Source organism: Vicia villosa, unplaced genomic scaffold (genome assembly GCF_029867415.1).
Source record: "Vicia villosa cultivar HV-30 ecotype Madison, WI unplaced genomic scaffold, Vvil1.0 ctg.000342F_1_1, whole genome shotgun sequence".
NCBI classification, from domain to species: Eukaryota; Viridiplantae; Streptophyta; class Magnoliopsida; order Fabales; family Fabaceae; genus Vicia; species Vicia villosa.
In genome coordinates this window covers 833,709-905,797 of record NW_026705152.1, presented here as the reverse complement: position 1 = coordinate 905,797, position 72,089 = coordinate 833,709, and the positions used below count along the sequence as shown (strand labels likewise).

General features: G+C 37.5%; 1 protein-coding gene across 1 annotated transcript; it reads right to left on the bottom strand.

Annotated features, from left to right (window-relative positions):
- Positions 1–47,891: 47,891 nt before the first annotated feature.
- Positions 47,892–49,859, bottom strand: LOC131626999 (uncharacterized). The gene has a single exon (XM_058897838.1). It carries the CDS (start codon positions 49,857–49,859, stop codon positions 47,892–47,894), a length of 1,968 nt encoding a protein of 655 aa, XP_058753821.1.
- Between the last annotated feature and the right edge of the window lie 22,230 nt (positions 49,860–72,089).

Genomic DNA, 72,089 nt, shown 5'->3' with positions numbered 1-72,089 from the left:
TTTCTTGCTTAATTAAGACCTAAGTAATTAGAGTTTGATTACAAAAATATTTACAAGTGATTAAGTTTGCAAATCAAATGAAAAAACAATATTTTAAGTATTAAAAATACATTTTAAAACATGTCACTTTAAACTTTATAAAAACACATCAAATAAATATTTTTTTTTGTGATTTTTTTTAGTATTCATAAAATATATGTGTTAAATAAAAAGTGTGCAAAAATTGAAGCAAAAATGAATTGATTTGGTTAGTGAATTAATTAGTTAAAGTTGTTAAAAAAATGAAGAAAATAAGTGTTAAAAAAAATGGTTTGGTCCTGCCAGGGTTTGAACCCACGCCCTTACTCTCACCAGCCAAAACACTTGCCAACTGAGCCACGCTTGTGGCTTGTAATACATACGCGTTCAATTAAATATATTTTAAAACAAGGATTTGAATTTTCCAAACCAAAAAACGCGCCAAGAACACAACCCTAACTGATTTTTGAAAATCATTGAAACTGTGTTGTTTTGATCAAGTAAAGGGTCTATCTCACTCGGTTTTTCACGAGGAACATGATGGTGTCCTCATAATTCATTTATTTTGGCTCTAAGGTGGTCAATTTTGTGATGAACACGAAGAACCCTAATTCTGAATTTGAACATGAAACCGTGTATGATTGATGAATTGTGAAATTGATTGAGGGCTATTGATCAGTGATAGTGCAGAAACAAGATGGCAACTCAATTTTTCATTTATGATGCATGTATGTATGAGTTTGAAGTTCATAAGAATTACCTTCAAAAACGACCAAACTGGGAATTGAATTTTGATCTGGAGGTGTTACAGATGCTTTGTAACATTCTGGATAGCTTCAATGATGATTATGGAAGGTGTCTGGATGCTCGGAGTGAATTGAAAACACCTGGAGCAGTTGGAGGTACCCAATCTGCAGTTAAGCCTAAGTGTGAATTGAGCTCGATGATTCTGATGTTTCAGGTTGATGATGAGTGTTTGGATAGCTCATATGTGATACATGTGAGGTGTGGGAAGTGTTAATTTGGACAGAAATGATCTGGAATGAAAATTGGCATGATAAGGCTCTTCATGTGTTCATATGGAGGTTGAAGAGTGAATCTGAGTTTTGGGGTGATTTGGGGTGTGTGAGTGGTTCAAACACATCCCATATGATGTTTATGAGTTGCTAGAACCATCACTTTGGCCATAACTTCAAGGGTTTGGAGGTTGAGTTTTCTACCTCTTAGAAACTTAAGAAACTTGCATTCTAAGAAAGAAAGAGAAATCCTATAATTTGTGAGGCTTTGGTGTGATTTTGAATGGAGTTTGGACCTCTATTTATAGGCCAAGAGTTCTGAATGCAGAGCTTGGCAAGTTGATCAAAGAAGTGATGATTTGGCTTAAGAGATAAAAAGGAATCTTTTACATTTAATGCAAAATGGTTAAAGTAACTTAACCATGGTCATTCTTCCAAGCTTCTTATCCTCTTCCATTCTGATCTTCTAATCAGAAAATATCTTTCAATTATTGCTTTGATGTGTCATTACTTGCATTAGAGACCATATAGCATTGAAACTTAGTGAAAAATGATGAAAATTCAAGCATAATGGTCACTAATGTCAAAATTCAAAACCATGGCTACACACCATATTTTTTCATGCTCTTGGACATTTTGGAAAGCTTATGTTACACACTTCAAAACCCTAGTTGGAAGTTTCTTCAAGACCTTTAAGGAAATGGGTGAAAAAGATCCATGAACTTTGAAGAAAATGAGATTTTAAGTGCATTTTTCAAAAGATACCAACTTTGAAGCTCCATATCTCTTAAATGGTTGATCTTTTGGAAAATCATTTTATGTGACAAAGTTGTTCATTGGATCAAAATCTACAACTTTCATGTTGGAAGTTTTTTTCAGTTTGTAGGTGAAATTTTGAGTTATTCCCTTCCAAAGTTTGGAAAAAACCATTGAAAAACACTTAGAAAATTTTCTAAGTATAAAAGTCAAACTTTGACTTTTTGATTCTTGATTGATTTTCTTGATTTTTCTTGATCAAATGACTTCATATATCATATATTGATGATTCAAAACTTCAAAAGTCATGGTTGACCAAAATTCCCCAAAAGTCAATGGTGATCTTGTACAGTTGACTTTTTCAGACGAATCGCGTTTCTGGAGATTTCAAACGAAACAGGCTATCCTCATCAAATGAATGGTATGAATGGATCACATTGAAGCATTAGAGGATATTGAGCCATGGTTTAATTTGTAGCACCATGTTCTGATAAAAAAGTAGTTGTTCAGTGAATTAGGTCAAAAACCCTAATTGTCGACCTGATGAAATTGATGACTATGGATCTTGAATTGAGACACAATTTCCATTGGATAATGTCATAGGGATTATTTGAAGATGATTGAAACCTTTGATTGACTTCCTGGGGATTTTTAGGGTTTCCCAGATGTGATCCCTGATTTCAGTCCCTGATAGTTCAAAACCCTAATCTGATGATTTGAAATTTCACTGTTGATCAATCCTTGTGTAGGAGATGTTACGAGCCAATGGATTAGGTCAAAATGATGCACTTGGGGTCTTGAGGTCATGTCCCAAGTCATTAGGTCAAACTCTGAGCAAAAATCAGGAGTATGCTATCTTCAGTCAAAACCCTAATCTGATTGATTCATAACCCTTGAGCTTGTTGAAATGAATCTTTGAGGTCCAACTGTTGATTGTTGATGAAGATGATTTATTTGAAATGAAGGGGGAACAAAACCCTAATTGATTGTTACTTGTACTGATGAGTGATTTCTTGTTTAAATCCTGCTGAGTCACAAGTAGCAAACACAAGCTATGCAGTTTGTTAGAGATGCAAATGATGCATATGCAATGATATGAGGTGGTATCTTAGGTCAAAAATTGGGGTATGACAGATGCCCCTATTTAAGTTTCTTCAACCTGAGATATGAAGATTGAAAATCTTCGTCTTGATAGGGTAGAAGAGACTTAAATATCAGAAGACGCAAATTTTGGACCTAAGATACCAAAATTGCGAATGATGCAAGGATATCTCTACCGAGGGGATATCAAGAACTGACTCCACAGAGGACAAGAGATTGGGAAGGATGTCTCAAACCGTTTTAGGAAGAGAATCCGTTTTTTCTTTTCGGGAAAGCAAGTGTATGCTTCACCGGGAAATGATAGCTTTGTAAGAAAAGCTTACCTATCGACATTATCGACTATCAGCATGGGGATAGACTTGTTTAATAATGCGAAGGTGAAAGGTATGAAACTATATTACCAACTATCAGCATTGTGATAGACTTGACAAGGTAAAAAGAGTTTCAAAGGTTCGGTTAATATTACCGACTATCAGCCTTGTGATAGACATGTTAAATAATATAACCAGAAAAAAAAGGTTACCAACTACCAGCCTCGTGATAGTGGTTTTGAAGACATGATCAATTATCAGCCGAGTGATAAAATGATCCTGGAGACTTTGCTTAGGGAAATTACTGGTTATTCAGCCTTGTGAACAGTAATAAGGCCCTGATTGTCAAATGGTCTTCATAATTGATTCCTTTGAGGGAAAAAAACTTTTGAAAGAAACATAAAGTGCTCAGATGATGAGGCTATTGTTTATGGTTCAACTTTTTCTCGACTCTATTTGAGGAATCGGAATTTGAATCTCTGGTAAAGACAAGGTTCTAACCAAGAATGAATTGGAAAGAAACAGTCAAACAAGACTTTGTACCCACGAGGAATGAATTCAAATGGGGATTTTCTCCTTCGTTTTGAGAGGAGAAACTAAAGCAACCTTCTTCCACGAGGAATGATCTCAGTGGGGAACTGGAGAAAGAAGATGATCTTTCTGCTTATGGGTGACAACCTATTGGAGAGATGACACGCCCATACTTGTTTCTTTTTTTCTTTTTCTTTTTCTTTTCTTTTTTTTTGGAGGATAAATATATCCTAAACAAATGAATATTGAAAAATGCAAGAATGCATAAATGATGCAAATATGTATGCATGATGAATGTCATGAATGTAGCGTGCATGCTGACGAAATTGACAGACAAAGAAATGTATACTGGAGGTGGACCGACGTCGCAATTCAACCAGATACTTGACAAATGTTCTTTAGCACGGTGTAGATAATACAGGTGATGAATGGTGTTGCATGCTTTCAACTTTTCTGGGGAAGATAAGCATCTTTTCTTATTGAGATGGAAGAACCTCTTCACTGGAGATGGAAAATCTTCGTCACTGGGGATAAACGACCTTCTTCACTGGGGATAAAAGACCTTCTTCACTGGGGATAGAAGAGCTTTTCCTATCATAATCTTTGATTCATCCTATGGAGATAGCTGTTGATGTTCCTTCTGTTGTTCACAACTTAAAGGAAAGTTTCGCTTTTATTTTGAAAAAGAAAAGTAAATTCACTTAAAACTTTTTTTCTTTTTTCTTTCAAAAGTGAATAACACAATTAAAGCGTCATTTTGCAAGCTAAAAGAAATTAGAGATTGCAAACAAATGGGCACAAGGCTCAAATTTATTTAATAGGATGGTAATCAGCTAAAGGCGTGATTCCATGAAGTATTTACAAAAGTTGGAAATGGTGATTATGCGGAAAAGGCTACATTGAAAGCAATAACCACTGTTTTCCCTAACAACTTTGAGTTCCAACTGTGCTTGTTGCTTCAGATTGGCAATGATTTGATTGAAGATCCTTTGATGAAGTACAGACTCTTCAGGTGACGAAGTACAGACTGATGCAGTTACTTTGTCATAAATCCTTAATTTTTGCCTAGATTGCCCTTTCAGGTTTTCAATCTACCAGGATGAATTTTTTCTGTTTATTGTCTCTAATTTTTGCCTAGACCGCCCTTTCAGGTTTTCAGTCCACCGAGACGCTCATTTTTGCCTAAGTCGCCCTTTGCGGGTTTTCGACTTACCGAGCTGTTCTTTTGTTCTTTTTTAGACAAAGTATTTCTTGACTGCATCAGCATTCACAGGATGTGGGAGTTCATCACCATCCATGGTTGCAAGAGTCATGGCGCCGCCAGAAAATGTTCTTTTGACAACATACGGGCCTTCGTAATTAGGAGACCATTTTCCCCTAGAATCTGGTTGAAAAGACAAGATCTTTTTAAGCACGAGGTCGCCTTCTCGAAATTCACGAGGTCGAACATTTTTGTTAAAAGCTTGTTTCATCCTTGCTTGGTATAACTGTCCATGGCATAGAGCAGTCATACGTTTTTCTTCGATTAAGTTCAACTGATCGTATCTGCTTTGACACCATTCAGCCTCTGATAACTTAGTTTCCATGAGGACTCTCATTGATGGGATTTCAACCTCTACCGGGAGCACAGCTTCCATGCCGTATACTAGAGAAAAGGGAGTTGCCCCCGTTGAAGTACGCACTGAAGTACGGTACCCATGTAAAGCAAATGGTAGCATTTCGTGCCAGTCTTTGTAAGTGACGACCATTTTCTGGACGATCTTCTTAATGTTCTTGTTGGCGGCTTCGACGGCGCCATTCATTTTTGGTCTGTAAGGAGAAGAGTTATGATGCTCAATCTTGAATTCCTCACACAATTCTTTCATCATTTTGTTATTCAAGTTTGAACCATTGTCAGTAATGATCTTGCTGGGAACACCATATCGGCAAATGATGTTATTCTTGATAAACCTTACAACCACTTGTCTTGTAACATTGGCGTAAGATGCTGCTTCGACCCATTTGGTGAAGTAATCAATAGCTACCAAGATGAAACGATGACCGTTTGAAGCTTTCGGTTCGATCATTCCAATCATGTCGATACCCCACATGGAGAAAGGCCATGGAGACGAGAGAACGTTGAGTAGAGTCGGTGGCACATGGATCTTGTCTGCGTAGATCTGGCACTTGTGACATCTCTTCACGTGTTTGTAACAGTCTGATTCCATTGTCAACCAATAGTATCCTGCTCATAAGATTTTCTTGGACATTGCATGCCCATTTGAATGAGTTCCAAAGGACCCTTCATGCACTTCATGCATTAACATGTCTGCTTCGTGTCTATCCACGCATCTGAGCAAAACCATGTCGAAATTTCTTTTGTATAGCACATCTTCATTCAGGAAGAAACTGCCAGAAAGTCTCCTTAGAGTTTTCTTATCTTTGTTTGATGCCCCAAGCGGGTACTCTTGAGTTTGAAGGAAGCGTTTGATGTCGTGGAACCACGGTTTATCATCGATGACTGCTTCAGTTGCAAACACATAGGCAGGCCTTTCAAGGCACGTAATTCTAACTTTAGGCATATCGTTCCAATGATTGACTTTGAACATGGAAGATAGAGTAGCCAAGGCGTCTGCCATTCGATTCTGATCTCGAGGTATATGATGCAATTCAACCTTATTGAAGAAAGTCAACAGACGTCTTGCATAATCTCTGTACGAAATCAAGACAGGGTGATAAGTTTCCCATTTGTCTTTGATTTGGTATATCACGAGGGCTGAATCTCCATACATGTCGAGGATTTTGATCCTTAAGTCAATGGCTTCTTCGAGACCCATGATACAAGCTTCATATTCTGCGATGTTGTTGGTGCAATCAAATAGCAATCTGGCGGAGAACGAGATATGAGTACCCTTGGGAGTGATGATGACTGCCCCAATTCCATTTCCAAAAGCGTTTATTGCTCCATCGAAAATTAGGCCCCATCTTGATCCAGGATCAGGACCTTCTTCAGGTAACGGTTCGTCACAATCTTTCATCTTCAAGTACATGACATCTTCATCAGGAATGTCAAACTTGAGAGATTGATATTCATTAATTGGTTGATGCGCCAAATGATCGGCGAGAATGCTTCCTTTAACCGCTTTTTGAGCACGGTACTCGATGTCATATTCGGATAACAGCATTTGCCATCGGGCAATCCTTCCTGTTAAGGCAGTCTTTTCAAAGACGTACTTGATCGGATCCATTTTGGAGATTAACCAAGTAGTATTGTTGATCATGTATTGGCGGAGACGTTTTGAAGCCCAAGCCAAAGCACAACATGTTTTTTTGAGCATGGAGTAACGAGACTCACAATCTGTGAATTTCTTACTCAAGTAATAGATGGCATGCTCCTTCTTACCGGTTTCGTCTTCCTGTCCAAGCATACAACCCATGGATTCTTCCAACACGGTAAGGTACATGATTAGTGGTCTTCCTTCAACTGAAGGAATCAATATTGGTGGTTCTAACAGGTATTCCTTGATACTGTCGAACGCTTTCTGGCAATCTTCAGTCCATACAACCCCTTGATCTTTGCGGAGAAGCTTGAAAATTGGCCCACAAGTAGCAATCATTTGAGAGATGAATCTGGAGATGTAGTTCAATCGTCCGAGAAATCCCCTTACTTGCTTTTCAGTTTTTGGTGCAGGCATCTCTTGAATAGCTCTGACTTTGTCGGGATCTACTTCAATACCTCTTTGGCTGACAATGAAACCCAAGAGTTTTCCAGATCTAACCCCAAAAGTACATTTGTTAGGATTCAAGCGAAGCTGATATTTCCTTAGTCGTTGAAACAACTTCAAAAGGTATTCAATATGCTCTTCTTCTGTGCTGGACTTGGCTATCATGTCGTCCACATAAACTTCAATTTCTTTATGCATCATGTCATGAAAGAGAGTAGTCATTGCCCTTTGGTAAGTTGTGCCTGCATTCTTTAATCCAAACGGCATCACTTTGTAGCAAAATGTACCCCGTGGGGTGATGAAAGATGTCTTCTCCATGTCTTCAGGAGCCATCTTGATCTGATTATAACCGGAGAACCCGTCCATGAAGGAAAAGACGTTGAACTTAGCGGTGTTATCGACCAGCATGTCGATATGTGGTAATGGAAAGTCATATTTTGGACTGGCCTTGTTCAAGTCACGGTAGTATACACACATTCTGACTTTGCCATCTTTCTTCGGAACTGGCACTATGTTGGCCAACCATTGAGGATACTCTGAGGTGACAAGAAAACCTGCGTCGAGCTGTTTTTGAACTTCCACTTTGATCTTGTTAGCCATATCAGGGTGAGTCCTTCGCAATTTCTGCCTAACTGGCGGACATTCTGGCTTCAATGGCAAATAATGCTGAACAATATTGGTATCCAACCCAGGCATGTCTTGGTAGGACCAGGCAAACACGTCAACATATTCTTTGAGAAGGTCTGTCAACTTACTCTTGATATCAGCATCAAGCAGCGATCCAATGGTCACTTCTTTTTTGTCTTCTTCAGAACCCAAGTTAATCTTTTCTAAAGGCTCTTTGTGAGGCAGAATGGCTCTTTCCCCGTGCTTAAGTAATCGAGAGATCTCGTCCGGGATCTCCTCTTCTTCCTCTTCTTCGGCTTCGAACACAGGAAACTCAAAGTTGGGAGAGGGCATAGGGTTATTGCATTCAATGGGTTTATCAATAGTAAATTTGCACATGTGATTTATATTTATTTCAGAAAATTTATGGATGCAGGAGTGTATGCAGATTTTTTTGAAAGAGTTTTTTTTTTATTTTGGGTTTTTTAGGATTACCATTTCCAGAAAAAAAAGCAAAAATAAAACATATAATGTAGGGAATTCAAAATGACACTTTGTTTATGATTCATTTTTGAAACAAAGCCCTAAACACAAACTCATTTGTCTTGGGCAGGACAAAGAGGGAAACTTTTAAAAACAAAGCCTTATACACAAAGTTATTTGGGCGGAACATTTAAAAGCAAAGCCCTATAAAACATCTCTCTGCTTTGGGCAAGGCAGGAGGTCAAAATAACAGCGAGGTGATTACTTTGAGCGGCGAACAACATTCGGAATGTCGACAGCTTTCCAGTAGCAACGAACTCCTCTGTGTATTATGTATTCAGGAAAATTCTCCTCAGAATTATCTTCAGTATTGACATTGACCGCTGGTCGAGCTGGTTTTGAAGGTCCTGGTTTGTCAACCTTGTTCTTTGTAGAATTGAAACGGTCTTCTTCTACTTCTTGAAGAGCATAAGACGAGTCACAATCTTCAGAATTTTCAGGATGTATTTCCCAGTCTTCAGGATGAAGAGACTCATTGTCAGCGACACTTTCCGAGTCAACTGCGGGGCCATCTTCCCCTTCATCTTCAAAAATGGCATTTATGTAATAACAACCATCTTCAGGATTATAAATCTTGGCAGATGCATTGGAGCTGAAATCTTCAGTAATTTCAGGCTGCTGAGAAAATTGACAGGGCTGATAAGCCTCTTCTGGTTGACTATTATATTCAAAGGGATCTCCCCATCCAGTTGGTTGGATATCTTCAATCGCAATCTTTGAACTTTCAGGTGCAGTATATTTCACCATATAATCATATTTTCCACTTGGTTGTCCCAAGGTGTCCCATATTTCTGCGGGAACAGACTCAGTTTCTTTGCCTTTAGATTTCTCTGAAGGAGGATAGAACGGTGCATGTGGTTCTTCCTGAGATATGTATCCCGAGTCATTGAGATAACACTTCCATTCTTCTTCAGGATCAGGTAGACCTTCCTCGATGCATTCTTCAATAAGGACATTAACCTCTTGAGGAATTGGGTTAAGGAATCCTCCACTAATGAATGTTTCTTTGATCGGACGAAGGGTTTCATCCTTCTTGGTGCAGTTTGAGAACATTGGTGAACATCCGAGACCTGCTCTAGTTTCATTTTTGGTAGGGATCACAACTTGCCCCCAGCCAGTAGTAGTTCCATCTTTCACTATTTTCACTGCATCTTTGTAAGAAGAGATTGATGCTTTCTTCTTGGAAGATTCGCCTTCTAAAGAGAGACCTTGGAACTGAGTTCCTTCCACATCATCAGCACCAATGAAAGAGAAATTGGATAAATGACTCACCATTAAGGCTTGTTCTCCACTTATCGTTACCAATTTTCCATTTGTTACAAATTTTAACTTTTGATGGAGCGTAGAAGTTACTGCCCCCGCTTCATGGATCCATGGTCGTCCTAACAGACAGCTATAAGCAGCTTGAATGTCCATGACTTGGAAGGTGATTTGAAATGTATGTGGACCAATTGTCATAGGAAGGTTGACTTCGCCGATAACAGATTTTCGCGATCTATCAAATGCTTTGACTACTACGCCACTGAACTTCATAGACATTCCTTGGTAAGACAAGCGAGCAAGAGTCGTCTTTGGCATCACATTCTAGGAAGATCCGGTGTCTACCAACACATTGGACAAAGAGTCTGACTGACAGTTCATAGAAATGTGTAGAGCAAGGCTGTGATTTTTACCCTCCTCGGGGAGTTCTTCATCACAGAAGCTTAAATTGTTGCAAGCTGTTATGTTAGCTATTATCCCATCAAAATGATCAACAGTCACATCATGATCTACAAAAGCTTGATCCAAGACTCTCATCAGGGCTTCCCTGTGGGCTTCAGATTTTAAAAGCAATGAAAGTATTGAGATCTTTGAGGGAGTCTGCATAAGCTGATCCACAATTTTGTATTCGCTTTGATAAGCTTCAAAATTTCATCAAAGTCAGGATTGACATTGGTTCCACTGGATTGGCCAACATCAGTGTTTGTATTATTGACAGGAGTTTCCACAGGATTTCCCACTGGAACATTGACATGATTTTGTCCGGTCGCAGGAGCAATAGGCTGCTTTGGAGGTAGTGGAGTATACACACGTCCACTTCTTGTTACACGACTTACATCAGCAATGTTTACAACAGATGAGAGAGTAGGCAAAGGAACTTCTTGTCCATCCTTTATCATTGTTGCATTTTAATTGTATGGAACTGCCTTGTCAGAGTTATAAGGAACAGGTCCAGGTAAACAAATGATCAACATCGCACCATCTTGCACAAACTCATTCACTTCCAATATTATCAAGCTGGCAAGACAAGTCTATCTCATTCCAATACGATTCCGTCTACTATCAACAAGAGATTAAGGGTGATCAGTTCCTCAATTTGTCAATAGATAGCCGACAACCATAATGGTAGCGTAAACCATCGTTACTTAACTGCAATAGAATCCTTTCCGTCACCAAAAATACCATACTTCATTAACTCCCAAAATCATCTGAACATGCTAACACACACCTTGTGATAACATTAGAACATAATTCCTTTACACCACTATCAACACTTTTTATTCTTGGAATCATACTCGTCCCTTCGCATTTCTAACTCCGACTTGAACGTTCCAACAACTTCGACAACTTTTCCAATCTCTTGCCAAGGATCCCTTGACAAGGTCTACCGTAATTCGTCGCTTAATAATTATTCTTACGTCAACATCCTACGCAACGGTTACTTAAACTGATAACTTCATAGTCCACCAATAATGCTGAATATGACAACTTCCTAAATTCCATCTTATAACAATTGTCCTTATTCCAAGACGTTCCGACTTGTTAAACAACCAAAATCTTAAATCCATGTTACCTTCGAATTCGGAAACCAACAAACTTCTACACTGCTTGCTCTGTCTCCTTAAGAAATATATTGCACCAATAACTTACAACTGAAACATATCCAAGAAGTACAGCTTCTTCCCTACTTCGCTCAAACTAACCCTGCAACAAAACGAACAAGTACCAGCAGTGTTTCACACACATGTCGCGTACTAAGGAATAAAACACTAACATCATTCAACTGTCACACAACTCAACTGACTCGACAAATTGGCCGGACGGACCGACCTGCTCTGATACCACTAATGTAACACCCCAAATTCTACCCGAAAATATCATGCGTGAAATCAGAGTATTTTAAAAACTATCAACAAGTATTTGGGATATCACATTTACTTCATATTAACAACTCATAAACAGATACATAGCACTTTAATCTCAGATAAGCACAAAACAACTTATAACAGCTCTTAGACAAACCAACTTCATTTTAATATGCAGCGGAATCATAACATTCAGCTTTGTAAACAAATCATCTTATTTAATCGGAAACAAATTCAAACATCATAGTACTTCTCAATATCCAATTTGGAACTCAACAACTAAAACATGAACAACATAGAAACAACAATATAGACAACCCCCCGAGTGCTACGTATCAGAGCGACACACCAACTGGATACGATGAACCTACAAACTTCCATAGTTATACTTGAGTACCTGCCCATTTCCCATGGTAGGGGAAACATCAGCCGAAGGGGTGAGATATCAAACATTATAAAGGAAAGTATGATAATACATATAGCAAAGATAAAATCATACACAATTCACCACTTCTCAATATAAGCAATTTGCATCACAACAATAATGTTAACTATCAACTATAACAATGTATTCAAGTTTACAAGTATGTCATTCAAGCACATAATAACATATACTTCATAATCGCAACGTAAATTAATACAACTATCAACAATGGCAAAACATGGTTCATATATTCCACATATATACATATATATATATATATATATATATATATATATATATATATATATATATATATATATATATATATATATTTGCATTCTCATCATATACGTTTCATTTACATATATCACCAAAATCATGTATCAAACATCACCAAATTTAATTATCACATCTCATGCACACATAACAATCACCTAATCACATAATTACATATATTCAAACATCACATAACTCCAATGTAACTCAATGCAAGACATGTGACTCTATGCATGTGGTACCCAATATGGACCCAAAGTTCCACCGCTTCCGATTCATATAGAATCTAGCCACGCTTCAGATCCGGACAAGACCAAAGCCACCAAATGTAAACATATAGTTTACCGCTTTCCGATTCACTCTAGAATCCAAGCCACGCTTGTGTTTCAAAGCAATTCCACCTATGTTTCAAGGCACACTATGATATGAATGTATGTACAATCTCACAAATATATGCAATTAAGATCATCTCTACCATCTTAACTTTCCACATATCACAATAATTCAACTCTATGAATTATCCACCAATTGTACACAACATTCACAACACACACACATCATTCACATATGAGAGGCCAATTAATCAATTACGATTCACAAAATCCAATTAACACTAGTAATCATAATATCTCATGTTAATTCTCATTTTTGTCAATTATACATGAACGCACATTTTCAACATCAAGCAATTAATCATTAGAATTAATGCTAACCAACTAACCATAAAGAATCAATATCAAAACAACATCATTGGCATGACAATATATATTTCTCAACATACATATTCAAGCCAAAACACAATTACAACCAATTTCTCAAAATACCGTAATTTACCGATAAACCGAATAATTGGTCCAAGTCCAAGTATATTCCAATCACATAGACTTATTGGAATCAATTCAACTAATAATTTAACTATCCAATTAATAATTAAACTATATTAATTTCTATTCAACTATCATATTTCTATTCCATTATTTTCCAATTCTATAACAAAACCCATTATTTCACTATCAATGGTTTACTCACAACAAACATAACAATCTAATACACATAGATTATAAATTGCACACAACTTATCACATTTATATCATCACATTCCAACAAATCATCAAATACCCAAAATTCCAACATAGAAGAACATGGATATCAAAGTATAGAATTAAACCCACTATAACATACTATCATACAACCCTTTAGCATGAAAGAACCCCACCCTTACCTTGGTAAATATGGACTCTTTCACCATAACTCTAAGCTTTTCTCCAAAAGAAATCCTTTCTTACATCACTAGGAGACACACCTAAAAACCAGTTCAGGAATCAGCTTATCAGACGAACTTAAACTCCTCAAAATCAAAATCGCTCCGGTCAAAACTTACCTCTATGGGTCAGGAACGTTGTATCCAAGTACCGCAACGATCCAACGGTTGGATTGACAGATACGCCCGTTTTTCTAAGGCGACTCTTTGCTGAAACATAGCTGCGAAAATGAGAGTTCTTCTACCTTTTCTCTTCCACCATTGTTCTCTTCCCTTTTGCCTCTTTTCTCTTCTTCCTATCTTTTCCCCCAAATGAAAATAGTAACCTCTAAAACCCTAACCTTCTCTTACTATATCACTTATGTAAATTGGGCTTAACCCACCAATCTATCACTTAGGCCCATTTAGCTATATCTCTCATACAACTTAATAAACCCAAATAACACTAACACAAACACACATACAATTAAATATTTCAAATAATTATTATATCACATAATAACTAAATAAATAAGCAATTATTAAAAACACCAAATAATATAATTACTAATATAATTAATAAAAATATTAATAAAAATTGGGATGTTACACATATAGAGAGAGAGAGAGAGAGAGAGCGAGAGAGAGAGAGAGATAGAGAGAGAGAGAGAGAGAGAGAGAGATAGAGAGAGAGAGAGAGAGAGAGAGAGAGCAAACAGAGATGACAAAGAATGCACATAGATAGAGAAATAAATAGAGGGAAAAGAAACGTTTGAGGAATATAAAAGAAAAGAAATAAAAGGAAATGATGTGAAGCATTTAATGTTACATGACGTGAGGAGAGATAATAATGACAAAAAAAAGATTAGCACAGTTACCTAAGTAGGCGTCCCCTCAACTGCACTTACGCTTGTCCAGAAATAGTGAACACGTGTCTACCATCTGGATAGGCAGTTACAGCTGTTTTATTTTAAAAGAGATTCTGAATCACTTTAGACAACGTAACGTAAGAAATAACTGAATCACTACTTCTAATTGATTACAATCAGAACTTCTTATAAGAGACTAATCCAATCATATTTCAGAAGATACTCATACATAAGATCTTCTCATCTTCTCATTCTGGGCATAAATCCATACTGATATTCTTCAGAATGAACTTAAACCTATCTTCAGCAAGGGGTTTTGTAAAGATATCAGCCCATTGATGATCTGTATCCACAAAGTTTAAAGATATAACACCCTTCTGAACATAGTCCCTTATGAAATGATGTTTAATCTCAATATGTTTAGCTTTTGAATGTAAGATAGGATTCTTTGATAAACATATAGAAGAAGTATTATTACAGAAGATAGGAATGTTACTCTCATATATCTGATAATCTTCTAGCTGACTTCTCATCCAGAGCATTTGTGTGCTACAACCAGCAGCAGCAACATATTCTGCTTCTGTTGTTGAGAGGGCAATTGTAGCTTGCTTCTTGTTGTACCATGAGGTCAGATGACTTCCAAGAAATTGACAACTTCCAGAAGTGTTTTCCTTTCAATTCTATCTCCAGCATAGTCAGCATCACAGAATCCTACTAAGTTGTATTCTTTGGATCTTCTGTAAACTAAACCAATATTAGTAGTACCTTTCAAATACCTCAGAATTCTCTTAACCGCAGTTAAATGAGATTCTCTCGGATCAAATTGGAATCTAGCACACAAACTGAAGAGAATGTCAGGTCTAGAAGCAGTTAGGTATAGAAGAGATTTAATCATACCTCTGTATAACTTCTGATCTACCTTCTTACTTACCTCATCCTTACCTAGGACACATGTTGGATGCATAGGAGTTTTGGCTTCTTTGCTTTCAGAAAGATTAAACTTCTTCAGAAGTTCTTTCACATACTTCGTTTGATGAACATAGGTTCCATCAGAAGTTTGGTTGATTTGAATTCCAAGGATATACTTGAGTTCTCCCATCATGCTCTTTTCAAATTCAGCCTGCATAGACTCAACAAACTCCTCTCCAAGTGTAGCATTAGATGTTCCGAAGATAATATTATCAACATATATTTGACAGATTAAAATATCCTTTTTAAAGGTTTTACAAAAGAGAGTAGTGTCCACTTTTTCTCTAGTGAAACCATTTTCCAGAAGGAAAGAACTTAAACGTTCATACCAAGCTCTAGGAGCTTGCTTCAATCTGTATAATGATTTCTTTAACTTAAAAACATGATTTGGAGACTTGGAGTCTTCAAAACCAGGAGGTTGATGGACATAAACTTATTCATCTATATAACCATTTAGGAAGGCACTCTTGACATCCATCTGATAAAGAGTGATGTTATGTTGAGTGGCAAAAGAAATTAATAGACGAATAGATTCTAACTTGGCCACTGGTGCAAAGGTTTCTGTGTAGTCAATCCCTTCCTGCTGACTATACCCCTGGCTTTGTTTCTTACCACTTCTCCCTTCTCACTTAGCTTGTTTCTGAACACCCACTTAGTGCCGATGATGTTGAATCCTTTTGGTCTAGGAACCAAGTCCCATACATCATTCCTTGTAAACTGATTTAGTTCTTCTTGCGTGGCAATTATCCAGTCTGGATCTTCTAAAGCTTGATCAACAGAAGTTGGCTCTATCAAAGAAACAAGACCTAATTGACATTCTGCATTGTTCTTAAGGAATACCCTTGTTCTGATGGGATCATCTTTCTTCCCAAGGACCACATCTTCTGAATGAGCTGAAGCAAGTCTAGGTGATCTTCTGACTGTTGGTTCTTCAGAAATCCTGAGATTCTCTAAAGATGCAGCAACTTGATCTTCTGATCCATTGCTTCTGAGACTTTCAGCTTCTGCAGCTTTGCTTCTTGGTTCTACAGCTTCTGATATATCAATATCTATATCTGCAAAATTCTCAAGCTGCTTTGGTTTCTCAAGCTGCAAAATCCTTCTGACTTACAGCCTTGCAAGACTTTTGATTGAAGATCATATCATAACCATTGTCACTTAATTGACTTATTGGACAATAAGTTATGCGTTAATCCTTCTACAAGAAGTACATTAGTTATGGAAGGAGAGTTACCAAGACTTATGGTTCCAGAGCCAATGGTTTTGCCCTTCTGATCTCCTTCAAACTTGACTTCTCCACCTGGTTTAAGCACCAGGTCTTGGAATGTAGACCTTCTTCCCGTAATGTGTCGCGAGCACCCAGAGTCCAGGTACCATGACATTTTGCTTTTTGTCCTCTTTGCCGCCAAGGATATCTGCAACAGAAATTATCTTCTCCTTAGGTACCCATAATTTCTTGGGTCCTTTCTTGTTAGTTCTCCTCAAGTTCTGATTGAACTTGGGTTTAGCAAAATACTTAACAGGAGGAACAACATGATATTCTTTAGGTTTGTCAGCATGATATTTCTTAGGATGTGTCACATGCTTCTTGGTGTGAACAATGTTAAACTTCTGTGCATGTGAAGTGCGCCTAATATCATGTGCATGGCCATATTTGAACTGATCATACAATGGTTTGTTTGTGATCTTCAGATCATCAACAGGTTCAAATTTACGTGAGGTATCTCCCTCATAGCCAAAACCAAACCTTCTGTTTCCAGAAACACCATATATCATAGAAGCAAGATGGCTTCTGCCAATACTTCTAGATAAGAACTTTCTGAAGCTCGAATCATATTCTTTTAGAATGTGATTCATGCTAGGAACGGATTTTTCTGTTTCAGAAGGAGATCCACTATTTTTGGATAGATTTAAAACTTTTTCCTTCAGTTCAGAATTTTCCAATTCCAGCTTCTTAGTTTCGAATTCAAACTGCTTCTTCAGCTTTTTGTATTTGATACTAAGATGAGCCTTCAGTTCCAGAAGTTCTGTTAAACTGGAAACTAACTCTTCTATAGATAGTTCAGAAAATACCTCTTCAGAATCTGATTCTGATGTAGATTCTGATCCATCATCTTCTATAGCCATCAGCGCAAAGTTGGCTTGTTCTCCTTCAAACTCTGATTTTGATTCTGATTCAGAATCATCCCATGTTTCCATAAGACCTTTCTTCTTATGAAACTTCTTCTTGGGATTCTCTTTCTGAAGTTTTGGACACTCGTTCTTGTAATGTCCAGGCTCATTGCATTCAAAGCAGACAACCTTCTTTTTGTCAGATCTTCTGTCACCAGAAGATTCTCCACGTTCAAATCTCTTTGAACTTCTGAAGCCTCTGAACTTCCTTTGCTTGCTCTTCCACAGTTGGTTTACCCTTCTAGAGATCATGGACAGTTCATCTTCTTCTTCAGATTCTGATTCTTCAGGATCTTCTTCTCTAGCCTGAAAAGCGTTAGTGCATTTTTTAACATTAGATTTTAAAGCAATAGACTTACTTTTCTTTTGAGGCTCGTTTGCGTCCAGCTCTATTTCATGGCTTCTCAAGGCACTGATAAGCTCTTCCAAAGAAACTTCATTCAGATTCTTCGCAATCTTGAATGCAGTCACCATTGGACCCCATCTTCTGGGTAAGCTTCTGATGATCTTCTTTACATGATCAGCCTTGGTGTAGCCTTTATCCAGAACTCTCAATCCAGCAGTTAGAGTTTGAAATCTTGAGAACATCTTCTCAATATCTTCATCATCCTCCATCTTGAAGGCTTCATACTTCTGGATTAGAGCAAGAGCTTTAGTCTCTTTGACTTGAGCATTTCCCTCATGGGACATTTTCAATGACTCATATATATCATAGGCAGTTTCCCTGTTAGATATCTTCTCATACTCAGCATGAGAGATAGCATTCAGCAAAACAGTCCTACATTTATGATGATTCTTGAAAAGCTTCTTCTGATCATCATCCATTTCTTGCCCGGTAAGTGATCGGTCACCATTTCTACTTAATTTCGTCATACATTCGGCATAAGATCGCCATACTTGGTAACACTTTGTGGTTGTTTTTAAGTATTTTTCTTTAATTCATCTAATTCTAGTTATTCTATGAGCAATGTATTTTTATGTCGTTTTCTTTGTCAATTAGGTGCTTTTGATCTCGTTTGGTAATGGTTTCAGGTTAGCTTCAGAGTGATGGAAGATCGCGTGGCCAAAAGATATGAAGAAAGAAGCAAAAAGCAAGGAAAAAGCATATGGGCAGAGGCGGACACGGTCTGACCGTGTCACCTGACACGGCCGTGTCAGGCCTCAAGAAGAATTGATCTCCCAGACCAGAAGCGGACACGGTCTGCCCGTGTCAAGGGACACGGCCGTGTCAGCGGTGCGGGCAGAATTTCTGAATTTTGGTTTTTCCAATCTTTTTAAAGTTCAGGGGCAGTTTGGGTATTGCGGCGGAGATCTGAAAACCTAGAGGGATTAAAAGAGGATTGAGAGACAAAGAGAAGACACTTTTGATCGTACGATAGAATTCACAAGAAAGGAGAGATTGCTTCATCAAGGATTGGGAAGACGAAGAGATTCAACGGTGGACACCATTGAAGATCCGAGTTCTCTTAATTGTTGTAATGTCTAAACTCTTTGATTCTGTTTTCTTGAATATTATGAGAGGCTAAACCCCCCAATGCCAGGGGGGGTGTCCCTGATTTGCATTGTAATGACTCTGAATATCGTTGTTCTTTAATCAAGCTTTCATATTTTGCAATTTAATTGTTTAATGTTTTTATTGCTTTCTTTGTCGGCAAAACAAGATTGATCCACGGTTAACAATCTGTAGGACTACGGTTGTTTAGGTTTTTAAACAATTAAATCTTATTGTTATCACCTAGGCCTAGGGATACCGTAAGGTTATTTGAAAAATTCTTGATTATTTACATCTTTGGTTCACAAGCCTTGTTTCTAAGGACTTAGGCATTAGGGTTGCAAACCAAAAGGTTTTCACTAAGGACTTAGGAAAACACCCTTAAGAACAGATAGTTGCATCATATGAACTTGTTGAAGAGATCTTATTACAGAGTCATTAGAAGGCTAATCATACACCTACCTTGGCATTACTCTAAATTTACACACAAAAGCTATTTTACTTTCAGCTTATTTATTTGAATTTTATTATTTCAAGATTTCAATATAAAACCCATATACCATTTTGTTTAATTGACTATTAAAATAATTTATATTTACTACGCAATCCTCGTGATCGATACTTGGGGTAAAACCCATTAGAACTACACCGGTAAAAATAGTACACTTGCTATTTTTACGATCAAGTTTTTGGCGCCGTTGCCGGGGATTGCCAAAATATAAGTTTTATTTTAGTCAATTAAAATTTTATTGCTCTGCAATTAAAATTCTTTTTGCTGAAATTTTTATTTGCTTATTTTAATTTTAATTTTTTTTAACTTATCTACTAATCAATTTCTAATCTTGTATGCGAGGTAAAGCCTCAGCTGAACTTCTTTTTAACGCAGAACCAGAAAGACTATTGAGAGCACGACTCCGAGAAGTCAAGCGAAAAAGACTGGCATCGAAAGAAGACTCCCCTGTAGTTTCAGAATCAGAAGACGAAGAAGTAATATCTATTCAGTCCGAGCAGTCAGATTCTGAGCCTGAAACTATGGCAGCTGATCCACCTCCTCCAGAGAGACTTTTGGGTGATTATGGAAGGGCCAATGCACCGCTTAGAAGAATGACCATTGTAAACCAACCGGTCAATGTTGCACACTTCCAACTTCATCCTTCAACTATCCGACAGTTGGAGAGCAAGCCGTTTGCGGGACGAATCAATGAAGATGCAAATAAGCATCTACAAAGATTCCTCACCACGACAACATCATTAAAGATTGAAGGTCATTCTGAAGAAGCTAAGAGACTTGTAATGTTTCCTTTTACCTTATCTGAAGATGCGGAAGAGTGGTTTTACTCACTTTCAGCTGGAAGCATCACAACATGGCAACAGATGGAAACCGCTTTCTTGAACGAATACTTCCCCGCATCAGTCTTCATTCGAAAAAGATATGATATAGTGAATTTTAAGCAATAAGAAGGGGAATCGTTGGGAGATGCATATAAAAGGCTTAAGAGGTGTTTGGTTGCTTGTCCTACTCATAACATGGACCCAACCGAGCAAATGCAGACTTTTGTTAATGGTCTCCGACTTAAGACAAAACAGCTTATTGACACTGCTGCCGGTGGCTCAACTAACTTTGCAACAGCCACTGGTATCAAGAGAATCATAGAAGCGATTGCCGCCAATGAGCACATTGAGTTATATGACCGCGCTATGAGCCAACCAGAAGGAAAAATTGATTTGAAGCTTGTTGATCAGGTAGTTAAAATGGAAGACCAAATTGCAGCTGAAGTAGAAAGAAGACTGAAGAAGATGAATCTTAGTGAACAAAAGGTAGCACAAATTGAACCAGCTGCCTCAGTTGTATGTGAAATATGTAGTGGACCACATTTTGCTATGCATTGTGTGGCAACGCAGGAACAGGTGGAACAAATTCATATGTTGAGGCAAAATAATCCATACGCCAATACTTATAATCCGGGTTGGAAAAATCATCCTAATTTCGCATGGAAGGACCAACAAGGAAACTTTCAAAAGCAAGGATCAACCCAATTTCAAACTCCAGCGCAACCACAACAACAACTTCCATATCAACAACAATTCCAACATCATCCTCAACAATTTCAACAACAGGTACCAAAGAAAGAAGATTGGGAGATCGCTCTTGAAAAAGTAGCAACCCAAAACTCTCAGTTTCAAGAAGAGACAAGAGCCAACCTCAGGAACACCACGGCTTCAATCAAAAATCTTGAAGTTCAAATAGGTCAAATAGCACAACATCTCACTCTACAGGCACAAGGAAACTTTCCGAACGAAACTGTGAAAGATCAGAAAAATCTAGAGAAGATTAATGTCGTTACTACAAGGAGTAAGAAAGTGGCAGAATCGGAAAAAGAAAAAGAGGAAATAGATGACCCCTTGGTAATTGAGGTAGATTTAGAGATAAGAGAGAATGTGAAAGAGCCCGAAATTGTGATACCACCGGTTAAGCAACTTGAAGAGAAAAATAAGAAAGATGCTAAACCGGCAATCAAGCTTCCTTTTCCCTCTAGAGTGACAAAGAAGAATTCAACAGAGAAGGATTTTGAGAAGTTTGCAGCCTTGTTTAAAAAATTAGAGGTTAATCTACCTTTCTTTGAAGCACTTGAGCAAATGCCTTTGTACAAGAAGTTTATGAAGGAGGTTATCGGTAAAAAGAGGCCAATGGGGGGAGAACCAGAAATTGCAACAGAAAAGTGTAGTATAGTCTCTCCAGCAAGGAAGATCCCCATCAAGAAGAAAGACCCTGGAGCGGCGGCGATACCATGCACTATCAAAAACAGAATGTTTAAAAAGGTACTCATTGATTCGGGTTCTAGTGTGAGTTTAATGCCACTATCTATCTTTAAAAAGCTCGAATTGGGAAAGATAAGTGAAAGTGAGACAAAGTTGAAGTTCGCTGATCACACCATCAAGAAATCATATGGGATAGCTGAAGACGTATTAGTGGAGATTGACAAGTTTGTATTCCCTGTTGACTTCCACATCATGGACATTCCTGAAGATGAAGAAACTCCTATCCTTCTTGGGAGACCATTTTTGTTGACAAGTCGTTGCAACTTTGACATTGAGAAAGGGACTTTAACGGTGAAATCATTTGATGAAGAAGTAACCTTGAAGATGTTAGAAGTCAAGAAACAAAGTGAAGGGGTACATGATCAAGCTTCTGTTGGTATGATCGAAAGTGAGGGAGAAGACAAAAGTCCTAAACATCTCCAAGAAAAAGTTTCAAGCATAGCTTCTCAGGTGGAACTAGCTCATGCTTCTATCAAAAGTCCTAAAGTCGCTATAGATGTTAAGAAGAAAAAGAAAGAAGAAAACCAAGGTGAGAAGATGAAGGTTGAAAGTGAGTTAAAGAGAAAAGTGGTCCATGCCTTTCATCTTCATGAGTTCTTGGTGGAGAAAGTAACAAGCAAAAAGGTTTGGAGAAGGAAATACCCTCCATAATAAAGGGTAATGGACCGTCGAGCCATGCGACGTTAAACGAAGCGCTTCGTGGGAGGCAACCCACGGTTTTAATAATAAATCTTTCTGGTTGTTTGTTTTATTTTCAGGAAATAAAAGAGAGCATCTCTAGTGGAATCGAGGAAGTGATCATTGGAATGCAATACCTCTGTAAGCAACCTCTCTGAGGCTGGTTCTAAAACATTGAGGACAATGTTTAGTTCAAGTGTGGGAGGGGTTCTTTGCATTTGCTTTTAGTTGTTTTCCATTTTTGTTTTTGTTTGTGTGTTGTGTTGACATTGTGTTATAGATTGAGTGATGGATGCCGAATGACTGATGATTGGTAGTTAGTGGATGAAAGATGCAACCCGAACTTAATCTCTCGAGGTACTTTGGAAGTGGACATAGCCGAAAGTGTCGGACGCAACTTGAAGAACTGGACTGAGAAGGTAAGTGGTGAAATCGAGCCGGAAAGGAAGTCACATGACATAAAGGGTGTGTTCAAACTGCAAACTTAGCTTACATGGTGAGGAACATAAAAAGCCAAACACATGTAAAGATCATCATGAGAGTGAAATCAGGTATGACTTTATCTCTCTAATTTTGCGTTTGTCCTTCCGACACAGTACAAATATGAAATCACACACTGAGGCACTTGTTTGTTCTCCCCAGAGCCTTTCCGTCCTTCATTTATTTTTGCTTTATCCCTCGTTAAACCCGTTGAGCCATTCCCCCTTGTTTGTTTAAATCCACACATGTCATCCTTAACCATAATTCTATCACTTTTGTTTGACACTTGTGTAATTATTGTTTCTCTTGAACTTGTGTGAAATCGTAAGTTTGGGGTGGTGCTTAAGAAAATAAAAGGGCAAGTGTGATATGAAAAAGAAAAAAAAGATAAGAAAAATGTGTAAAGCACAAGAAAAAGAAAAAAAAATAGTTTGGAACACTTGCCTAAAAAGATTTAAAAGACTCGAACGATGTTGATTACCCGGTAATTAGGTAAAAAGGAGAGTCTAAGAAGAAACCCCCTCACACAAAATCGAACACAAAAACAAGAAAAATAACATAAGTGCTAGTTCATAAACCATTTGCATATCAATCTCTTGTTTATCCTTCCTTCCACCTCAGCCCCGTTACAACCTAAAAAGTCTTCAAAAGTGTGTGAATTATTTTTGTGTAGTGAAAGTAGGATGTATGCAAAGTCAAGGGTTGATATTGCATATCATGATGTTGAGCGAAAAGCACTCTAACCCCGAGAGACAATGTGAGAAGTGTGAAAAGTTTGCAGGTAAAAAACACTCTGTTGTGAAGTGTGATGGACAACAAGGTTCGATAAGTCCAAAAGCTTAATCAAGAAAGGGAAGTAAGTTGCGAAAGACATCGACTATGTTGTGGAAAAGAAAAGTTTAAGGTGACCTCTGTTTGATCTCTTGCATCATTTGAGGACAAGCAATGAGATAAGTTTGGGGTTGTGATCGGTCACCATTTCTACTTAATTTCGTCATACATTCGGCATAAGATCGCCATACTTGGTAACACTTTGTGGTTGTTTTTAAGTATTTTTCTTTAATTCATCTAATTCTAGTTATTCTATGAGCAATGTATTTTTATGTCGTTTTCTTTGTCAATTAGGTGCTTTTGATCTCGTTTGGTAATGGTTTCAGGTTAGCTTCAGAGTGATGGAAGATCGCGTGGCCAAAAGATGTGAAGAAAGAAGCAAAAAGCAAGGAAAAAGCATATGGGCAGAGGCGGACACGGTCTGACCGTGTCACCTGACACGGCCGTGTCAGGCCTCAAGAAGAATTGATCTCCCAGACCAGAAGCGGACACGGTCTGCCCGTGTCAAGGGACACGGCCGTGTCAGCGGTGCGGGCAGAATTTCTGAATTTTGGTTTTTCCAATCTTTTTAAAGTTCAGGGGCAGTTTGGGTATTGCGGCGGAGATCTGAAAACCTAGAGGGATTAAAAGAGGATTGAGAGACAAAGAGAAGACACTTTTGATCGTACGATAGAATTCACAAGAAAGGAGAGATTGCTTCATCAAGGATTGGGAAGACGAAGAGATTCAACGGTGGACACCATTGAAGATCCGAGTTCTCTTAATTGTTGTAATGTCTAAACTCTTTGATTCTGTTTTCTTGAATATTATGAGAGGCTAAACCCCCCAATGCCAGGGGGGTGTCCCTGATTTGCATTGTAATGACTCTGAATATCGTTGTTCTTTAATCAAGCTTTCATATTTTGCAATTTAATTGTTTAATGTTTTTATTGCTTTCTTTGTCGGCAAAACAAGATTGATCCACGGTTAACAATCTGTAGGACTACGGTTGTTAAGGTTTTTAAACAATTAAATCTTATTGTTATCACCTAGGCCTAGGGATACCGTAAGGTTATTTGAAAAATTCTTGATTATTTACATCTTTGGTTCACAAGCCTTGTTTCTAAGGACTTAGGCATTAGGGTTGCAAACCAAAAGGTTTTCACTAAGGACTTAGGAAAACACCCTTAAGAACAGATAGTTGCATCATATGAACTTGTTGAAGAGATCTTATTACAGAGTCATTAGAAGGCTAATCATACACCTACCTTGGCATTACTCTAAATTTACACACAAAAGCTATTTTACTTTCAGCTTATTTATTTGAATTTTATTATTTCAAGATTTCAATATAAAACCCATATACCATTTTGTTTAATTGACTATTAAAATAATTTATATTTACTACGCAATCCTCGTGATCGATACTTGGGGTAAAACCCATTAGAACTACACCGGTAAAAATAGTACACTTGCTATTTTTACGATCAGTAAGCCTTACGCCACTGGCTTTCATTGGATGTTTGTAACCATCCATCAGAAGATCCCATAGTTCACCATCTAGACCAAGAAAGTAACTTTCCAGTTTATCTTTCCAGTATTCAAAGTTTTCACTATCAAATACTGGTGGTCTAGTAAAACCATTGTTACCATTATATTGCTCGGCAGAGCCAGATGCAGATGCAGATGGATTTGTTGGAATTTCACCAGCCATCTTCTACTGAAGCGTTTTTCTCTTCCTGAATCTTTTCTAAACACGGTTAAGTGCTTGCACCTTAGAACCGGCGCTCTGATACCAATTGAAGGATAGAAAAACACTTAGAAAGGGGGGGTTTGAATAAGTGTAGTCTAAAAACTTGAACGATAAAAACAATTTGCACAATTATTTTTATCCTGGTTCGTTGTTAACTAAACTACTCCAGTCCACCCCCACGGAGTGATTTACCTCACCTGAGGATTTAATCCACTAATCTCAACAGATTACAATGGTTTTCCACTTAGCCCACGACTAAGTCTTCTAGAGTATCCTGATCACAGCCTGATCACTCTAGGAACAAATGCTTAGACACAAGCTAAGACTTTCTTAGAGTATCATGACCACCACGTGATCACTCTAATTACAACTGCTTAGACACAAGCTAAGACTTCCTAGAGTATCCTGATCAACACTTGATCACTCTAGTTACTTACAAATTAATGTAATCAAATAAGAGTATTACAATTGCTTCTGAAAAGCTATAATCACAATAGTGATATTTCTCTTAAAGTTTAAGCTTAATCTCACTAATATATTACAACAGCAATGTAGTGAGCTTTGATTAAGATGAAGTTTCTGAGCTTTTGATTTAAACAGCGTTTCAACAAGCTAATATTCAGCAAATCGTCAACCTTGCTTCTCATCAGAACTTCATACTTATAGGCACTTGAGAAGATGACCGTTGGGAGCATTTAATGCTTTGCGTATTCCGTACAACATTGCATTTAATGTTTCACGCTTTTGTCAACTACCTCGAGCCTTGTTCACGCTGTGTCTACTGACGTTGCCTTTAATAGCTTCTAACGTTCCTTTTGTCAGTCAGCGTAGCCTGCCACCTGTACTTGTTTCTGATCTGATGTTTGTGTATACAACGTTTGAATATCATCAGAGTCAAACATCTTGGTGCAAAGCATCTTCTTGTCTTCTGACCTTGAAGTGCTTCTGAGCGTGATACCATGAGAACTTCAGTGCTGCTGCTTCTGAACTCAAGTTCTTCTGATGCTTCCATAGACCCATGTTCTGATTCTGCCTAGACCATCTTCTGATGTCTTGCCAGACCATGTTCTGATGTTGCATGCTGAACCTTCTGAGTCAAAGCTTCTGAGCGCTGATTTGTGCATACTCTTTATATATTTCCTGAAAGGGAAATTGCAGTGTATTAGAGTACCACATTATCTCACAAAAAATTCATATCCTTGTTATCATCAAAACTAAGAATATTGATCAGAACAAATCTTGTTCTAATAGTTGCAGGTAGCATACTCATCCAGATGGTTAAGGTGTGCACCACCCAGAATCTCCAACCAGCTATTTACATCTGAGTGTAAAAGCTCTAGATATGAATGAGTGGCAGGTGATGGAGGGTTGACAGTGAATCTAGAGTCAGGACACACACAGTTGTAGGGGTTAGGTGTTCTGGTGGGAAAAGGGTGTGAGAGAGATGGGGAGATATCTGTGAGATGGGTTGAGGGGGAAGGTATATCAGATGGTGAAGATGGTGGTTCCAGAGAGGTGAAAGAAGAGGAAGAGTTGGCGGATGTCTGTGAAGAGGGAGGTGATTGAGGGATACCATCAAGGGGTTTAAACACACGTCTAGAGTAGTGTCAAGACATCATAGCTTCAAAGGGATTCACCTTGAGAGGATCGTAGGTGATCCTTACCCTTTTTGGTTTGTTTTCAGGTTCTTCAGTTGCCTTTCTCTTTTGTTTACGATCAGTTTCTTGATTTGATGAGCTTGATGAAGGATTCATGGTGAAGTTGCAGATAGTGAAAACCGCTAGGGTAAGAAACTGAATGCAAGAGAGAGAAATATAAATATAAGAGGGAAAAGAAACGTTTGAAGAATATAAAAGAAAAGAAATAAAAAGAAATGATGAATAGCATTTAATGTTACATGACGTGAGGAGAGATAATTATGACAAAAGAAGTGATTAGCACAGTTACCTAAGTAGGCGTCCCCTCAACTGCACGCATGCTTTTCCAGAAATAGTGAATACGTGTTTACCATCTGAAAGCCAGTTACAGCTGTTTTACTTTTAAAGAGATTCTGAATCAACTTAGACAATGAAACGTTAGTAATAACAGAATCACTACTTCTAATTGATTAAAAATAAGAACTTCTTATAAAAGACTAATCCAATCATATTTCAGAACTTAACCATACATAAGATCTTCTTATCTTCTCATTCTGGGCATAAATCCATACTGATATTCTTCAGAATGAACTTAAACCTATCTTCAGCAAGGGGTTTTGTAAAGATATCAGCCCATTGATGGTCTGTGTCCACAAAGTTTAAAGATATAACACCCTTCTGAACATAGTCCCTTATGAAATGATGTTTAATCTCAATATGTTTAGCTTTTGAATGTAAGTTAGGATTCTTTGATAAACATATAGCAGAAGTATTATCACAGAAGATAGGAATGTTACTCTCATATATCTGATAATCTTCTAGCTGACTTCTCATCCAGAGCATTTGTGTGATACAACCAGCAGCAGCAACATATTCTGCTTCTGTTGTTGAGAGGGCAATAGTAGCTTACTTCTTGCTGTACCATGAGATCAGATGACTTCCAAGAAATTGACAACTTCCAGAAGTGCTCTTCCTTTCAATTCTATCTCCAGTATAGTCAGCATCAAAGAATCCTAATAAGTTGTATTCTTTGGATCTTCTGTAAACTAAACCAACATTAGTAGTACCTTTCAGATACCTCAGAATTCTCTTAACCGCAGTTAAATGAGATTCTCTCGGATCTGATTGGAATCTAGCACACAAACAAACACTAAAGAGAATGTCAGGTCTATAAGCAGTTAGGTATAGAAGAGATCCAATCATACCTCTGTACAACTTCTGATCTACCTTCTTACTTACCTCATCCTTACCTAGGACACATGTTGGATGCATAGGAGTTTTGGCTTCTTTGCTTTCAGAAAGATTAAACTTCTTCAGAAGTTCTTTCACATACTTCGTTTGATGAACATATGTTCCATCAGAAGTTTGGTTGATTTGAATCCCAAGGAAATACTTGAGTTCTCCCATCATGCTCATTTCAAATTCAGCCTGCATAGACTCAGCAAACTCCTTTCTAAGTGTAGCATCAGATGTTCCAAAGATGATATCATCAACATATATTTGACAAATTAAAATATCCTTTTTAAAGGTTTTACAAAAGAGAGTAGTGTCCACTTTTCCTCTAGTGAAACCATTTTCTAGAAGGAAAGAACTTAACCGTTCATACCAAGCTCTGGGAGCTTGCTTCAATCCGTATAATGATTTCTTTAATTTAAACACATGATTTGGAGACTTGGAGTCTTCAAAACCAGGAGGTTGATGGACATAAACTTCTTCATCTATATAACCATTTAAAAAGGCACTCTTGACATCCATCTGATAAAGAGTGATGTTGTGTTGGGTGGCAAAAGAAATTAATAGACGAATAGATTCTAACCTGGCCACTAGTGAAAAGGTTTCTGTATAGTCGATCCCTTCTTGTTGACTATAGCCCTGAGCAACCAGTCTGGCTTTGTTTCTTACCACTTCTCCCTTCTCGCTTAGCTTGTTTCTGAATACCCACTTAGTGCCGATGATGTTGAATCCTTTTGGTCTAGGAACCAAGTCCCATACATCATTCCTTGTAAACTGATTTAGTTCTTCTTGCGTGGCAATTATCCAGTCTGGATCTTCTAGAGCTTGATCAACAGACGTTGGCTCGATCAAAGAAACAAGACCTAATTGACAGTCTGCATAGTTCTTAAGGAATGCCCTTGTTCTGATGGGATCGTCTTTCTTTCCAAGGATCACATCTTCTGAATGAGCTGATGCAAGTCTAGGTGATCTTCTGACTGTTGGTTCTTCAGAAATCCTGAGATTCTCTAAAGATGCAGCAACTTAATCTTCTGATCCATTGCTTCTGAGACTTCTAGCTTCTGCAGCTTTGCTTCTTGGTTCTACAGCTTCTGATATATCAATATCTATATCTGCAAAATTCTCAAGCTGCTTTGGTTTTTCAAGACCAAGCTTATCATCAAACCTGATATCGATTGATTCTTCTACAATCAATGTTTCTGTATTGTATACTCTGTAGCCTTTAGAGCGTTCAGAATATCCAAGAAGGAAACACTTTTGTGCTTTGGAATCAAACTTACCAAGATGATCTTTAGTATTCAGAATAAAACACACACATCCAAAAGGATGAAAATATGAAATGTTGGGCTTTCTATTCTTCCACAATTCATAAGGAGTCTTATTTAGAATAGTTCTTATAGAGATTCTATTCTGAATATAACATGCAGTGTTTATTGCTTCTGCCCAGAAGTGCTTAGCCATATTGGTTTCATTGATCATGGTTCTGGCCATTTCTTGTAGAGTCCTATTCTTTTGCTCTACAACTCCATTTTGCTGTGGAGTTCTAGGGCAAGAGAAATCATGGGCAATGCCATTTTCTTTGAAGAACTCCTCAAAGAATCTGTTCTAAAATTCACCACCATGATCACTTCTGACCTTTATGATCTTGCACTCCTTCCTAGATTGGATCTGAGTGTAGAATTCAAAGAACACTGAATGAGACTCATCCTTGTGTTTCAAGAACTTTACCCATGTCCAGCGGCTATAATCATCTACGATGACTAATCCATATTTCTTCCCTCTGACAGATGTTGTTTTGACTGGGCCAAACAGATCAATGTGCAAGAGTTCTAACGGCCTTGAGGAAGACACAACATTCTTAGACTTGAATGCAGGTTTGGAGAAATTGCCCTTCTGACATGCTTCACAAAGAGCATCTGATTTGTATTTCAGATTAGGGAGTCCTCTGACCAGATTTAGTTTGTTAATCTGAGAAATCTTTCTCAAACTAGCATGTCCTAATCTTCTGTGCCAGACCCATTGCTCTTCAGAAACAGACATAAGGCAAGTCACCTTCTGCTTCTCAAGATCTGAAAGATCAATCTTATAAATGTTGTTCTTTCTCTTGCCTGTAAATAGGATTGAGCCATCCTTCTGACTTACAGCCTTGCAAGACTTTTGATTGAAGATCATATCATAACCATTGTCACTTAATTGACTTATGGACAATAAGTTATGCGTTAATCCTTCTACAAGAAGTACATTAGTTATGGAAGGAGAGTTACCAAGACTTATGGTTCCAGAGCAATGATTTCGCCCTTCTGATCTCCTCCAAACTTGACTTCTCCACCGGGTTTAAGCACCAGGTCTTGGAATGTAGACCTTCTTCCCGTCATGTGTCGCGAGCACCCAGAGTCCAGGTACCATGACATTTTGCTTTTTGTCCTCTTTGCAGCCAAGGATATCTGCAACAGAAATTATCTTCTCCTTAGGTACCCACATTTTCTTGGGTCCTATCTTGTTAGTTCTCCTCAAGTTCTGATTGAACTTGGGTTTAGCAAAATATTTAACAGGAGGAACAGCATGATATTCTTTAGGTTTGTCAGCATGATATTTCTTAGGATGTGTCACATGCTTCTTGGTGTGAACAATGTTAAACTTCTGTGAATGTGAAGTGAGCCTAATATCATGTGCTGGCAATATTTGAACTGATCATACAATGGCTTGTATGTGATCTTCAGATCATCAACAGGTTCAAATTTATGTGAGATATCGCCCTCATAGCCAAAACCAAACCTTCTGTTTCCAGAAACACCATATATCATAGAAGCAAGATGGCTTCTGCCAATACTTCTAGATAAGAACTTTCTGAAGCTCGAGTCATATTCTTTCAGAATGTGATTCATGCTAGGAATGGATTTTTCTGTTTCAGAAGGAGATCCACTATCTTTGGATAGATTTAAAACTTTTTCCTTCAGTTCAGAATTTTCCAATTCCAGCTTCTTAGTTTCAAATTCAAACTGCTTCTTCAGCTTTTTGTATTTGATACTAAGATGAGCCTTGAGTTCCAGAAGTTCTGTTAAACTGGAAACTAACTCTTCTCTAGATAGTTCAGAAAATACCTCTTCAGAATCTGATTCTAATGTAGATTCTGATCCATCATCTTCTGTAGCCATCAGCGTGAAGTTGGCTTGTTCTCCTTCAGAGTTTGATTCTGATTCTGATTCAGAATCATCCCATGTTACCATAAGACCTTTCTTCTTATGAAACTTCTGGTTGGGATTTTCCTTCTAAAGTTTTGGACACTCGTTCTTGTAATGTCCTGGCTCATTGCACTCATAGCAGAAAGCCTTCTTCTTGTCAGATCTTCTGTCACCTGAAGATTCTCCACGTTCAAATCTCTTTGAACTTCTGAAGCCTCTGAACTTCCTTTGCTTGCTCTTCCAGAGTTGGTTTACCCTTCTGGAGATCATGGACAGTTCATCTTCTTCTTCAGATTCTGATTCTTCAGGATCTTCTTCTTTAGCCTGAAAAGCGTTAGTGCATTTTTTAACATTAGATTTTAATGCAATAGACTTACCTTTCTTTTGAGGCTCATTTGCATCCAGCTCTATTTCATGGCTTCTTAAGGCAGTGATAAGCTCTTCCAAAGAAACCTCATTCAGATTCTTCGCAATCTTGAATGCAGTTACCATTGGACCCCGTCTTCTGGGTAAGCTTCTGATGATCTTCTTTACATGATCAGCCTTGGTGTAGCCTTTATCCAGAACTCTCAATCCAGCAGTTAGCGTTTGAAATCTTGAGAACATCTTCTCAATGTTTTCATCATCCTCCATCTTGAAGGCTTCATATCTCTGGATTAGAGCAAGAGCTTTGGTCTCCTTGACTTGAGCATTTCCTTCACGGGTCATTTTCAATGACTCATATATATCATAGGCAGTTTCCCTGTTAGATATCTTCTCATACTCAGCATGAGAGATAGCATTCAGCAAAACAGTCCTACATTTATGATGATTCTTGAAATGCTTCTTCTGATCATTATCCATCTCTTGTCTGGTAAGCCTTACGCCACTAGCTTTCACTGGATGTTTGTAACCATCCATTAGGAGATCCCAAAGTTCACCATCTAGACCAAGAAAGTAACTTTCCAGTTTGTCTTTCCAGTATTCAAAGTTTTCACCATCAAATACTGGTGGTCTAGTGTAACCATTGTTACCATTTCCATTGTATTGCTCAGTAGAGCCAGATGTAGATGTGAGTTCTTCACCAGCCATCTTTTACTGAAGCGTTTTTCTCTTCCTGAATCTTTTCTAAACACGGTTAAATGCTTGCACCTTAGAACCGACGCTCTGATACCAATTGAAGGATAGAAAAACACTTAGAAAGGGGGGGGGGGGGGGGTTGAATAAGTGTAGTCTAAAAACTTGAACGATAAAAACAATTTGCACATTTATTTTTATCCTGGTTCGTTGTTAACTAAACTACTCCAGTCCACCCCCACGGAGTGATTTACCTCACCTGAGGATTTAATCCACTAATCTCAACAGATTACAATGGTTTTCCACTTAGCCCACGACTAAGTCTTCTAGAGTATCCTGATCACAACCTGATCACTCTAGGAACAAATGCTTAGACACAAGCTAAGACTTTCTAGAGTATCCTGACCACCACGTGATCACTCTAGTTACAACTGCTTAGACACAAGCTAAGACTTCCTAGAGTATCCTGATCACACTTGATCACTCTAGTTACTTACAAATTAATGTAATCAATTCTAAGAGTATTACAAATGCTTCTGAAAAGCTATAATCACAACAGTGATATTTCTCTTAAAGTTTAAGCTTAATCTCACTAATATATTACAACAGCAATGTAGTGAGCTTTGATGAAGATGAAGTTTATGAGCTTTGAGTTGAACAGCGTTTCAGCAAGTTTTTCAGAATAAGTTCGTTCAGAAATGGTAACCTTGCTTCTCATCAGAACTTCATATTTATAGGCACTTGAGAAGATGACCGTTGGGAGCATTTAATGCTTTGCGTATTCCGTACAGCATTGCATTTAATGTTTCACTCTTTTGTCAACTACCTCAAGCCTTGTTTACGCTGTGTCTACTGACGTTGCCTTTAATAGCTTCTAACGTTCCTTTTGTCAGTCAGCGTAGCCTGCCATCTTGTACTTGCTTCTGATCTGATGTTTGTGTATACAACGTTTGAATATCATCAGAGTCAAACAACTTGGTGCAGAGCATCTTATTGTCTTCTGACCTTGAAGTGCTTCTGAGCGTGATAACATGAGAACCTCAGTGCTTCTGCTTCTGAACTCAAGTTCTTCTGATGCTTCCATAGACCCATGTTCTGATTCTGCTTCGACCATCTTCTGATGTCTTGCCAGACCATGTTCTGATGTTGCATGCTGAACCTTCTGAGTCAAAGCTTCTGAGCGCGGATTTGTGCATACTCTTTATATATTTCCTGAAAGGGAAATTGTAGTGTATTAGAGTACCACATTATCTCACACAAAATTTATATCCTTGTTATCATCAAAACTAAGAATATTGATCAGAACAAATCTTGTTCTAACATCAACTTCATTTTTTTTGAAAGTATACAAGCACAAGGAAGGCCGTATGTCTTTCTAATGGTGCACCCACATAAAGAACTATCTGCACCCGTGGTCTCCGCCTGCTTCGCTTCATGAAACATAAAATTCAAACCCGGACGGGATATGTTGTAAATCAATTGGGAGAATAGAATTTGGCCCTTAAACCGATGTTCCATGACCGTCTTGCTCCGACCGAACGAGGTTTGAATTTCATTGTGTTGATTTTGGAGCATTTGGTTCACGGTGTCCCATCCCCGACACAAATCTCCCTTGCTATCACCCAACCACCTCTTCAAGACCGCATGTGCGGATTCAACTCGGTTAGTCATGGTGCAACCAAGATGTCTAACTCGATTTGTCCAAGCGCACATAACGTTTTCCTTGACTTTGTCAAGAATGGTGGATTCGACGTAATGACAAAAAGTCTTAATAGAACCGCACAAAGACCTAAAGTGTACCAATTTCTCGATATACACTTCTTCGGAGTGTGCATCTAAAATCTCCCTCCATGCCGCCATTATCCTCTCTACAACAACACCGGCTTTGATAACTTTACCGTTTTCATCCGGCCTATCTTTTGTCCCAACCGCAGGTTTCAACTTACTTCTCAGGTTGCAAGTTATGTGATACCAGCAAAGTAACACGGTCGATTTCGGGAAGACGGTATCGACCGCATTCATCAAAGCATTGTCCCGATCGGTAATAATGACGTTTGGCATAACCTTTTGATCAAATAACAAAGACTTGCATATTCCCAATGCCCATGTAAAGTTTTCTTCTTTTTCACACTCCAAAAAAGCAAACCCAACCAAATAAGTATTGTCCGTCGAGGTCACACCAAATATCTCTAGAAGAGGAAGCCTATATTTGTTTGTCTTGTACGTCGAATCCATGACAAGAACGTTATCCGGTTTTTTCCGTTTCAAATCGGCAAGTATGTTGCGAGGCGCCGCTTTAACTATCGATAAATCTGAAATCACAATCTTCTCTTCGTGGGACAAACGACACTCCATTGGATGCCCGTGTAACTTGGCATCCAAGGCATGATTATGAATTCCACAAATGACGCTTAAACGCCACAAATCATCAACCCTCCGAGTCGCGTGCAACTTAAACGGACACCCGCACTTTCTCGATCCCGTGTCTTCGTGTTTTAACACCCGGTTTGATTGTACATAACTCTCAACCCATTCGCAATTCAAAACAACGAAAACTTTCCGCCTAATATTTCCATTGTCGGACCTTAAAATAACAATTCCAAATCCAAGTTTACTAGCTTCGTTACGAACCCAATCAATCAATTGTTCGCGACTAGCAAAGCTCCGATCATTTGTAAATTGTTGCCGAACATCAACCGCATCGATCATCGATTTAACGTCGATACCCTGATCGCTACTAACGTTGACAACTTCCGCTTTAGCTACTACGTCGTCATGCACAATGTTGTCCGGATGCACCATACCTAACATATGCAGAAATTAGCAAAATTGGCTAAAACTGTTTTTTTTACTGCCAGGGCTTATTTCGGAAGTACATTTTCGAAATTTGTTAGGTAACATATTTTGGAAATGAACTTCCGAACCATCGCAGGTTTTAGCAGAAAATTGTTGAATCAATGTAGTGAAATAGGGGATAAAAAGAGAGATGTTTACCTCAAATTGTAGCTTTCAACGCTCCCTTTAACGTGATCAATGGTTTGAAACTTGATTTTGAGACGAAAAATGGATGGAGATTGATTAAGTTTTGGAGAGGGTTTGGAGTAATTTTGGAGAAAAAATATGAAATAGTGAAGGAGGGAAAATTGTATATGCATATATGTTTTCGGAAATAAACTTCCGAAATATTCCCGGTTTCGAATTTTCAAGCAATTCGGAAATGCATATTCGAAAACACCGAAAAAGTGGTGTTTTCGGAGATGCATTTCCGAAGTAAAAAAAATCTAAAAAAAATAAACTTCGGAGATGCATCTCCGAAGCAGTGGAAAATGGGAGATTTCGCTGGGGGTGACCCCCATAGGGAGGTGGGTAAAGAAATTCTCATTGGAAATGGATTCTCTAACTTTGAAATTTCTAACTTTCTCTAACTTTATTCATTTTGATATATAGAGAGAGAAGAGAGAAAGAGAAGAAAAAAAAAGGAAAACATGATATAAGAGAGATGAATCTTAGAGTGATATAGAGACACTGTTAGAGGGAAGTTCCCCCAAAAAGTTAGAGGATCCATACCCGAGTAAATTCTGTATTGGGCTTTTTAGATGATATCTGATTTTCTGACTTTGTGTTATTGTGAAATTCTGAGGCAATATTGTAATGGTGATGAAAATTCATTTTACTAAACTAATTTTGTTGATTTAACGGCAGTAACTTGTCCCTTTGTTTTCTACTGTGAACTAGAAGTCCTTTATTTTTTTGATTTGTAGTAGAAACTGAATTTGGGCCTATGACTTGGAATTCCAAAAATGTATGAGGCCTTGATTATTGAACTTGCAAGCATGATTCAAATCAATTCCCTTAGCAAAGCTGATTCCTTACACAAACGTTAATGATAAACTTAAGAATCTTCTTGAGAATTCTTATTCATGTCCATACTTTGATTTGTACTATTCTAACCATTTCATTTTTCCTTTCATGTGATGAATATGGTTGAATATGGAAGCTTGAAGAACAAAAGTGAACCCGAGGCAATATGAAGCTTGGAGATATGGAAAAAAAATGCTAGATGATTCTCTTTGTATAGTTCTTGTAATGACTTTTGAACATTTTGAAACTTGTAATGAATGAATGAATGGATTTTAAATTTGATTGTATGGATTTGAGATTATTTGATTTTGATCTTGAAAATAGAATTTGCACTCATAGAATTTTGCTGTAATCTAGATGATCAAAACAAAAAACTTAAGAACTTTGATACAAAATAATCTTTATAATCTTGAATTCTCAACACCAAAGTATCACTTGAATGAGTAATCCAAAAAGATCCTCATTTCTCCACTCTATATCGTCTTGCATCACAAACAATGAACACTTAGAGAATAACCATCCTTAATCATGAATTCATCTTGTTCCTTGCAAACTCAAAACACAAGCCTTTGATTTGATTTGATGATATCACAGAGATAAACTTGAATAATTCTTGAAGATGAAATATGTAATATTCCTTGAGATAAAACTCTAATCATAAACATTCATTAATCATACTTCACAACCCTAAAGCCACACTTTATTATTTGAGGAAGAGGAGGAGAATAAACCTTTATTGGACAAGAATCTTCAAACCCAAAAGAAAACCTTTGAAAACCCTAAGGCATTTAAAAATAAAATCAGGAGGGCAAATTTTGGGGTGCAACAGTCAGCTCCGGCCGAAGCGTGCTCTACGTTGGGGACCGATGAAAATAACTGAATGATCTTTGTTTCTGTTCTTTAATTGAAAAATGAAATTCCAGGTTGGGTGACTCTCACACGGCCACTTAACTCAAATTGCTGTAAAAATTTGAAAAAGAAACAAAAAGAAAATAAAAAGGTTTATGCCCATGGTTGGTTGGTTCAGAGGTATTTGGAGCTGGACTCGGTAGAGAGGATTACGTTCGGATCCCCCACAACCACAGTGGGGTAAATAAAGGGGTTATACCAAGTCATATGCCAGAGCCCCAAGCTTGAGATTAGAGTCACTAACCGGTCACTTTACTATGAGTAAGTACGAATAACGGGATTAATGTGGTTGCGCTTGAATGAAAAGGCCCTTACAAAATAGGGAAGCTTAGGCATAGTGGACTAACTTGGATCCGTTTTTATAGGAATGAAGTTTATGCCCGCATTTTATGCGGAAAGTGTTATCATGATATCCTTGGTTCGATTAGTTAGTACCTATCAGCACATCCTTACTTGAACTTGGAAGCCCTTTTTGCTCAAATCTTGTAAACATTGTTTTGCTTTCATATACTTCTAAGAGTTTTTGCTTGAGGATAAGCAAAGGTTTAAGTGTGGGGGAATTTGATAACACCTAATCGCACTGCATATTCGACTTGAATTGCACATGTTTTTTTTATAGTTTTTTGTTCTATTTTCGTGCATTATGCTTGTATTTGTCTTGTTTTCAGGCACCATGCCCTTTTCGAACATTTCTTGAGGAAACCATGTGAAAAATCCAAGAAATTGAGATTTTTAGTGAAATTACACACATGGCGTTCAGCTTGGCGGCCTCTATAGGAGGCGCTTGATGTGTCCCACTCCACCATGGCCATAACTGCCACGTCTCCACGATCTTGCCTATTTTCAAAGACGGCGGGCGCCTAGCAAGGGACGGCGGATGCCGTCTTCACATTTGTGTTCCCGCCCAAAAGAAGTTAGGGGCACTCTTGTAAAAGCACGCTTCTCAACTCCTCTGTAAATAGGAGTTTTCGTTTCATTTGTTAGGCCTCCAACTTAGTCTTACAACACCAAGCCTATACTCACCTTGTGTAAAAGCAATAATTCGCCACATCGAAGGATTATTGCAACATAGTTGTGATTAGGTTGGAGCATTTTAATTACAATCTTGCCGCGATTTTACTTCAAGCACAATTTACTTTCCAGTTGTACTAGATTTAAAACTCAAATTTGGAGAAGGTTCCTTATTTATGTTTTACTTTATTTAATCGTTTCGTCTTGCACATGCTTTAATTATTTTACTGCCTTGCCTTGTCTTTGTTACTATGTTTACTTTGATCAACTTTAATATGCTTGCTTTTATTTCCATATCTAAATAAATATTTAATGGTTAGAATGTAAGGATCGTCGTCATGATAACATTTCAAACATTGTGTTTGTAGAAACACTTTAAGGGTTGTTTTAACTTTTAAGACAAGTTTTTTGTACTTAATAGTTTTGGATAAGATCGAAAGCCGTCCATTTTAAAGATTAAACTTGGTTAGCTTTTAACCGTTCAAAAAGGTCAAAAGTGTTTTGATTTGTTAATTAGGGATCTTTGACACTTTTAGAAAACGATTTTGAAACTGTTTTCGGACGCGTTTATATGTTTGAAATCCGATTTTTGAGTGAAAGCCATGAATCTCTTTTAAGTTAATTATTCCAAGATAAAACCACTTTTTTACTAAGTTAAGAAACTAGTTTTTTAAAAATAGGTTTGCCTCTTTAACGCTGAAAGCACCTTTTATAAGTAACAATAGAAGGATAAGATTAGAGAGTAAACTCCTTTCTTAGTCTGCGAAAGTGACAAGTTCCCATTAAATTGTTTCTTTTCAATAGTAGAAAATATTTCCCCATGAGTAGTTCTATTTAGAGACAATTGGAATATTGACTGATGTGATTTATATTCGAGCCTGTCTTTTATTTGAATTTACTTTATCTCTTTATTTTCCCTGCACTATACACTCTCGACTGAATTGATCCGTCTTGGATAAGCACATTAATAATAGAGTTGATAGATTGACGATGGGTCTATGTGGAAACGATAATCTTTTGTATTACTCTGACGTGATCCGTATACTTGCAAAAATACACGCATCACCTACCAAAGAAAAGGAATTCGGTGTCATGAGTTTGAACGGTATACACACATAAAAGCTGAGTGCCCTAACTATCTCAAAAGTCATAAGAAAGGTCTAGTTGTCTCGGGGTCAGAAGATGATTCTGAGAGTGACACTGAAATTGCTAAACAGGTCACTGCTCTGATAGGAGTCTATGACGAAGAATCTGACTTTGAAGAGCTTACTTTTGAGGAGCTTGCCACTTCATTCAAGGAGTTATGCATCAGAAGTGAACAAGTTTTATCAGCAAGTAGAAGATCATAAGAAAGTTGTTGCACAACTTCAAGATGAAAAAGTAAAGCATGTGTCTATCATCTCTGACCTAAAGAGCAAAGTTGTGTTGCTAAACTCTAAATTGGACAATATAACTAAGTATGTTAGAATGCTTAACAATAGTTCTGATATGCTAGATGAGATTCTTCAAACTGGGAAGAATGCTGGAAATGTGAAAGATGTTAGGTATAATAATCAAGGAAAATGCAAAAGTAAAGTGGGTGAAACTTTAATTATATTGTTGAGCTTTCGTATAATTTTATTTAATGACGAGTTAATTGAAACTTTAATATGTAATTAGTTTAAGATGTTTCATAGAGAAATTTTTGCATTGAAACGACTATAAATCCATATTCTTAGGAACAATCAATATGAAGAGAAAATTTTAAATTTATATATTTTTTAAATTTGTATTTATGGAGTGGTTGTGATTATAAAGGAGAAAGAAAAATTTATATTTATTTTTTAATCAATTAAAATTATTTGATTGGTTGTGTGTAAAAGGATTTCTTATATATATATATATATATATATATATATATATATATATATATATATATATATATATATATATATATATATATATATATATATGACTTAAATAGCAAAGCTTATATATAACCAAGATTTTTATAAATATTTAAAGATTTGTTAAATCTTTTGTTTTTTTCGATGGAGTGTTTCATAATAAGTGATTCATACTTAAATAAACAAAAAATTAATTAATTAATAAAATTCAATCAAATTTTACTCTATCAAATTAATTTGGGAAAACATCATGATAAAACTTACATTTAAATCGTAAGCAGTTGGATGCGATGGTTGTGTCTTTTCCAGTTTATGTAGGGATCTTAAGCTCGACTCTAGCCCTAGACACATAGTAATGTTAAATCTGTTACGAAAATTCGTGAGATTAATCTCTACAATTGCATAAGAATATATCCAATATGCTGCATTCCTCTTGTTTTTTTCTAGCACCATTTGTATTCTAGGACATATATCACCACTGTAGGTATTCACTAGCTCTTTCATCTTAGCTATCCTCTTAGTGATGTAATGCTTAATCCCCTCCAATAGAGTGATTATTGGCTTATCCCTATATTCTAGAATAGCCCTATTAAAAGCTTCACACATGTTATTTACCTGGAGGTCACATTTGGAATAGGTTTTGAAGTGAGACCCACTCCAATAAGTTGCAGGGACATCCACCATTTCCTTCCATGCAGTTTCTTTCATGCCTTTCATCTTTAACATTGCCCTTTCCCATGATGGTACAGTTGTAGCTCTTGCTGCACTCCACATAACCTCTTTGAATTCAAGACCAGGATTCTTCTTCTTCCAATTCCCATATAGATGCTTCACACATATGTGTTGCTCAACATGAGCACTCACACTTTGAATTGCTGGTATTAATCCCTGCCATATAATGAAAACAAGTTTGAATGATAAGTAATCTCAACATATACATGTACACATCAAGATTCAAAAAATGGTAAATAATTACAAGTTTGAATGTACCTTTTGTTGGTCTGAGATAAAAGCATAGGCTCTTTGGTTTATAGCTTCCAAGTCTTCCAATAGAAGTTTGATGAACCAATCCCAAGAATCTCTTGTCTCAGCCTCCACCACAGCATATGCAATATGCATAATCTTATTATTTCCATCTCTCCCAACTGCTGCCATCAACTGACCTCCAAAATCACCTTTCAAAAAACAAGCATCCAACCCTATTAATGGCCTACAGAATTTTGCAAAGCCATACTTGCAAGCCTCTAGACATACATAGATTCTTTCAAAGACAGGGCCTTCATTTGAGTCTGCACACCTAATCACAACAGTACTGTTAGGGTTGGATTTCAACAATTCTATGGCATACCTCCTCAAATGTTGAAATTGTTCCATACCAGCCCCTTGCAACATATCCATGGCCCTCCTTTTAGCCCTATAAGCCTGATCATGTGATAACTTTACTCCCCATCTATCAAGAGCTTGGGAAATCAATCCTGCTGGCTTCATGTCAGGGTTGTGTCTCAAAATGTGGCCAAACTTCTTAGCCAACCAGTTAGTCTTTGCTTGTCTATTATAAGGAGTTCTAGCACAATTATGTTCATCTATTGAACTAACCACTTGCCAATACTGATTCCCCACCCTCTTACTAACTCTCATGTGAAAATTGCATTCTTCCATACATTTAATCACCATTCTCTTTGCCTCATTCTTCTTTATGACAACATTTTTGTTGTTCTCCATACCATAATCTTTGACAGCATCCTTCACCATTTCTTTGTTACTGAAGACCATACCAAGCTCAAACTTTGATGTCTCACCTCTTTTATAAGAAGGAAACTTCTCATGTTCCTCATCATTACCACTATCATTAGGTGTATGCAGCACATCAGAATAATCATCCTCATCATTTTTTCTAGCCTTATCATGATTCTCATCAAATTGCATTATTGATGTCCAATCCAAATCCTCAGTTTGTTCCACATAATCATCACTGCATTCTAAGTCCTCATCAGATAAACTACCTACCTCAGTATCAGCCACATAGTCTTCATCTTCTTCATCATCTTCTATTCCAACATCAACATGTTCAGTCTCAACATGTTCACTATCCACATCTCCTCTGTCAGCTTCATTCACATCCATTTCATTGTCACTTGCATCTACATTCTTAGGCATATCATCATCCTTTACAACTTCAACATCACTATCAACCTCATCCTCAGCACAATTTGGGCCACCATCCTCATCATAATGATCTACTATGTCTTCATCACCTAACACTTCTACTGTATGCTCAACATAAACATCCACCAAGGCAAATCCTTTTAAGTCCTCAATTAACTTAAGAACATCATCATCACAGTTAAGGGGTCTCAGACCACGACTAAAACTATACTTAGGGTTCCAATACCACATGCATTTGATATTCCTATATCCCTCTTTTCTTATCAATTTTTCAAACTGCGTATATGACATGTAATCTGTATCCCACAGCCAATCCATTTCAGACACTAATCCATTAACATACCATTTAACAGGATGATCTACTAACTCTCCCATATGATGAATTCTCAGCTTAATGGTTTGACTCTGAACTGGTCTGAAGGACAATGCTCACAATCAGTCTAATTCTATAACAAACAGACAATAGCAGAAGATTAAATTAGGGGAAAATAAATGGGAATCGTGACTAACCTCGAACAAAATCTGACATCTTCTTTGTGCTTCGATGAAAGAGGAATGGGTGGAATGTCGCCACTGTGGTTACCGGTCCATGCATTTGAGCTTTGTGTCATCTTTACTACTGCCTTAGGTTTTGAAAGATATTTGCGTTTGAGCGTTCAGAGGATTCGAGTGATATGTGTGAAGTAGGGTTCGAGAGGTAGGAGATGAAGTGGGTGGGTTTTCAGACACAATAGATGAATTTAGGGTATGAATTTAGGGTTGAGTGTTTGTTTATTAACTTATGTTTTCAGAAAATAATTTGAAATAATGAATTTTCTGAAAAAATAATTTTCAATTAAAAATAATAACATAAATGATTATTTATTGACGTGGCAGCGTGGTCACCCTTCCATGTCATCATTAAAACACGCCACATATGCAATTCTGGTGGGGGGCTCAAAAATTGCCAAAAGTAAGTAAGTTTGGGGACTGAAAGGCTGAGTTTTGTAAAAGGGGTTCAAAACTTAAAAATGTTGAAAATAGGGGGCCAAAACTGCATTTAAGCCTTCAATTTATAAAAAATTATACATCAGTGCAAAAAAAAAATATTAAAATAAAAGAGTTTCAAAAGAGTAACAGAAATAATTTATGACATGGATGATCAAAAGAGTTTTTAAAATGGGTTAAAACTCATAAACATTTATAGTAAAGAGTTAAAAAACTTATTGACAGTTATAATAGGAAGAAAATATGAATAAATATGTGTACAATAAAAGCAATGGGGACGTAGAGTTTTTTTTTTGAAAAGTGGGGACGTAGAGTTTAGTATATTGTTTATTAAAAATGTCTCTACTGATCAAAGAACTTCTTTTACTATGTGTATTGATGTCGTTATCAGTTTACAGTGTTTCTGGAGTACATATTGTTATTTATAACAAATTAAAACCAAAGATGGGCTTAATTGTTCGTTGTAAATCCGGAGATGATGATCTTGGAAAGCAATTTCTTCGTCCTGGTCAAAGATATGGCTTCCATTTTAGACCTTTAATCTTTGGAGAAACATTATTCTACTGTTCCTTTAGGTGGAAAGGACACCTTCGCTGGTTTGATGTATACAGACAAAAAAGAGACTATGGTACTGGAAGAGAATATTTTCACTATCATATAGAACAATCAGGACTATGTCTGATTCTAGATGATTATTATTGGTATCCTATCTGCTACGACTGGAATAAGTAATTTACTAATGAATTGAAAGACAATTTATATATACCGTCATAAATGTTGCACGTAGGATATTTAAAAACAAATATGATTAGAAGTATTTATTTGTTTTGTGGGATGAATTTGATATGATGATTAATGTCCAAGTAAATGTGAAATGCGTATTTGTTGTATGTGAAATACGATTATGATGTCCTATTAAAAAAACGTTCACACGGGTACCGTATACATTTGTTTTTAAAATATATTTTAAATAAAATATTTTTTAAAAGAGATAATTATTGGTGCCTAAAATTCTTTTAATATATAAAAATATTTGAATTAATAATATATATATATATATATATATATATAATAAATATTATTTGTTTTTAAAGTTATTGTCGAAAATATTTAAACAAATTGTAAAGTTGTTTTATATATATATATATATATATATATATATATATATATATATATATATATATATATATATATATATATAATAAATATTATTTTTTTTTTTTGGTATAAACCGGGGTATCCTCTGCGCGCAACTGCAGAGACTAATCCCTCGAGCCGGGTAGGACCATATAGGCGGTAAAGCTCTCCCTCAAGAGATTTAACACTGCTGCATGCCCAGGGCCGGGATCGAACCCAGGACCTCTGGTTAAGCTGGAAGAGATCCTTGCCATCTCACCCAAGTGCTCTTGGGTATAATAAATATTATTTGTTTTTAAAGTTATTGTCGAAAATATTTAAACAAATTGTAAAGTTGTTTTATTATTATTTAATTTAAATCAATAACTTTATGATATCTTTAATATTGAATATTGGATCAGTAACTTCATATTCCCGTTAATATTGAATCAGGGCCGGTCTCGACTTTTTAGAGGTTCAGAACAAAAATAAAATTGGACCCCTAACAAAAAACTAATTTTTCATTCGTCTCTAAAATAAAGAAGAATCTCAGAGACAAAATAAAAAAATATGAAGTTTTGATTGTTTCTAACGACAAAAAATAATTAGTTTGATCAGAAAAATAATAAATCAAAGCACAAATGATAATAAATATGTTTTTATCATAAAAATTTGATAATAAATAAGTTAATTGTACGATAAACTTTTATATATATATTTAATTATAGCATATAAATAGTCTTCAAAATTTATACTAAAATAAAATTATAAGGGTTAAAATAAATAATTATTAAAAATAAAATTTAATTTAAAATCTCATTAAAAAGTTTAATTTATCATATACAAATTATTTTATAATTAAAATTTTAAAAATTCTAATTGTCACAATAATTATATCAAAAAGTTATTGAAAAATACTAATTATTAAATATAATTAACTAAGTTTATCTTTTTAAAATAGGTATAATTAACTAAGTTTACCTCTGCTTTTTCTTTCTAAATCAACCACATAAAAGTGATAACTGAACATTTAGAAGACAATAATATCGAACAAATAACATATAGCTCGAACGTCAATTACTATGCCGCTGGGCTACAGCAACGAGGTGCTTATCAATTTCGCTAAGGGAAAAGCTAACATGTGCCCCAAGGGCACACGTTAATAGGCTATTTATAGAAATGTTTTATTTAAACATGTGCATTCAATGCCTCGAAATTTTAAATATGACTTTATTACATTTAATTACATTTAACTTTTTCTAGTTATAGCATCCTTAACATGTGCCCTTAGGGCACATGTTAGCATGACCCTTTCGCTAAACGTTAGTATTATATTTCTTAACTATTATTCCAAAATTTGAGGCCCCCATTTTTTGAGGCCCTGGGCTATGGGCCTGCTTGCCTTGGCCTAGGGCCGACCTTGTATTGAATATTTTGATTAGTAACTTGATATTCCCGTTAATATTCAATAGTTTGATCAATAACGTCATGTTACCGTTAATGTTCAAGATTTAAATTAGTAGATTCATGTTTTCGTTATTATTCAATATTTTGATCAATAATTTCGTATTCCCGTTAATATTTAATATTTTGTTCAGTAATTTAATATTCACGTTAATAATTAATATTTTGATTCATGTTCCTGTTAATATTTAATATTTTGATCTGTAATTTAATATTCCCGTTAATATTCAATATTTTGATTCATGTTCCCGTTAATATTAAATATTTTTACTATCTTGAATAATTTTGAATATCAGATTTTCCTTAAATTATTAAAATTGTTTTACATCAATAATATATATATATTTTGATTGAAAAAGAAATTAAAATAATCAGGTTTAATAAAAAATGAAATTCTGGACTCAGACACGCAATGTCGAACAGGATGTCACGACATTACTATCTGAATATTTTTAAACAAATGAACAAGAAGTAAACAAACATATAACAACACAAGAAAGTTGTTAACCCAGTTCGGTGCAAACACACCTACATCTGGGGGCTACCAAGCCAGGGAGGAAGTCCACTATAAGTAATATCAATTTAAGGTAATACAGATCAAGATTACTCCTTTCACTTAATATCTACCCAATGCAACTTCAACCTAATATTACTTAGATCAGAGATTCCACTCACTCCCCCTTAATCACAGCAGTGATGAATAACGCTCAATGAATATGGATAGAAGACACACTTCAAAGACACAGCTTGATCTTGCTTAAAAGCTTCAATCAAGTACAATGGTACTCTTGCTTAAAAGCTTCAAGTACTTCTTACAACTCAAACAAAAACACCTAGACCAACACAATCATCATGATGATTGTTTGGCTTACAAGAAAGCTAGAACGCAAAAACTTAAACACGAAGAACTCTTAAAGCTTCTCAATACAAAAACCCTAATTCGGTCTGCAGCTTCTTCATAATATATATATAGCCTTCAGAAAACGCAGCAGCTGGGCCTTGGATCCAAATTAGTTTTAAACCTAATTAAACTAATTTCCATAAATCAAGGAACCTAAAATAAGGGCAAATAACGTCGTCCTTGAACAGATCAAAATCCAATATTTCCAAGTAAAGCGCATAGGATCTTAACAGATCACATAACCATAATTAGTAACAGAATAAGACGTAACAGCTACGAATGTCATGACATCGGCCTTGACATCAGGTAAAGGCCTGCATAAGAAAAACTTCACAACAGTAGAATGAATGTCATGACACCAGATTTGACATGATAAAATCACAATGAGTTTTACCAAAAATTACAGCCAATCAACAACATTTACAAACCCCCCCTTTGGCAAATTTTTGGCTAAAACACGAATAGATGTAACCATATAATATCGGAGCATACACAGCAGCCAACAACACCAAGAAAACAGAAAAATAAATTTTGTAGTAAAACAACAGCCAGCTTGTTTAATCACCAGAAAACCAGAAAACATCTATTTAATCATCTGTTACAGAATACCACTTATCATTGTCAAGGAGAACCAGAAAACATCCAAAATATCATAAAACAACAAAAAAAACCAAAATATCCAACAACCAATATCCAAAAACCAAAATATCCATCACTCCCCCTTTTTAGCCACAAAAGGAGCCAAACACAAACAGAAGATCAGCATGAAAGAAACACCAGAAGTAGAGCTAATTGTCAGAACCATCAGCCTCTTCATCACTAGAGCCACTAATCTCTTCATCACTAGAGCCACTAGTCTCTTCATCAGCATCACTACTCCCAGTATCTTCAGTACCCTCACCATCCTCGGCCTCTTCCTCATCACCACTATCAGCACCCTTGTCTTCATCCATATTATCACCATCGCTTCCACCAGCATGATCATCATCTGCAGACTGCTCAAGACTTTGAATGAGCTTTTCAAGCTTCATCTTCCTGTTGTCCAACTCTTTACAAGTCTCTTTCAGCTCAGCAATGAGAAAGGTTTTGTTCACAGACTTGCTGGGTTGTGATGTCCCAGCAGATGTTATGTCATCTGACCTTTGGAGCAGCTTATAGTGAAATGACAAAGCACTCTCCCTCTTACATACAGAATCTTTAGCTTTCAGAATTCGAGGGTATTGCTTGAGGATTATCCCACATATCAGGGATGGAAAAGCAATGGGGAGCTTGGTAGCAGAGGTACCAACATGCCTCATAGTTTTATCAAATATGTAGGTCCCATAGTCAAATTTTGTCTTGGTTCCCACAGCATATATGAATCTACCTAGGCCAACAACAATGGTAGAAGTGTGATTGGTAGGCACCCAGTTAGCAACACCAATTTTGTGCAGCAGGGCATACGTGACATTCAAAAGACTAGCAGACAATTTACTCTTTATGGGCCATTTTTTAACCTTACCACCAATGATGACTTGGCATACTTCATTGTCAGTTACTTCAAGCTCAGGTTGAGCCTCAGTATCTCTACCTAGATAGAGGTTGATAACAGTAGGGGAAAAATCTATACATTTTCTTCTAACATACACCTTATGAAAATCCTCAGTTCTTCCATCAGCACAATCTTGAGACAAATTCACTATAAATTCCTTCACGAGCATTTCATAGCATTTAGAAAAATGAGTAACAGTTTTAAGCAAACCTGCAGATCTGATGAGCTTCATGACCTCTTGACATTCCAGAGCATCATTTGCAAGTTCTCTTTCCAGAGCCAGCCTTCTTTGATAAACAAACTTCCACTGGTTAGCATTTGAAGCATAGTGCAGATAAATGTTGTCCAAGGGAACATCACGAACCTTTGTGGAGGATTTTGTGACAGCTATCTTCTTCTTTGAAGGGATGTCAGGGAAATCACTTAGGACATTGTCTTCGGAGTCAGAAACACTTCTTTCTTTTCTCTTCTTCACAGCAACCTTGCTCCCAGTTCTTGAAGGCTCAGCAGAGACCTTCTTGATCTTTTCTTTGGTGGCATTCTTTAGAGGAGCAACCTTTGTCTTGGGAGGGTGTTGATCATCAACCTGCTTTCCCCTTCGAGCCTTGACTCTGTTGGAAATGCTGGAGATGAGGTTATCATCAGCAATGTCAATAGGATCATCAAGATTATCCAGATCCACCACATCATTTGTATTGTCAGTAGGGCGAGTAGGCTTCTCTTTAGGAGAAGTAGCAGTGACCTCTTCAGCTTTCTCTGTTTCAAGAATCTCCGCATCTTTATCCTCAGATGCTTCAACATCTTTAGCATCAGAACCTTCAACATTGTTGGTTTCAGATGTCTCAACATCAACATGATCCTTGCTAGTGTCAACCTGATTATCTTTGTTGTTCTCATGAGCAGGAGCTTGGGCTAAAGGGACAGATATTCCTTCTACCTTGTGACCTTCATTCAGGATTCTTGTGACAAGGCCTGCGATTGCATTGTGGACATAAGCAGACCCTTCTTTATCCCTAGCAGAGAACGTTTCTGGAATAGACCCACCAGTTGATTTTCTTGCATGCATCTTTCTTGGTATACTACCAACAGGATCAATGGCTGGGACCGAGTTCAATGGCACAACATCCAGTACAACATCTTGATCACCTACCATATTTGGTGCCCTAGAGTCGGATGCAGTTTCAAAGCGAGGAGTAGTGTTCTTTGAGGGAGAAGTCTGAGACATGTTGAGAGTGAAAGGAATGATGGAGAGAGGTTTGTGAATGCAGCGAATCAGAGAGGTAGCGTGAATGCCGAAAATAGGTTTTGTGGGAATGGGAACCGTTTGGAGAAAGTGTAAAAGAGGGGGAAAATACACTTTAATATGTAATGATAACAAATATTTGGAGAGAAGGATACTGTTGGCCCCACACCCAGTTAATTGCTATAATCCCTCATAAAGACAAATGCCAAGCTTACTTCTCAAATTTTCAAATTGATTAGCATCCAAGGCCTTTGTGAAACTATCAGCCAGTTGAAGGTTAGTCGCAACATGTTCCAAGGCAATTACTTTATCTTCAACAAGATCTCTTATGAAGTGATGCCTAATATCAATGTGCTTGGTCCTACTATGCTGGATAGGGTTCTTTGAGATATTAATGGCACTTAGGTTGTCACAATATAATGTCATGACATCTTGTGTGACATTATATTCTGTTAACATTTGTTTCATCCAAACAAGCTGAGAATAACTACTTCCTGCTGCAATGTATTCTGCCTCTGCAGTAGATAGGGATACACAATTGTGTTTCTTACTGAACCATGAGATGAGGTTATTCCTCAAGAAGAAACATCCTCCTGAAGTACTTTTTCTGTCATCAGCACTTCCAGCCCAGTCTGCATCACAATATCCAGTGAGAATTGGTTCACACCCATGAGAGTAGAGCATGCCATACTCACAAGTACCATTCACATATTTCAGAATCCTCTTGACTTGATTTATGTGACTGATCTTGGGTTCTGCTTGATATTTGGCACACACCCCAACAGCAAAAGCAATATCAGGCCTACTAGCTGTGAGATACAGCAGGCTTCCTATCATGCTTCTATACAAGCTTTGATCAACATTTGTGCCCTTTTCATCTTTGGACAATTTTAAATGAGTAGGTGCAGGTGTTCTTTTGTGACTAGCATTCTCCATCCCAAATTTTTTGACAATGTTTTTGGCATACTTGCTCTGAGAGAGAAAAATTGAGTCTTCCATCTGTTTAACTTGCAGTCCAAGAAAGTAAGTTAATTCTCCAACTAGACTCATTTCAAATTCTGATTGCATCTGGTCAACAAAATGTTTAATCATCGTGTCTGACATCCCACCAAACACAATATCATCCACATAGATTTGAGCAATCAGGATCTTTCCTCCTTCATCTTTAACAAAGAGAGTTTTATCTATCCCTCCTTTCCTGTAACCATTACTAGTAAGAAACTCAGTTAGTCTTTCATACCAAGCTCTAGGGGTTTGTTTCAGCCCATAAAGAGCTTTTCTTAGTTTGTACACATGATCTGGATGATTTGGATAAGCAAAGCCTTTAGGTTGTTCCACATAGACTTCCTCACTCAAGTAACCATTTAAGAAAGCACTCTTCACATCCATCTGGTATAGTTTGAATTTCAGAATGCAAGCAACTCCTAACAACAATCTAATTGACTCAAGTCTAGCAACAGGAGCAAAAGTTTCATCAAAGTCAATTCCTTTAACTTGAGTGTATCCTTGAGCAACTAGCTTTGCTTTGTTTCTGATTATAGTTCCCAGTTCATCTGACTTATTCTTGTAAACCCATTTAGTTCCAATGACATTTGTATTTTTAGGTCTTGGAACCAACTCCCATACTTCATTCCTTTCAAACTGGCCTAATTCTTCTTGCATAGCATTAATCCAAAAGTCATCTGTTAAAGCTTCCTTAACATTCTTGGGTTCAATTTTTGATACAAAACAGGAGTTTGAGACCTGTTCTCTTGAACTTGTAACAACTCCACTGTTGGGATCTCCTATAATAAGTTCACTAGGATGATCTTTTTGAACTCTTATAGATGGTCCTTTGTTAGAGGGTTCAGCTTCAGCTTTTGCAATAGTGGGGCTGCAATTATCTTCTTTCTTAGATTCTTCAGCTGCGTGTTCCCAGAATGTTCCAACATCATATGTGACATCTGCTTGTTTGTGTTCATCATCAACCACCACATTTATGGATTCCATGATTATCCTCGTTCTTGAGTTGAAAACTCTATAGGCTCTGCTGTTTGTAGAGTAGCCAAGAAAAATCCCTTCATCACTCTTGGAATCCATCTTCCTTCTGTGATCTCTATCAGCAAGAATGTAACACTTACTACCAAACACATGGAAGTATTTGACAGTGGGTTTTCTTCCCTTCTAGATCTCATACAGAGTGGTAGAGGTTCCTTTCCTTAAGGTAACTCTATTATGAACATAACAGGCAGTATTCATGGCTTCAGCTCAGAAATAAATAGGGAGTTTCTTAGCATGAATCATAGCTCTGGCTGATTCTTGAATGGTTCTGTTTTTCCTTTCAACAACCCCATTTTGCTGTGGAGTAATAGGAGATGAAAACTCATGGTGTATACCTTCAGAGGAGCAAAAATCAGCAAATTTTTTATTCTCAAATTCCTTTCCATGATCACTTCTGATTCTTACAACATCATTTTCCTTTTCCCTTTGAATTCTTTGACACAGGTCTTTGAAAACATCAAACACATCTGACTTTTCTCTAATGAAGTTTATCCAAGTGTATCTTGAGTAATCGTCCACAACCACATAAGCATATTTCTTTCCTCCAAGGCTTTCCATTTGCATAGGTCCCATCAGGTCCATGTGAAGCAGTTCTAGAACCCTGGAAGTAGTCAGATGTCTAACCTTTGGATGTGACATCCTGGTTTGTTTTCCTACCTGACATTCACCACAAATTCTTCCTTCATCAATTTGTAACTTGGAAATTCCTCTCACAGCTTCCATAGAAATAATCTTTTTCATACCTCTTAGATGAAGGTGACCAAGTTTTTGATGCCACAACTTTGCTTCTTCTTCTTTAGAACATACAGTTGAGTAGTTAGATTCATGAGAGACCCACAAGTAACAGTTATTTTTGCATCTGACTCCCCTCATTACTACATTCTTTCCTTTATCAGTGACCACACACTCAGTTTTAGTGAAGTTAACTTGGTATCCTTGGTCACAAAGTTGACTAATACTTATGAGATTAGCAGTCAAGCCTTTGACCAACAAGACACCTTCCAGATTTGGAACTCCTGAGCAGTCTAGTTTTCCAACCCCTTTGATTTCTCCTTTAGCTCCATCACCAAAGGTTACATAGCTAGTAGAATGGTTTTTGATATCTACTAATAGATTCTTGATTCCAGTCATGTGTCTGGAGCATCCACTGTCAAAATACCAATCTTCTTTGGCTGATACTCTAAGAGATGTATGAGCTATTAAGGCCATATTTTTAGGTGTCCACTATTGCTTCTTGATGGGCATGATCTGCTTGGGTCTGTAGTATGGAGCTTGGTCTGGGTAACCATATAATCTGAAACAAAAGGGCTTAATATGTCCAAATCTACCACAGTAATGACATCTCCATCTTTGAAATTTCTTCTTCATTCTACTTTTGTCATGATGTTGAGTCACATGTTGTGACATCGGGTTCAACATCTTGGATTCTGGTTTAGTATTACTACTAGCTTGAGGATGTTTCATAGCACCAACAAATCCTATACCAGACATATCTCCTGAACTCTTTCCAATCTGTAAAATCTCTTCCAACATATCAGAACCACAGTTTAACATTTTGACAGATTTTGACATCAGATCAAGTTTGGATGTTAGCATGGTAACTTCACTGTTTAGACCAGATATAGTTTCACGAAGCCCTGTGTTATGTGCCTCCAACTGAACTATGTATTTCTTCTGCTTTTCACCTTGTTGACAGACTTCAGCACTTCTGATACATAGCTTTCTGTAGGATGCTGCCAATTCCTCAAAGGTTAACTCATCTTCGCTAGAATCTTCATCAGAGACACAAACACCAGTAAAGGCTGTGACATGTTTGGCAGATTCTTCTTCACCATCACTCTCAGAATCTTCATCAGACCAGGAGACTGACAGTCCTTTCTTTTGTTTCTTGAGATAAGTGGGACATTCAGCTCTAATATGTCCATATCCTTCACATCCATGACACTGAATTCCTTTGCTTTGATTGTACTTTTCTTCAGGTTTAACCTTTCAGCTAGAATCATAGGATCTGTTAGTGTCAGAAGGAATGTTCTTGACATTTGGTCTTGACTTCTGATCCATTCTTCTTATAATCTTGTTAAATTGTCTTCCAAGCATGGCTATAGATTCAGTTATATTTTCTTCTCTACCTTCCTCTTCTTCTTCTTGAGAGTTGGACACAAAAGCTAGGCTTTTATTTTTCTTTTCAGTATTGTCACTGATCCCCATCTCAAAGGTTTGAAGGGATCCAATTAATTCTTCTACCTTCATCTTGCTGATATCCTGTGCTTCTTCTATAGCTGTGACTTTCATATCAAATCTCTTAGGCAAGGATCTAAGGATCTTTCTCACCAGCTTTTCATCAGACATTTTTCTCCTAAAGCTCCTGAGGTATTAGCAATTTCAAGTATATTCATGTGAAACTCTTGAATACTTTCATCATCTTTCATCCTTAGATTCTCAAACTTTGTAGTTAGCAACTGAAGTCTTGACATTTTAACTTTGGAAGTGCCTTCATGAGTAGTTCTGAGGGTATCCCAAACATCTTTGGCTAGTTCACAATGGTGTACTAGTCTGAATATATTCCTATCAATTCCATTGAATAGAGCATTTAAAGCTTTAGAGTTGCCAAGAGCCAGCTCCTCCTCATATTTGCTCCAATTTTCCTCAGGTGTGAGGGATGACTTGCCATCCTTATCAATCGTGACAGGATGTTCCCATCCTTTGTTTGCAGCTCTCCATGCTTTACTATCCAAGAATTTCAGAAAAGCCACCATACGAGGTTTCCAATAATCATAATTAGATCCATCCAGAATGGGATGTCACGACATTACTATCTGAAATTCTAGACTCAGACACGCGATGTCGAACAGGATGTCACGACATTACTATCTGAATATTTTTAAACAAATGAACAAGAAGTAAACAAACATATAACAACACAAGAAAGTTGTTAACCCAGTTCGGTGCAAACACACCTACATCTGGGGGCTACCAAGCCAGGGAGGAAGTCCACTATAAGTAATATCAATTTAAGGTAATACAGATCAAGATTACTCCTTTCACTTAATATCTACCCAATGCAACTTCAACCTAATATTACTTAGATCAGAGATTCCACTCACTCCCCCTCAATCACAGCAGTGATGAATAACGCTCAATGAATATGGATAGAAGACACACTTCAAAGACACAGCTTGATCTTGCTTAAAAGCTTCAATCAAGTACAATGGTACTCTTGCTTAAAAGCTTCAAGTACTTCTTACAACTCAAACAAAAACACCTAGACCAAGACAATCATCATGATGATTGTTTGGCTTACAAGAAAGCTAGAACGCAAAAACTTAAACACGAAGAACTCTTAAAGCTTCTCAATACAAAAACCCTAATTCGGTCTGCAGCTTCTTCATAATATATATATAGCCTTCAGAAAACGCAGCAGCTGGGCCTTGGATCCAAATTAGTTTTAAACCTAATTAAACTAATTTCCATAAATCAAGGAACCTAAAATAAGGGCAAATAACGTCGTCCTTGAACAGATCAAAATCCAATATTTCCAAGTAAAGCGCATAGGATCTTAACAGATCACATAACCATAATTAGTAACAGAATAAGACGTAACAGCTACGAATGTCATGACATCGGCCTTGACATCAGGTAAAGGCATGCATAAGAAAAACTTCACAACAGTAGAATGAATGTCATGACACCAGATTTGACATGATAAAATCACAATGAGTTTTACCAAAAATTACAGCCAATCAACAACATCTACAAAAAAATTACAAAAAAAAAACATGTTTTTAGGGTATTTACCAAAATGTCTAGGTTTGGAACCCCAGATAGGAGAATGCGCCAAATCATTTGGCCATCTTTGTACAACACACCAAACCATTTGGCGCAAATTCACAAAAAATAGGGCAAAATTTTGTGCGCCATTTCATTTGGCTCCTATATGTTGGGTTATTTTTTTAAAAAAAATAATTCCTTTTGTGCAATTTCGCGCGTTTTTTATTTCGGTCTTATAATTTCGAAAAAATGTCCGATAAATCGATTTCATAAAATACGTAATAACCCTGAATAATGTTTCCATTGTCGATTTCGGTATTTTACTAAAGCACACTTTATTGATGAAAGACTAAGGAAAGGTTACAAGAGGTGGTAAAGAAATTGATACATTGTCGTAAAAAAAATACAAAGTAGATTAAACTTGCGACGAGGTCGAGCCGCGACTAGGACATCTTTTTCTATTGTGCCCCACCTAACGACAAATGTTGCATTTTCTTTCCATTTTGTCGTGGACGTCCATTTCGGTTCTAATCCGCGTACTATTGGGGCGACCCTTTTTCTTTCGTCGCATTGTGTCATTATGCCAAACTACCTCCCCATCATACTCAGACCAGTAATCCTCCTTGGCTACCACTAGAAACGCAACACTATAAACTCGGAACAATGTCTGAGCCTTATAAATTGGAGACAATAGTGATATTGCATCACGGTGCGCAAATGCACATGCTGCTATGACATGTGAGCAAGGCATACGGGTAGCTTAAAACCTTCCACAGTCGCACCAATGGTCATATAGCAGAACCCTATATTGTTGTCTTAGCAAACCCTCATTGTGGTCAATTGTTTTGCAAACACTGAAGGTGCGGTTGAATCGGTCGAAAGCAGTTACTTGATGAGTTTTTGCTTTTGCTGATTGCTCTTGCATAAATTTCATGCAACTATCACTTAACAATTGACCCGATTGTCTAACATCAGCCCTCTTCGTGCCTCTCGTTGAGAATATAGAAGCCATCCTAAAGTAGGTTGCCTCCACTAGTGTAGTGATAGGAAGGTTACAAATGCCTTTGAAAAATCCATTCATAGATTCTACCAGATTTGTCGTCTTTGTCATAAGCCCTTGTCTATTTCTCCCCGAAAGGTTATCTATCCAAGTTCCCGCATCTGGATTTGTCAGTACAATCTCACTTCGATAATGCTGGAATGTAGGTTGGGTTAATGCATAACTAGCATTGACCAGGGCCTTCCTGAGCTGCCTATCCTTGATCTCCCGCATGAAGTTATGGGCGATGTGGCGAATACAATAGACGTGAGTTGATGGTGGGTCATGCCATCCGTTTGTTGGATTTTTATAAGCACTCTCAATACAAGTGTTCCTATCAGAGATTAAATAGAGGTCAGGCTGAGGAGCAACATGTTCTCGGAGATTTCTTAGAAAGAAACTCCAAGCCGCGGCAGTTTCACCTTCAACAATTGCGAACGCCATTGGAAATATATTGTTATTCCTGTCCTGTGCAGCCGCCATAAGCCTGGTTCCCTTGTATTTTCCGTATAACCATGTTCCATCAATTTGAAGTATGGGTTTACAATTTGCAAACCCTCGTACGCAAGGTTTGAACGCCCAAAAAAGGCGATGGAATATTCCGTTTCCTTGGACAGGGTTTCCATCTAGGGCATGCGCAGGCCGTGTCTCTAGAATAGAAACAGTGCCAAGTGCGTAAGTTTGTAGCGCGGTAAGGTAGCGGGGAAGAGTTTTGTATGAATCCTCCCAAATGCCGTAAACTTTTTCCATTTCCTTTGTTTTTGCAACCCGCGCCTTTCTGTAAGATGGAGTGTAGTTGTAGGCTGTAACGATATGCGAGATAATATTGGTGACCTTCAAAGACGGATCAGAGCTTATGAGAGGCAAGATCTCCTGGAAAATAAGATCGCCAATGAGTTTCGTATGATCCTCGGAAGTGTTAGGGTTGACACATGTGTGTTGTTGTGTAATCGACCCTATGACCCATGCATTACTTCTCTTCCTATAAGAAGCCAACAGTTTGAAGCCAAACTCTGGATTTTTACAAGTGATTACATATCGTTCCAGGTTTGAACGATCTACTTCAAAATCAATGTTGTGCGTCATGTGCCATTTTTTTATTGTTCTAAGACATGCCTCCTTAGAATGAAACTTGTCTCCTTCCTTTAATTCATCGTCATTTTGGATGTATGGTGTGAAGAAGATTTCAGATGATGGCTCATCACCTTGTAGGTTCAAGTTACTCATATGTGCTGGAGGTGCGTATACATGAGCTGGAGGCACCGACATGCGTTGTTCGTCTTCGGATTTCTCGTTGACCATCTCGTCAAATTCAGTTTCCAGATCTTCTTCTTCCTTGTCTATGACATCAACCTCTTCTTGCTCGTTGACTGGTGGGTCAATAACTTGCGACTGAACAATATGAGGTTCTTGTTTCTCAACCTATATAGTAACGTACAGCTCGATGGCATCCATGCCAGAATATTTGTGGTTAGCAAACATATCTTAGAGGTCTTCGTCATTTGCAATCTCCATCTCATAAAAATTGACAGTGTTGTTGTTATTGAAAGAAGGACATAAGTATAAAATGTTTCCAGTAGGACCCATTGCAATATTAGCCTGAAGTCGCTGAATGAAGGATGTAAAGGTGGCTCTTTTGATTAACAAACATGGCACAACTTGAGTGTTTCTCATCACAAAATCGGTTGCTTCATGTGAGTAAGTCTCACCGTTTAGATGGGCATTTACCAAGTATTAGGGAGATGAAGCCATTGTTTCGGGTTAGTGTTTGGGTGTTGTAATATCAGGTGATAATAGGAAATATTGTTTGTGTCTGTTGTAATGTTTAGAAATATTGGTTGTCTTATATAGGATAATGCTCTATTACACAATGTTTACCAACATGCTTACAGCTTTGCATTGTGTAATATAGAGTTAGTCAATAGATTTCCAAGATGACGAGACTAGACAGACGCATGCTAATCTAGGTCTATCTCAAGATTCCAATATGACGAGACTAGACAGACACACGCTGATCTAGGTCTGTCCCAAGATTCCAACATGACAAGACTAGACAGACGCAAGCTGATCTAGGTCTTTCTCAAGATTCCAAATTGAATGTAAAAGACAAACGTACAATGGTAAATGTCTGTTAGCTTACTTAATGTTTGCACCAACCACAACTTTCATACCCCAAATTTGTCCTACCCCTAAATTATTTTAGCTGGCTTAGACTTCTCATTTCATAATCTAATGTACATACCTCCCATTAGGTCATATAACGCATCATGCATCATTAATCAATAAGGCACCGGGGGCATTGGATCAATGATCGTGGAAAGATCTAGGGTTTCACAGTGATTAAGGTTTCCGCACTATGCAAATTTGTCCAACGCTCAGCATTTGGGTTATGTACATCAATTAAGGAGTGGACCAGGCTATCACTTGGGTTGCAAGTCACTTGGATTTATATGCAAGAATTGGAGTTTCTATGTTATTTGGGTGGATCATTCCAACTTTGAAAGCTAGATGATAAAGCGTTGATTTTGGTCAAAGTCAACTAGGAATGGTTGACTTTTTGACCAAAAACCAAATTAAACTTTGAAGGTTTTCATCTTATTTCATAATTCATTCAAAATCTTGCATGAGGTTCAAACGAATGGAGAGTTGGAATTCAATTCATATAAATGGAGGGAGTTCTTTTCGGACATAAAATTGTTGAATTACATGGATGGTGTCACTCGAAATTCAAGAAAAAGTCATCACTAGAAGCTATTACAAAAAATGGAAAGGAAGAAGAATAAGAGTTACATTCATATGAAAGAAAAGACCTTCATTACAATATTCATCCATTACCCCATGTCCGTGTTTGATACATGTTCAATACATCCATACCGATACATAGAAAACTATACAACAAATTAAATTATTAAAGAAACACGGGGACCATTTTGATATCCATTCGTTACACTACATCACTGTATCATTACACATTACTAAGTATTACACTATTTAAATACAACATCTGTTCTAAATCCGTTCTTGCAGTCAGGCCTCACTTCCATTCTCGCCCCATCTTCAAGCTTGCCAACTTCAAACCATCTGCAATCAATCATGCACATAAAACCAATTCAGCCTCGCCATTAAATTAGAAACTAAGCTCATAACAAAAAAAGAGATGGCAGCATCACATTCAAAGAAAACAAGATTCAGCCATATGTCAAAAAAAGGGATATGTACAAAGCTGCCAATCCGATGTACCAGTCAGAGGTTCCTAGCCGTTCATAAAAGAACAACCCTGCCACATTCGATTCATCAAATCCCAAAGTGTCCCCATCGAGATCCTACAGTCCAGATAAAAGGAGAAAAACATCGGTTCAACACAATGATAACATCCATTCGTTTTTTAAAATGCAAAGCAGAATCACTATAATCAGTACAGAAGAAAAATAATGACCAAACATACAAAAGGGCCAAGCAAAACTAACAGTTAGTAGAATTTGCATCCATGCTATCAACAAAAAATCAGAAGAGAAAAATTCCTCAATTTCTAGCTGCAGCCCTGTATACAATTCAGAAAAATCCAATTCAATCATGCTTCCATGTTCAAGTACATTCAGACAAGGCTCAACTAGCATGGTTCACTGCACTAATTTTCAATTCTCATATAACAATCAAAAATTGAAATTCTATATTTCTAACCTGCTTCCTAACTAATTTCCAAACCATCTAACTGTCCTAACCACCTCTGCTAACACTATAACAGAAACAGTTACAAACTACCTAACAGAACTTTCCTAAACCAATTTCAGCTTAACCTCCTATTTGAGTCAGTTCATTTTAACCACCTCTAACCAATTCTTATAATATAAAAGAGCAGTTTGTAACACACTATTTCTAACCACCTAGCAGTTTTAACAGTTATGGTAGATCCAACAGAAATCAGTTACAAACCACATAACAACCCTAACAACCTCATAACATAATTGATAGCAAACCTTCAACAGATTGTAACAGTTTTCCTAACCTCTAACCTTTTTCCAATAGCCACTTAACAGAAATTCATTTCTAACAGTCTCTAACAAACTCAACAGAAACCCAGCAACTAACCTTCTAACAGAAAACAGAATTGAACCAATTGGGAACTAACCTGAGGCATCTATATAACAGAACAGTCTTCACTTCTTCACAGCTTCAATCTTCACCACCAATCTTCTCCATTTCATTCTCTCTTTCACTCTTCAATCTTCCCTCTGATTCAATCACAGTGGATAACCTCCATTCTCCATCATCTTCAATCACCACACTCCCTCTGCAACATCTTCATCATCACCATAACTCCTTCTTCAACGTACATTCACTGCTTCGACTCAACAACCATCAAAAACCTCGTTCATCATCTTCACTCCATCTCATCATCATCAAATCAACCAACCTGCAACAACGCCGCCACATCACAAGCATCTGAGAATAAACAAAACGCAAACACCACAAGTGAGGGTGGAATCGGAGATGAATGAAATCAGACGCATACCAGAGTCTAGATTGGAGAGGCACCGTATGTTCTTCGGCTGAAACGCGACAAGGAGCACCAAGCTTTCTTCGTCGAACATGAAGATGAGAGATGAGGGAAGCTAATCGGAGACGGAAGAGAGATGGAGGACCGAGGCAAATCCAAGATCGCGAGAGAACTTGAGACGTAGAAAGAGAGACGTGTTAAGAGTCCCACATCGGACAATATATGGCCTAAACATGTCCTTATAAGTGGGGGGCAATCCTCACCCTACAAGCCGGTTTTGTAGGGTTGAGTTAGGCCTAACCACACTTCTTAACATGGTATCAGAGCCTCGTTTAAGATCCGGTGGGCCACCTTCTATGGTTTCCGCTATCGGGCCACCCACCATTTATTTCCACGCTCCAATTGTCTAGTCCTGGGCGTGAGGGGGTGTGTTAAGAGTCCCACATCGGACAATATATGGCCTGAACATGTCTTTATAAGTGGGGGCAATCCTCACCCTACAAGCCGGTTTTCTAGGGTTGAGTTAGGCCCAACCACACTTCTTAACAAGACGAGACGAAGAGGAATTTGAGTGGACCAATTGTGAGAGTGAAACCAAGGGATTGAATCGAAGACAAGAGAGAGGATCAAGATCGAGAAATTAGGTTCATCGTGCGGCCAGTTGATATTGGCACCACCGCGTTTTCATCGGAGAAGTTGAGCCTTCGCCGTCGTCCACGAGGGAAATGGAAGAGGGATTGCGTTTGTTTGGCGTCGGAAAGTTGAATCGGATCCGAGAGAAGCGCAAGGTGAGACGACGTTGTTTGATCCACGGCGGCTCATGTGTGGTATCACCGGCGTCGTCCATGAGTTAACGAGTGAGGGGAAGAATGTGGAAGTTCAATAGTCACACGCAGGGTAACCCTAATTCCCAAATCCTCTTTTTAATTTCATATAATTTTATAATTATTAATTGATTTTAATGTGTACTAAATGAGTTTAATCTGTATTAAATTTAATTAAATCTAATTGTTGATTGGTCTAAGTTGGTTAAATGACATTAACACAAAAATCCGAAAATCTGATAGTTAGATTGGGCCACGATATCTGATTCTCACTCCCTTTGGCCCATGTTTTTCACTTCTCCTTGCCAAAAATCTATAACAAAAAACACTCTGCTGGGCCAAAACCCTGAGCCCTGCGCCCATGCTATTCACCACACTTCAATTCAACTTAGCACTCCCTGACCTACTTGTTTTCCTTATTAGAATTTAGATTTTTAGCATAATTTTCTCTTATTATTTTTCTTAGTGATAAAAAACACAATAATCACTTACTTTTGTTAGATTTTAGGGATTAAAAATGACATATAAAAATCAATTTTCTTTGATAGTTTTTTTGATAAAAGAATAAATAATCTCCATTAAAATGTTAGATCTCAGTTTTCTTCACAATAGTTTTTACTTTTAGTTGATAAAAACTTGATAAAACCTTTAATATTTTGTTAGATTTTTAGGTGATCATTGACATTAAAAAAGCTCATAAAAATAGTAGATCTTTTAGGTTAATTTTGACATTTGAGTTCTATTATAAAAACCCGTAAAAATAAGTAGTATTTAATTGTAATTTTGCATTAATGCTTGGATTGTTTTTGTGCTATTTCCATGTATTTTTGTATGATTCTTGTATGATGTTATTGCTTGTATTTTTGGCCTTATTTTAGGCCTATTTTGTTAGTACCATTTTAGACTCCTTATGTACACAAATAGGAATTAGAACAACTTAGATTATAGAATAGGTTAGTTCCCTTTTGTTCATTCTTTTCTTTCCAACTTTTAAAATACTTAATAAAAGGAAGATGCGACTCACATTAAGAGAGTGATAGATAAGTGAGTGGGATTCATTCCCTAATCTGTTTCTCAATCGCTTAGTGGCATAGAAACGAGTGGGATTCATTCCCTAATCTGTTTCTCGGTCACTACTTAGTGGGAGAGAAATGAGTGGGATTAATTCCCTAATCTGTTTCTCAAACATTAATTAATGGGAGAGAAATGAGTGGGATCCATTCCCTAATCTGTTTCTCGAACATTACATAATGAGATGGAAGTGAGTGGGATTCATTCCCTAATCTGCTTCTCAATCATTATACATTTTATGTGATTCAACTTGCAGATTAATTCCCCTTAAAAATATATCCAACCAAAAACATTCAAAACACCTAACAATAGTTCAAATTAAAACAAAGTAGAGAAAGTGGTGAGTGGCTCGGTATTGGGAACTATTCATCACTCACCTACCCTAAAGACACAAACCAATCATTTCTTTTTCTTTTGCCTCGTTGGCACTTAAGGGCAATGTTATTTCCGCTCGTACGCATCGTAAGTCGATCCCTTATGCAAGAGCACGAACGTTAACTCCGCCCAACTAAAAAACACAAAAACAAACAGAAAATCGTGAGCCGAGCTACGGTAACTCTGATTCCTGAAAAGGATACGTAGGCAGCGGGGTAGGGCCCGTGCGAGTACAATTCTTTATTTTCCCTACATTTTGCATTCATTCACATTTAGACATAGACATAGTACACACCCTTTAGATAGAAACAAACATAGGTGGATACCATCGAGTACGATGGGCGCGAGGGGTGCTAGTACCTTCCCCTTGCGTAACCGACTCCCGTACCTAGATTCTCTGGTCGCAAGACCTTGTTCCTTCCTTTGTTAGGTTTTCTGATATTCCTTTCCCTTATGGGATAAATATATTGGTGGCGACTTTGTTCATTTTTCGCGAGCGTGCGACAGCTGGCGACTCTGCTGGGGATTACCTGAGCAAGTCGATCCTAGCCTTTGTTTGTTTCATTTCATTGGGTGTTTCTTTGTTTTATCTATATGTTGCATTTATTTATTTTATGTTTTGCATATCATGTTTATTTCTTGCTTGCATATCATATTTACTTTCCCGCATTCTGGACTATATTATGGGTCCCCGGTGGGACCACATATTTTCTCTGTTTGCAGGTTGGGTGGGATGTTCTATGAGGTAAAAGGCCCAATACCCAGGCCAGAGTTGACACATAGGATACCTAGGATAGAGTGGATAGTCATGACGCCAACAGAATGTCAGGTTCTGTTGATTGCGATCATGAGACCCACGACCAGTCGAGGTTCAAATGAGATACCGTTGTTGGCATGTATTTGCAACAATGATGGTGTTTCAGGAGAACTGATAACGCTGGAGACCTTTGACCTACCTTGACCTAGATTCACCTGTGAGTGGGGTGGGATATACATGACAAGTACCGTTGGTGACTCGGTCTTGTTGGTGACTATTCAATTCTGTTGGTTACTATTGGTTTTCTTGGTATTCAAAAAGGTGTCGGACCTTTGATCTTGTGACATTCGACCTTCCGAGGCTTTACATCAGTTATTCAGAGGATTGTACGGTGGTTACTAAGATTATATGGACCTTGATCCCATGTTTTTGCATTGCATAACATCATTGCTTTATCCACTTCATTTATGGGGGATCCTAAAGTCTATTTCCAAAAAAAAAAGAAAAAGAAAAAGGAAATAGAAAAATAGAAAAAGAGAAAGAAAAGATATTCTATACAAAACAAAGCCTTGACTTCAAAAAAAAAAGGAAAGAAAAGAGAAACAAAAGTGTGAAAAGACTTTAGGATTCTCCATAAATGAAACATGCATTCATACTACCATGCATTTCATGGTTCTATCAGAAGCTTGTGGGAGCCCTTTCTGCTCAGATTCTGACTTCAGCAACAAAATTGACTTCTCACCGCTATGTGCTTGAAAGTTAACAATGGAACAACTCTATGGGGTCTTTGAATGAGATGAGAACATAAATGGAGACTGACATGAATCATTGTATGGAGGTTATTCAAACCTTTTCTCTTTGACAAGAAGGATTGAAACAAGTTTTTCAGAGGCCAAATGTAAATGTTAATCTCACCCATGAGAAGGTCTCGTGAATCAGAATGTTTAAAATAGTGTTGAGATTCCTATTCTTGGTAAGGAGAATTCACATCATTGAAGTCTTCAAGTTTCCAAATATTGAATCTGACGAAAGGTTTCAACTCTTGGAAGAAAGATTGAAAACCATGAGAGGTCGTGACTCCGTTGAGTTAGACATTGTGTGTTTGTGCCTAGTGCCTGATTTTAAGAAGTGCATGGATCATTTACTCACTCCAGACGGTTTGAATATTGAAGTGGTAATCATCTCTTGTACATATGTGGAATTTTCTTGGGGCTCCCGATTGAGGGATAAGCAAGATGTACTCTTATCTTGAGCATTGCATCACTCGCATTGCTCGAATCCCTAAAGTAAGATAAAAAAAATTTACAACTCTTGGGTGACTTCGTTGGAGTTTTCTTTTGAAGTAATCTGAAGTGTTTGGAAGGAACTGCAAAAATTATTCAAGATCAACAACTCCATACGGAGTCAAGACTCCTCAACTGTGGCAATCATCAATTCATTTCTGCATTTTTCATTTGTAATCTTCTTTGTTTTGTTAAAATGTTTCTTCCATGTAAAACTTGTTTATTTTTAATAAAAATAAAAATGCACTGCATATGCTAGTTTCAAATCAATCCATTCGTGTTCACTCATATCTTTTTGTCTATCGATATCAAACTCTGGTTTAAGCAACAATATCAAAAGGAGAATGATGAAAAAAATAATAAAAATGCAAAATCTTTAATCGTGTGCGTTTGAATAAAACCCTACTGAGGATGTACAGGCATTATTTCAAATCCCCAAACATCGGAGATATAAGGGAGATAGACCCTCGATAACCCTTTGAGCCTTGAAGTAGGAGTTTCTTTTCTAATCATAAAGACCCTTATTTTAACCTTGGGGCAGGGTAGTGTTCATTTAACTTGATCGAGTGTTTAAAACTCACCAAAAGAGTATGCCTCTAAGGATACAACAATGGTTATCCTTCAAAAGGTTGAGGAATGTCAAAACCGCAATGATTATCCTTATTTCATCAAAAGATCAAGATATGACGATACCACAATGGTAATCCTTCATCAAATCAAAGGAGTAAGGCAGTCGTAATCACCTCCAACAAATCAAAGATAATGCGAGGTCACACGACTTGTTAAAAAAAATATAGCAAAAAAAAGAAATGGCAAAAAAAATATAAGGATGAAAAGAAAAATGACAAAAGAAAAAAAAAAGACGATGAAATTGCCAAGCAAAAACAAAGTCGTGTGACAATGAATCAGAAGAATAAAAGGTGAGCGACCGCCATGTCCAAAGAACCTCATTGATTCCTCAACCATTTCAAATTCCTTGTGAGGGATGAACACTCGTGTCGAGTTAACCAAACATAGGAATGGAGAACATCACGAAGGGGGTGGGTACAAATAATTTTGAGCCTAAAAATCCTTTGTTTTCTGAAAACCGTGAAGCCGGCCAAGTTACAACCCTTAAAAGTCCTAATTGAAGTAGGGTTTATTTTGAGAACGCACTCCGATGAGATAGCGTTTAACTGACTCCCAATGAAGCGAGACTCATATCTATGTTGGTATCGTATGCCTGCTTTATCTTTCATGTGCAAAAAAATTCGAGGTTGTGTCAACTAGTGACCCATTCACGAGAGGTCGCAACCTCATTTAAATAAAAAAGGGTTTCTTTAAACTTCAAGGCTAGCATAGGCTTTGCATTAGAATTATCATCCTTAGAATTAACATTCTTTTGCATACAAAATATGTGCTTAACATCAAGGAAATTTTCAAGGATGAGAATCAGTGAGTAACTTGATCATGTCAAAGTACAAGAAACTTGAGAACTCCGAGGAGTAAAAGCTAATCATTTCAAATGTTGACCATCAAGGGACAAGTTATCCAAAGAAATCCGTGGGCATGAACAGTTGATGCATTCTTTGATTACTCCAAGGGGAAGAGTTTGAAGACTCCGTTGAGCGTGGTAAAGTTGTTTCCATGTTTGTGTGACTTCAAATTCCATCAATCTGGGGCAATCATGTCGATAAATCTCTTCAAGCTTCGATCAATCTAGGGAAATCACGTTGAGGAGTCTCTCTTGAGCTCAACCAATCTGGGGCAGTCACGTCGAGATTTGACAAATCTCTCCAAGGATCCACTGGGGCAATTTCCTTCATGGGTCATGAAACTTGGGACACGATCTTCTGAGTTTTAGTGTCCTCTCCCTACTCATAGGAGTTTATTTCTCCTGGAACCTTGGTCTCTCCCCAAGCATGGAGTTTATTTCTCCCGAGAGTTTGTTCCATTCCTCAAGCATAGGAGTTTATTTTCTCCTAGGAGTTGTCCTACTCCCCTATTTGGGCTTCTTATCTGGATTTCTCATCCCCAACATGGTGAATCGAGGGAATATCTTCAAGCTGAAAATCCTCCAAGCAGTGGCACATGGTGAGAAGTCAGATTTTTTCCTTCAAGTCAAAGAAGGAGCATCTTGCAAGTAAAAGTCCGATATCTTTGGGCACCTCCACATGGTCCTTAACACTAAGGGGATTCTCCCTGGTGTTTACCTCACTAATGCCTTTATTTGGCACTTTGCATATAGTTTTCATCGCATATAACATTACATCCTCAAAAGCGTGGCATTTCCATCAAGGTGGAGCATTACGCCATTGAAAAATTCAAACATGCATTAAAGTGCGAATGAGGGTGAGCATTCAACCCATCTCATTTTTCAATCGTTTGGATAACCATACTTGGTGTGTGGCAATTCGAACGATTGCCGCTCTTGAAGAGTTACACCTCGCCTTTTGGCCTGAGGGAGTAATGTAATTCTTATGCTTCGTAAGCATCAATATCTCCGTAATCTTCAGTGGTTACTGTCATCTTCTTGTCGAGTCTAGTCGTCCCTAGTCTCCGTGGTCGCTTTCCCTCATGCGGACAAAATTTTCAGGTCCAATCCCCGTGTTGTGAATCCTTTGCCTTCCGTCTTGGCAAACCATTTCAAAACCAAATCCCAATCCCCAGTAAGTCCATCTATCAAGCTTCTCAAACACTCGTCTGTGTCATTCCTTTGATACTCGTCTGTATTGAGTCAAACACTCGTATGTGTCATTCCTTTGGTACTCGTATGTATCTTCTTTTGATGCTCGTATGTGTCGTTCCTTTGGTACTCGTACGTATCTTCTTTCGATGCTCGTATGTGTCGTTCCTTTGGTACTCGTATGTATCTTCTTTTGATGCTCGTATGTGTCGTTCCTTTGGTACTCGTACGTATCTTCTTTCGATGCTCGTCTGTGTCGTTCCTTTGGTACTCGTCTGTATCTTCTTTTGATGCTCGTATGTGTCGTTTCTTTGGTACTCGTCTGTATCTTCGTCCAACACTCGTATGTGTCATTCCTTTGGTTCTCGTCTGTATCTTCTTTAGATGCTCGTATGTGTCATTTCTTTGGTACTCGTCTGTATCTTCTTCCGATGCTCGTATGTGTCATTCTTTTGGTACTCGTCTGTATCTTCTTCCGATGCTCGTATGTGTCATTCCTTTGGTACTCGTCTGTATCTTCTTTTGATGCTCGTATGTGTCATTCCTTTGGTACTCGTCTGTATTTTCTTTCGATGCTCGTCTGTGTCATTCTTTTGGTACTCGTCTGTATTTTCTTTTGATGCTCGTAGGTGTCGTTCTTTTGGTACTCGTCTGTATTTTCTTTCTATACTCGTCTGTATCCCTCCTTGACACTCGTCTGTGTTATCTTATCTCTTCGTCAAGTCCATATCCTTCAATTACTGTTCTATGTAACAACCATCCTCTTGGAAAACCATGTATTGGCACCGTTACCATGTTACAAGCTTTCACCATTCAACCACAATTATTCACTATGAATCATTCCGCCAGAAAACAACAAAAATATTCTCTTTCCCCAGCAGATATCAAAACAAAAAATAATAAGAATAACGTTTCACCATCATTTCAGGACAAATTTCAGGTCTGGATATTTAATCTTCTTCTACCTCGAATGTTCAAAAGGCTGACACCAATTTCACCTTCAGGTTTAAGACGATTAAATAGGGGCAGCTGTCATACCCCAAATTTGTCCTACCCCTAAATTATTTTAGCTGGCTTAGACTTCTCATTTCATAATCTCATGTACATACCTCCCATTAGGTCATATAACGCATCATGCATCATTAATCAATAAGGCACCGGGGGCATTGGATCAATGATCGTGGAAAGATCTAGGGTTTCACAGTGATTAAGGTTTCCGCACTATGCAAATTTGTCCAACGCTCAGCATTTGGGTTATGTACATCAATTAAGGAGTGGACCAGGCTATCACTTGGATTGCAAGTCACTTGGATTTATATGCAAGAATTGGAGTTTCTATGTTATTTGGGTGGATCATTCCTACTTTGAAAGCTAGATGATAAAGCGTTGATTTTGGTCAAAGTCAACTAGGAATGGTTGACTTTTTGACCAAAAACCAAATTAAACTTTGAAGGTTTTCATCTTATTTCATAATTCATTCAAAATCTTGCATGAGGTTCAAACGAATGGAGAGTTGGAATTCAATTCATATAAATGGAGGGAGTTCTTTTCGGACATAAAATTGTTGAATTACATGGATGGTGTCACTCGAAATTCAAGAAAGAGTCATCACTAGAAGCTATTACAAAAAATGGAAAGGAAGAAGAATAAGAGTTACATTCATATGAAAGAAAAGACCTTCATTACAATATTCATCCATTACCCCATGTCCGTGTTTGATACATGTTCAATACATCCATACCGATACATAGAAAACTATACAACAGATTAAATTATTAAAGAAACACGGGGACCATTTTGATATCCATTCGTTACACTACATCACTGTATCATTACACATTACAAAGTATTACACTATTTAAATACAACATCTGTTCTAAATCCGTTCTTGCAGTCAGGCCTCACTTCCATTCTCGCCCCATCTTCAAGCTTGCCAACTTCAAACCATCTGCAATCAATCATGCACATAAAACCAATTCAGCCTCGCCATTAAATTAGAAACTAAGCTCATAACAAAAAAAGAGATGGCAGCATCACATTCAAAGAAAACAAGATTCAGCCATATGTCAAAAAAAGGGATATGTACAAAGCTGCCAATCCGATGTACCAGTCAGAGGTTCCTAGCCGTTCATAAAAGAACAACCCTGCCACATTCGATTCATCAAATCCCAAAGTGTCCCCGTCGAGATCCTACAGTCCAGATAAAAGGAGAAAAACATCGGTTCAACACAATGATAACATCCATTCGTTTTTGAAAATGCAAAGCAGAATCACTATAATCAGTACAGAAGAAAAATAATGACCAAACATACAAAAGGGCCAAGCAAAACTAACAGTTAGTAGAATTTGCATCCAAGCTATCAACAAAAAATTAGAAGAGAAACATTCCTCAATTTCTAGCTGCAGCCCTGTATACAATTCAGAAAAATCCAATTCAATCATGCTTCCATGTTCAAGTACATTCAGACAAGGCTCAGCTAGCATGGTTCCCTACACTAATTTTCAATTCTCATATAACAATCAAAAATTGAAATTCTATATTTCTAACCTGCTTCCTAACTAATTTCCAAACCTTCTAACTGTCCTAACCACCTCTGCTAACACTATAACAGAAACAGTTACAAACCACCTAACAGAACTTTCCTAAACCAATTTCAGCTTAACCTCCTATTTGAGTCAGTTCATTTTAACCACCTCTAACCAATTCTTATAATAGAAAAGAGCAGTTTGTAACACACTATTTCTAACCACCTAGCAGTTTTAACAGTTATGGTAGATCCAACAGAAATCAGTTACAAACCACATAACAACCCTAACAACCTCATAACAGAATTGATAGCAAACCTTCAACAGATTGTAACAGTTTTCCTAACCTCTAACCTTTTTCCAACAGCCACTTAACAGAAATTCATTTCTAACAGTCTCTAACAAACTCAACAGAAACCCAGCAACTAACCTTCTAACAGAAAACAGAATTGAACCAATTGGGAACTAACCTGAGGCATCTATATAACAGAACAGTCTTCACTTCTTCACAGCTTCAATCTTCACCACCAATCTTCTCCATTTCATTCTCTCTTTCACTCTTCAATCTTCCCTCTGATTCAATCACAGTGGATAACCTCCATTCTCCATCATCTTCAATCACCACTATCCCTCTGCAACATCTTCATCATCACCATAACTCCTTCTTCAACGTACATTCACTGCTTCGACTCAACAACCATCAAAAACCTCGTTCATCATCTTCACTCCATCTCATCATCATCAATTCAACCAACCTGCAACAACGCCGCCACATCACAAGCATCTGAGAATAAACAAAACGCAAACACCACAAGTGAGGGTGGAATCGGAGATGAATGAAATCAGACGCATACCAGAGTCTAGATTGGAGAGGCACCATATGTTCTTCGGCTGAAATGCGACAAGGAGCACCAAGCTTTCTTCGTCGAACATGAAGATGAGAGATGAGCGAAGCTAATCGGAGACGGAAGAGAGATGGAGGACCGAGGCAAATCCAAGATCGCGAGAGAACTTGAGACGTAGACAGAGAGACGAGACGGAGAGAAATTTGAGTGGACCAATTGTGAGAGTGAAACCGAGGGATTGAATCGAAGACGAGAGAGAGGATCAAGATCGAGAAACTAGGTTCATCGTGCGGCCAGTTGATATTGGCACCACCGCGTTTTCATCGGAGAAGTTGAGCCTTCGCCGTCGTCCACGAGGGAAATGGAAGAGGGATTGCGTTTGTTTGGCGTCGGAAAGTTGAATCGGATCCGAGAGAAGCGCAAGGTGAGTCGACGTTGTTTGATCCACGGCGGCTCATGTGTGGTATCACCGGCGTCGTCCATGAGTTCACGAGTGAGGGGAAGAATGTGGAAGTTCAATA

Excerpts from the sequence above, each read along its gene's own strand:
- LOC131626999 (XM_058897838.1), bottom strand. The coding sequence starts at position 49,859 with ATGTCTCAGACTTCTCCCTCAAAGAACACTACTCCTCGCTTTGAAACT.